The following is a 72,089-nucleotide window of genomic DNA, read 5'->3' as shown; positions in this document are numbered from 1 at the left end:
GTATGGGTGAGTAAGTGGTCATATGAGTGACTGTATACAGAAGTGACAGGGTGCATCAGTAACTGTATAGTAGAGTGAGTGCATGTGTGAGCAGCTCACACTAAGTGAGTTGGTGTGTTAGTGTCTGCATGGCTGACTGACTGTGTGTGAATTATTGTAGAAGTGAGTGACAGGGTGTGGTAGTTGTTGTACCACTGAGTTTCTTTGTATGTAAGTGTTTATTTCTGAGAGTGAGTATCTGTGTATGTGACCAGATCGGAGACTTTGTGGATGTCTTACTGCTTGCATGTGTGGGTATATTAGTGCTTGTGTGAGTATGTTATTTGTTTGTTTTAGTAGTTTTACAGATGTACGCGTTGGTGTCTGAGTGTCTGCATGAGAGTGTGTCTGGCTTTGTGAGTAGCTGTGTTGGTGTATGATTAGCTGAGTTAGTGATCTATGGTGAGTGAAATGTTGTGTTAGTGCCTGTGTCAATGAATGAGTGTATGTCTGTTAGTAGTGTTATTGGTGTATGAGTAATTCTGTGAGTAGTTTTGTATTTGTGGATATGCAATTGCTTGAATGGCAGTATGAGAGAATGTTTGGGTTATTTTTTGTGGATAATGTCATCAGTGATGTCATCAGTTATGTCATTTGAGATGTCATCAGTGATGTCATCAATGATGTCACTAACCATGGTGAGGTAACTATAACTGGGCATTTCAGTGGTTTTGTATGTCTGAAATGTATTCCTAACTATGTCACTTTAACCTTTGTTTTTTTAGTGAATTTGTACAGTTTTTTTATATTCCATTACCTAACTATAATGTGCCTATAACTTTTGGTTTTTTTTCAGTGAATTTTTAAGATGTTCATCTATCTATATTACAAAGGTAGTTTTTTTTAATTTCCACTATTATTTTCTATGTTTTTTCAAATTTAATATTTTTTTTCATAAAAAGATAAGTTGCTTACTGTACGAGAATCTTTGTGCAGAATATGCAACTCTGCCGTGAATTATATATTTATAAAATGCATACATATATAGTATATATTAATCACGTTTTACGTGAGTACATTAATAATGGTTTTGTTTAACTTTGATACTAATAATTGTGAATAGGTTCAAATAAACTTTTAACACTTTTTGGGAAGTTGCGACAGCGTCGCACAGCATCTCTGAATTATTTCCGGATTTGCGGTCGGTATGCAACTTCCCAAAAAATTGTAATCACCTTAAACACATATCTACTGTTTTTGAATGTTGATATTGCATGTAGAGCTTCACTACAATACCCTTAAAACTAACCAATTTGCACTAGAAACAAATTTTTAACAACATTTAAATACTTTTCGAGAATTTGTGTTGCGGCAGAAGTGTGATCATGTTGCGAAACCCATGTGACCAAAAAAAAAAAAAAAAAAAAAGATTTTGATTGGCTAAAATCATTTTTACCCTTCACAGTAAGACAGGTCCCACCTATTTCAACTGATCTAGGGTGTGGCTGTGTGAATTCACACTTGTCTAGCAGAGGCACAGTTATTGGTTCTGTATTTGTTGATTGCTTTCCTTCCTACAAAACCATGGCAGCTTCACAGAAGGACCAGGAGGTGGAGGATTCTGTGGTTTTTGGATGAAGAGGAGGAAGTGCCACCAAAAAGAAAAGAAAGCAGTGACTGACAATTTTTCAGCATTCCAGAAGGTGAAAAAAGGTGAATGCCAGGAAAGTTACATGCATTCTGTGCAAAAAGATCTTATCCGGGGGAGCAAACGAAAGTACTCATGTGGCACCAGCAGTATGTACAAACACTTGAGTACTAACACCAGCAGTATGTATAAACACTTGAGTACTATGCACTCAACATGACTGGCTGGAGCAGAAATGCAGCGTTGGAAGCTGGCGGCAGTGCTGGTACCTCCAGAGGACAGGTTGCACAAAGTTCTGTTGGAGGCGTGATGTCAAATATTCCATCATCAATATCTTAGTTTGGAGAAGTTGGTATTTTGGGCAAAAAGTGCAACAAAGTCCTAAGTATTGGCGAGCAAGTTGTTTCCAATCTAAAAAACACTATCAACAGGCACAAATGTTTTTTTTTTAATCTGGGTTTTTCTATTTTTATAAACATTCCAGATTGTTCCAGTTGCTGTTGCAACTGATGTTGCTTTTTTGAAAACTAAAAAAAAACCACAAAAAAAATCCAAATCAGTTAAAAAAAAACACATATAAACAAGCCATACAAAAACAAAAAAAGGTCGTGTTTAGGACCTCAGATGTTTTTTAATAAAACAAATATGTTGACATGTTTGAAGAGTGACAGAGTGCGTGAGTGGCTGTATGGGTGAGTGAAAGCATATATGAATGTCTATATATGTGAGAGACTGCATGTGTAAGTGGCTGTATAGTTTAGTGACTTGGTCAATGAGGTACTGTATGAGTGAGTTAGTCGGTGCATGAGTGGCTGAATTGGTGAGTCTATAGGTGTGTGAGTGGCTGTACAGGTGAGTGACTGAATGTGTGTGTGTGTGCATGTATTTTATATATAAAATATATATATATATATATATATATATATATATATATATATATATGTATATATATATATATATATATATATAGTGCCCTAAGGTAACTCTACAACTTGTGCCCTCGCCACGTTCAGTTTTATCATCAATAATCTCACTGCAAATGTTACAGTGATATTATCAATGATGTCAAAGAAGATGTCATGGGTGATATAATATCAGGGGTAATTAGCAATGCACAGCGGGGGTGAAAGTTATAGTTACCTTAAGGCACAATATATAGTTGCTTCAAGTAACTCTGAATATAACAGCTGATCTATGGTTTTGTGTGTGTAAAATCTGAGACTAACTGTAATGTCCCTGTATAGGTGACTAGTTACCACAAGAAAGTATGGGGTTCACCAATGAAATGGAGCTCGGTCCACGAGAGATTATCCGTGGGCTCCTGGACCTCACTGGGTTTAGAAGATGCGCGGTGTGGGTGCTCTATCGGGTGGAAGGGGGGATTTCCTTTTACGGACTAGGTGGTCTCACACACTATATAGAGGGTCATTCTGACCCTGGCGGCCGGTGGCCGCCAGGGCCACCGACCACGGGAGCACCGCCAACAGGCTGGCGGTGCTCCAACGAGCATTCTGACCGCGGCGGTTCAGCCGCGGTCAGAAGCGGAAAGTCAGCGGTCTCCCGCCGACTTTCCGCTGCTCGTGTGAATCCTCCATGGCTGCGGAGCGCGCTCCGCAGCCATGAGGATTCCGACCCCCCCTACCGCCATCCTGTTCATGGCGGGAAAGCCGCCATGAACAGGATGGCGGTAGGGGGGGTCGCGGGGCCCCGCAAAGTTTTTCAGTGTCTGCCTTGCAGACACTGAAATACGCGACGGGTGCCACTGCACCCGTCGCACCTTCCCACTCCGCCGGCTCGATTACGAGCCGGCATCCTCGTGGGAAGGTCGTTTTCCCCTGGGCTGGCGGGCGGTTTTTCAGCAACCGCCCGCCAGCCCAGGGGAAAACTTGTAATACCGCCGCGGTCTTTTGACCGCGGCGCGGTATTTCGGAGGGGGGAATTCTGGCGGGCGGCCTCCGCCGCCCGCCAACATTGGAATGACCCCCATAGTGTCATGCTTCATCATTTGACCACCTAGCCCCACCCAGGTAGGATAGTACCACCTGGGCGGACTCAACCTCGCCGTTAAAAGAACGGGAGGGAGTGCGTAAATATATTATATCTGGAGATAATGGGATCCAGCTAAGCTACAGGGATATAAAAGCACCTAGGTAGTTACCTGTGTGTAGTCTACACTTTTAGTAGTGGTAACTGCTGGTGCAACTAAAAACAGGATGGGAAACCACGGTGAGAACAAGGACTCACTGGGTCACCTCACTAAAAATTGGCCGACATGTTTCTGCCCTCTGCTAGGAGCCGTGGAAGGTCTAGGGGCATTCTTCAGGGCCTAGGATCCTTAACCATCATGCAAGGTGCAGATAGATGAGCCTCCCTCGTAAAAAAAGGGGGGGGAATTATGATACATTGATAGAGTGGGCCTACCTGTAGCAAGGAACTACCTCGCGGAGGACCTAATGATTGAGGCTAATTGCCTCAGATTCCAGGAGGGGGAGTGTCCCCTTATAGTCACACTTACAACAAAGGAGGCGCTCGCTGTGCGCCTAGCCCGACCCCTCGCTGAACCGCTTTTATACCGCTATTATATCCTGTATAGGTGACCCCGCCAGTTTGTTTTATCTATAGTCCAGTGTGAGCCCCGCTCCCCCCTAAAATTCACTTCCAGAGACACCGCTGGTTCTTTGACGTTTTCTTTCTAGACAATCAAGTATCCATTATGACTGTTCAGAGAACACCCTCTTGCGTGAAGATAACCAATTATTTAGGGTTTGATTGCAAAACCACCAGAAAGAGCTAATTCTGTTTTGTACATATGGCTGATGTTCGTGTGTATGCAAATCAACAGTAAACTTACCAGCATTTTTCTAGAAATTTCTGACCTGTTGGAATCTACGGAACAGTATTTACAGACATCCTCCTGCAGCCTTCGTCGACACAGTATGAACTGTAATCACGGGTTCAACATTCAACACAATTGCCTTGCAAAGGAAACAATCAGTTCACACAGCACAAATACTATGCTTTTCTGCTAGCCCTTCGAACTTCTTTTGTGTTCAAATAAATTGCTAGTAATGAGAACCGGGCACAGACAACCGCGTTGCTCTTTTTGCCAATGCACTGTCCAAAACGAAGGCCGTGCACTTAAAATCTCACTCATCCATTATTCATAGGCTGTGCACGTTTATGTAAATAACTGAGGCATATATGTACAGAAAAACTCAAACAGGCAAATGCCCATATTGTAAACGTCATACTATAAAAGCAAACTGAAAGCCCTGAGGTGCGTTTTCTAACAGAATGTTTCAAGCAAATGTGTCAGATAATCCACATTACCGGCTTTATGTCTGTTTTCAAGTTCCCTGTTCACACCTCACTCAATGAATTTACGATTTGGTTCCATATATTGTCACGGGATTTATTCAGTCAAGATGGATAAGGCCAGTCGAATCACGTAGATTGTTGGCCAATTCTTCGCAATTTGTAATTTTCACTGCGTTTGTTTTTTAATTAACTACCGCCTCTCACGTCTGACACAAAAACCCTAATTCTTGTCACCAAGAAAAACGCATAACGGAGACACAGCATGCCACTGTACACCTGGACAGTGAGGCCCAGATTCAACACACTTGGATAGTGACGCATAGACTCCACACACTTGGATAATGAGGCACAGTCAAGGCTTGCCTGACTATGGACCCTCCCGCCGTCCCTCCTTTCAACTAATAGATGAGGAATTAATGATGAAGATTAAGACAAGTTCATTATCTGACCCTTGCCCTTCGGCAATTATGGGGAATATGATAATGGTAATAGAGGCCCTGCTACTAAATTTATTGAATGAATCCCTGACGCAAGGCATTCAACTATCAAAAAACAGGGAGACGAACCTGCTGTTTTAAAAACTTACCACCCAATATTGTTTCTCCCTTGTCCCTTAAAGCTCCTTTAGGCATATGTGCCTCAGTTAATTTTTAACTCTACAAATCTCTATCTTGATCCGATACAGGCCGGGTTTTGATCCGGCCGTATAGTGACGACTTCAACAACAGTCATGAGAGACAAAGACTAAGCTTTAGTTGCAACCTGCCTTGCACGTCGGTCCGCCCCCACCAACTCCTCTTCCGCCAGCACCGAGCCAACTAACAGCGGCGGAATCCACACACCAGAAAGCACTCAGGTGAAATCAATTTAAGAAGGCATAGCACATTTCCCTCCTTAACAAAAACAGGAAATACAGGAGGGTGAGAAACCAATCTAAAACTGGAATAAATAAATAAAGAATAAAGGAAACTTAATGAACTAACTCTAGAAAAACAAACAATGGAAAACAAATAACGTTTGTTAAAGGAATACAAAATGTATTTCTTGACATAGGGGGTCATTACAACCACGGCGGTAGGTGCTATAGTGGAGGTACTACCGCCAACAAGCTGGCGGTACCTACCTCCACTATTATGACAATGGCGGTTTGGCCAAAGCCAAACTGCCAAGTCAACACACCGACCGCCACGGCAGTAACGACTGCCGGGCTGGAGAATTCAGTCTCCAGCCCGGCGGCCGTCACTAGGCCGCCCATGGAATTTTGACCCCGCCCACCGCCATGGTTTCCGTGGTTTCTGTACCGCCACGGAATTCCTTCCCTGGCACTGATAGGGGTCTCCCCCACCCGCTGTCCCTCCCCAGAGTCCTCTCTCGCCCTCCCCTTCCTGACCTCCCCTCCCCACATATAAACACATACACGCACATAAATACACACATATACACACACGCATACACACATTCACCCATGCAGACATACATACATACACACTCACTGCAAAACTCACAAACATACATCCAGGAACATATGCAAGGACACCACACAACATGCACATACACCCACACACACTCATGCACGCATTCAAACACAGTCACACACACCCCCACACACGCACACAACACCCCCTCTCCTCTCGGAGAGCCCAACTTACCTGCTTGCAGGGGGTCATCCAGCAGGAGACGCGACGCAGAGCTGCTGCCAGCAGCAGTGTCCGACAGCAAAACACCGCCAGCCCGTATCATGAGACATGATACGGTAGGCAGTGTTTTGCTGGCATGGCGCAGCTGCTGGCAGCAGCGCCACCTTACCACCGTCCGCCACCATGACGGTCACCAGAATTCTGCCAGTCTTCTGGCGGAATTCTGGCTACGGTCATAATGGGATGGACGGTCAATAGCCACGACGACGGTATGTTGGTGGCCGTCGCCATGGCGGTAGGCGGCATTTGCCGCCAATCTCATAATGAGGGCCATAATCTCTTAAGTACACAGGTGATCCACGACTCATTCGACTCCTATTCTAATACACCTCTCCTCCTTCTCTACCCTCACCAACACCACCCTTTCTTCCTGAAATTTAGCTTCCAACCATTTCACCATCCTCTCTCAACATAAACCCACTGATGTCATTCACTGACTCACCACCCTTCTAGTGTAACGCAACTCCCCTCTTATTCCATTTATCTCCATTCTCAAGCACAGCATGCCAATCATAAACCGTTCTAATTTTAAAAGGTCCCCAATATTCAGACAACACTGCTTCCACATATTCCATTTTGATCTTGACCCAATTTCCTGCTTCCACAAAGTCCTTTCTGCTACACAGAACACCCTCAGCAATCTTGCCCAATCCCCCCTCATAATTAACCTGGCTGTCAGCAACCTGGTACCCCGCTTCCTTCTTCTTATGCATTCAAAGGGAGACATTTTAGTAGCCTCATTCTCCTCAGAGTGATAAGCCTATCCCATTTCCTCAACCATTCTCTCAACATCCTCCCTACTTTGTAGTCCCATCAAGATGGTACCCTTCACCAATCAGTTTGCCCTCTCTACAAGTCCATTGACTTGTGGGTTGTATAATGCTGTGCAGCTGTGTTTGACACCACACTTTTCCAAAAATACCATCATCTCATAGGACTTAAGTTGTGTGCCATTTTCAGTAATGAGTATCGTAGCAAAACCTTCATCTCTAACCATTCTCTCTAAAACAGAAATAGTATTCATTGTTGTCACTTCCTTCATAAATTTGACTACAAGCCACTTAGAATACACATTCATTATAACAAGAGCATATTTTAAATCAGATCTCAAACCCTGCACTGGTCCTATAAAATCCATGCAAACATTACACCACGATTTCCCAGGATTTTCAATGTGACCTCCTTTTGATTGCTCACCTGTCTTCAGCCTCTTCTCACTCTCCTTGCAGATTTGGTACTTAACTGCTCAGTTCGTCACCCCCTCATCTATCGCAGGCTGCCAAAAATGTTCTCTTAGCCTTATTTTTGCTAATGTTTGTCCTAGATGCCCTTCATGAGCTAAAATTACTATCCATTTCCTCAATCCTAACGGAGGCAAGAACTTAACATTTCTCATCACAACTTTTTCACCCCATAAGGACAATTCCTGTAAAAAAAACTGACATCGGACCTAAGACAAGAAGCCACAGTACTTTCCATTCGTCCTCCCCTTACAATAATTTCCTCACTTCATCATCCTCCATCTTTCTCTCCCACTCCTCCATGGTGAACAACCCTTTAGTGTCCTTCTCAATATCTGCTAACCATGCTACAGCTCACACATCACAAATCATGTACACACTGGACGTTTTACTGACCTGGAGGTCGGGTCGCCACCAATAACACTCCTGTACATGGCAATGTTAAAGTATGCAACAGGCTCCATGATCTGCGCGAGCACTGCGTGGGAAGGGGACCTAGTGTCTCCACTAGAAGACAGTGTGTGGGCCGACACTTGCATACTCACACACAGTGTCTTGCAATGCTCACTTCAAGCTGGTACGTTGCAACTTCCTTTTCAGGATTTACATGACCCCCCAGAGCCTTCAACGCATAAAACCCACATGGCAGGACTTCATGCATCTAACTTGGCGATGCCAGGCTGTGCAGGACTACTGGAAATAGGTAGTGACTAACTTAAACAGGGATACAAATCTACAAATAGACTACAGACCGTTACATTGCCTACTAGCAAATGTTAAAAGACCAAAGGTCGCAAGATGGTCTATAAATTCTTACAGTTGGTGTTAGTATTGGCCTGGCGTCAAGTAGCCATCACATGGATGGGACAGAGAGCCCACAACAGTAGAGCTATGGCACAGGTATGTCTAGGAATGGGTGCTGGCAGAGGGGGTGCATATGAGGTTGAGTAGACGAAATCAAAAGCTGGAGGAGAACCTTCAGGTATGGAGCGACATATGTGATAACTTCCTAGGCCCAGATCAGATATGGAATTCGCAGATAGCGATGATTCAAATGCAAGTGAGGATGATGATACAAATCCAGACAGGGGAAATGGTTAATTGCAGCACGGATAGTCTTCCCGTTTGGTGTTTCGCTATGCAAGCTTGGGTGCTGGAGAGAGTCCATCATTGTGTGTGATGGCTGAAAACCAGTCCTTCTCACCACAAACTATTATAGCCTCTGCATAGTGTTTCTCTAACAGCTGTCATTATCTGAAAATCAAAAATAAAGTAAAAAAAAAAAACATGCTATAGCTCCTTCCTGTTTTTTTGTCAATACCTTCTTATCTACATCCCGCTAGTCCAAGGAAAGAAGATACAAGCAAACTACTCGAGCATTCTTCCATCCTGGAATATATTTCACTCTGAACCAGTATTCTTGCAATCTTGCTGCCAATTTTGGTAGTCTGGTAGACCTTTTTCCTGCCTCTCCAGCTGTCAAAACCTTTATCAAAGACTTATGATCAGTATGGAGCACAAACAGCGAACCCCGCACATATGTTCGAAAAATTCGACTCTCCAGGCACATCTTAGTTCTGGACAGCAGGTAAAATACAACAATAAACAGGGTTCAATGGGACCCTAAGGACTCTGGGCCCTGGTGCCACTGCACCTGTTCCACTGTTGGTAGACAACGTGATTATACCGCTCAGCTTGGAATAGGTGATGTAACCTTCAACCAGAGCACCAAGACGGTTACAAAAGTAGTGAGCATTATTATTCATATTACAGCATTGAGTTAAACTTGTCATTAGATTTGGGTACTGAACTTATTTCTTGCTATGCAAGTAACTACTAATGTAGTACAGAGAGGCCATGTATGTGAACTACTTGAAGCACTTCACACATTATAATGTTGACTGTGGAATGTCAGTTAGGTTTATTTATGTACATGGCATTATATGTGTCTTCCATCCATAATAAATGAATCAGCACAGCTCAAGAGACTCCAGCATTGCAGACATCAAACGAACTAGTGCAACAGATCATCGACAAGCTTGAACATGGATCCGACCCAGTGTCTTCTCATCCTTTCCCCATTTCCTTATGTCGCTCACTGTCTTTATCCTCAGTGGGATAGGCAAAACTGAGGGCGAGGGTAATCCACATTGCTCCTACAATGCCCGCAATGTCCAAAACAAATAGGTTAGTACATTTCTGGCTGTGACAACAACCCAGAGCAAAAACCTGTCAGGAAAACATCGGGCCAACCAGCCCAACAGGAATCCTGGAGAGCACCCGCAACAGGACAAAATCATTACTCCTCTGGAGAAGAGTATTAGATCCTTACCTCCCTCTGTGCACTTGATATTTTGTCCCTCAATCTTGTGGTAAAGAAATTCTGTCCCATCGATATTTGGGATTCCATGTTTCCTACCACAATTCCAAGTATGAATCTACAGGAAACAAGAAAGTCAATCAGGTTCAGAGGCGGGCAGTGAGATAATGTCAGAAGGCAGAAACAACACAGGGAAGCTCGGCAAACATCAGCGGGGGGGGGGGGGGGGAGGTGTTTTAAGGAGGTCCTGAACAAGAACCCCAATTCAGGGTAAAGTGCAGCATTCATACTGTAGATCCAAACCCAGCCAGCGTAGAATAATATGCATGGCTCACCCAATGCACAACTCCCACATTAAAAAAGAGAAAGACCATTGGTTAGGGCAGTGAACTAAATCCCTTCAACTGCACTGGCAACAGGCAACAGAAAAAGACGCACTGAGCAGGGGAGAACAAGCTCATCAGGACAGCTCCACACTAAACCCTGAACCTTATAAACAAAGGGGTAGGGGATTACGAAACAAAATCAGCCAGTCAGGTATGGTGCCAGTTCACTTCCTCCACAGGTCCAAGCATCACATGTAGCACAAGAAGAAGTCCATGTCCAGTATGCTCCCATGGCACACAAACAAAAGGGGGGGAAAATATGGTTTCCCATGACGGAGGCAATCAGCGCAGCACATTTGAACACACCCACCACCAAAACAAAGTCATTAAAGAGCAAAGGAACTAAATCCCAAACACCAAAATTAGCAACACATAGCCTCCAAGCCCAGAAAGGAGGCAGTATCACAAACTGTCAAGTCAAAAGGTCAGAAGACAGAAAGACCCAGTACACATTTCACAAGCCATAAACCAAGCAGAGGACACAGTGGAATGCCGGCACCCAGTCCCCAATACTAAACATCAAAACAGGAAACAAAACAATAGGGTACACTCACTTCATCTACACCTTAGGGGGCTCTTGCACCTCATACATAGAACATGTCATCAGCACTATACTCAGCAGGGAACACATAGGCAAGGGCCCACACCTATGCCCCACTGAAACAGGAAGAGTTTTATTTTCAACTGCAATAAATTAATCACAGATTTCATAATTGAAGACAGTGGTTTGACCCAACATTTCAAAAACAGCTGAAAAGTTAAAGCACATTAATATGGAAAGAGTTCTTACATGTACAATAGCAAGTGTTTCAGGATAACTGTACAGTTGAATTTCATGTGGTGATTTCTCCAAATCAGCTGCTATTCTCTTTTCCTGTGGACGATATATTATGCCGAACTATTTTCAGTCTCCTTGCTGCTGTGACATTTCTAGTGTACTATGTTTCATGTTGGCGATGGTTGAATATGTAAGGTAACTCAAAGTTCAGAAACCTGGATAATGTCATGACATTGTTACTAATTTGTTAGCTAAACAATGGTTTACTTCCTAGTATTCCTGCCACTGATTAGCTAGCTAAGCCTCTGTGACATATCAAGATATCAGAGGGCTCACAGGGGAAGAATCGGCGCAAAGCACAGAAACAGAGAGAAAAAACTTCCACGAGGAAAAGTATCTACTCCTTTTTTTAGCAATTCAAATAGTAATCCAAATTTGCACTGAAAAAGCACACCAGAAATATAAACAACAAACTCTAACTCCGACCTGGCCCACAATATGGTAATCCAAGCAGATGGCACTAGAAACCCCCTGGACAGAACCACTACAGAAGCTGAGGAAAAAGAAACCTGTAGAGCATGTTACCAACTGGTAACCTAAGCAGACAACCTGGAACCCAACATGCCTTCGGCAAGCGTCACTGCAAAAGTTGAAAAATCTCTGACTGGGCCACCAACAGCAAGCACAAACTGAAGACCACCTCTTTACGGGTCCACGTACGTAAAAGGTACCATGCGCCCAGAGATCAGGAGCATACCATTTGAGGCAAGAAGGCAAAACCCAGGTTTAGCAATAGAGCAGCAGTGGCCAACACAAATCATCAAGCCTAATAGCACAAACAGCTCAACAATAAGAGAAAAAGGGGTTTCAGTACAAATCCAAACCAGAACTAATAACCATCATCACTCAATCAGGCTCAATGGGCAATCAGCCATAAAAATTCTACCCCCTGGGACACAGCCTCAGCAGCCTTCAGTAGTTGAGAACAATACCAAGGCACCATCCCTTAGCACCATGGACAGCTAAGCAATTTTAATGTACCCAGTTTTTCAGTTGAGAGGCCACTTTGACCTACTCAACTGAGGTAATATCCTCCATCTATTAAGCCAAAATCCCGAAACTACGAATCTGACCTAAAATTACATAATCTCAGTTGAGTTTATAGCTCCATCACTAGACGCATCAATGAAACCACCAAGGTAATTTGGTAATCGTCTGAGGCTGCTAACCATGTTTTAAGGACCGCAGTGATATTAAAAAACTGGGGAATACTGGTGTCACCCGATGTAGAACTAGCTTATCCCCATATTTTTAGCAACTCGCAAGACAAATCAATTTTATATCAGCCACCCCAAACACTCTATGTCGATCCTGAGGAGTGCACTGAGCAGATCTCCAACACTCCTCAGCTCTCAGACACTCTAGCCAAACCAGGTTATCAACAGACAGCTATCACATGATTGTGACTGGAGCTGGATTCCAGGAGCCCTACACCAACCAAAAGAGCAAGCTTGAATAGGTTTCACAACTACCACACAGACTGACCAGGTGGCAAAGCTCAGGATCTGCTTAAGGAAAATGTAAGGAACATCAACATCCTGTCAGACAAATTGGTTGATAAGCAGACTCTTAAATTTCTCCTATCCTCCCTGATCATCATGCTACAAGAGACATGGGTAGAAAAGGCGCCCGCAATTCCTGATTGCAATACTTAATCAGTCTCACCCATAAAAGGTGCCACTTACAGCCGCCAACATGGGGACCTAGTGAATTATATACAGTCTACTCTAAAAGGCAAACATACCATGAAATCAGCAGCATGGAGCAGACTAGAAATTGTTCTAACCATTTTGAAGCAAGGCCCACTAATGTTTAACCTGGCACTTATGAACATATACATCCCCCCAAAAGCGGCTTTCAAACAGTTAGCCATGGACAACCTGGTAAAGGACATTTCAGGTCTTCAAGAAGGACTACAGCCGATAGAAATAATCCTCTCTGGGGCTTCAACATGAACTTGCAGAGGACAACACAAGGCGGATATCTGCTTACAGTTCAGAATATACTCTGGATGGTCCCAGAACAAGTTCAAAACCCTGCTTTTAAGCATGACAAATAAGGGGCAGAGCTGTTCAAAGAATTAGAGTTCTTGAACCTAGGAGCTATCAATGGCCGCTTTCCATGTGACTCCTTACCGTTGTTTATCTACCACAACTATAAGTCCTGTCCCTTGATAGACATTACACTGCTCTCCACTCCACTTACTCACCTTGTTTAAAGTTTTTCAATCAGGCCAAGGGATGAAAGTGACCACTTACAGCAAGAGTAATGCCTCGCTATCATCCTGGATTACCATAAACCAGAAGATGCAATACAAGGTAACAACTATACAGTCAATAACAAGAGACTGAAATGGTCCTCTGAAACAATCTACACTCTTTCTGAAGCAGCCAAAGTCTTATTGGCAACCCTCATGGGAAAAGTCAAAGCCCCCTCATACAATCTGGGAGCAATTTATAACAGAATTTGTTGATAATCAAATAACAAATAGAAGTGCTTGGAACCCACATAGTCAATAGCCAACAGAAAAACTAAAGAACTAAAATAAAGTGTAAACCAAGCTCTCCGTGCCTACCAAAAAATGTCTAAAGATGACATACTGAAAACTACGCTGATAAATTCAATGTTTGCCTACAGAAAGCATCTATGGGACCAAAAAAGAGAAGCCCACAACAACTTAAGCGTCAAACTCTTATGTGATTTGAACACTAACAGGCACATTGAATTCTGGAAAACCGTTAATAACCTACATGATTTGCTTAAAATGAAAGCCACAGTCAATATTCAAGAGGAGAGATGGTATGAGTTCCTCTCCTAGCATTTCGGCTACCATGTGGGTGTGCCGTATCGGGGAAATGATTTCGAACAGCGAGTTTCGGCCCAACCCGAATCTCAAAACATCATGAATGGAACTATGTCCTTTAGCCCTCTGAATATTCGGGCAGCAGTGATCAAGCATCTCGAAAAGCCAACAAGAAGGAGCACTAGGCCCAAATGGCATTCCATCATCTATCTTAAAAAAAAGACAAATCATTCTGGGCAAGACACCTGGAGTCACAAAAGCATAACCATCACCAACACCATCCCCTTCTCATGGAAAGGATCCATCATCTCTCCAATCTATAAAGTGGGTAATGACTCAGATCCTGCAAACTATTGGCTTATAGTGCGCCTGGATGTGGAATCCAAATACTTCGCCAGCTACCTTCTCAAGGAGTTAGAGTCATTGGCAACAGAAAGCAATCTTATTCCATTCAACCAAACAGGGTACACAAAAGGAGTGAGAACAACAAAAAAGCATTCTGGCCCTCTCCCTGCTGTTCGACCAAAAACAGTGAACCAAACAGTCCCTTTTTCTTTCTTTCATAGATTGCAAGGATGCTTTTGATCGTGTGGACAAGGGAAAGCTGTGGCGTAAACTAGCTAGTTGGAACATTCCAAACTCATTACTCCAAGCCTTGATCCTCCTACATACCAACACTTGGGTCAGGATTAAATTAGGCAGTGACTCTCATTTATCAAGGATGATTCCAACTCATCAAGGACTAAGACAAGGGTGCACATAAGCTCCCACTCTCTTCAACTTCTTTTTAGCTTATCTTACTACCACCCTAGCCCAGGTGAATTCACATGTCCCTAAACTGGGTAACATCTTGTTGCCATGCATGATGGACGCGGACAACTTGGTGTTCCTCAGCTGCAGAAAAATTTGCCTCCAAAGGCTTCTGAATGTCACAGCGTGGGATTCCAACATAGATGCAATGGAGAATAACTTGAAAAAGACCAAATTTTGATCCAGGGGAAACCATCACTGAGGGCCTCATTACGACCCTGGCGGTCATGAGACCTCCAGGGCTGTGATGGAAGTCTGACCCCTGCCAAAGCAGCGGTCCGGCTTCGACATTATGACCATGGCGGAGCCGCCACCATCGAATCGCCGACACTGCCAGGTTGCCACCAGCCGACAGCCTGGTGGTCTCAGCAGTCTCAATCCGCCAGGGCAACGCTGCTTGCAGCAGTGCCCTGGGGATTATGAGTCCCCTTTCCGCCAGCCTTTGCATGACGGTAGCACCGCCATGCAAAACCTGGTGGAAAGGGGGTGCCAGGGGCCCCCATGGACAGCCCCCTCGTGCTTTCCACTGCCCGACTTACGGGCAGTGGAAAGCGTGGCAGATGCTGCTGCACCAGCAGCACTGCCACATTGCCACAATGTTAAGGCCGTGTTCACCGCAGGACCGTCGGGTGGAAACATCTGGCCCTGCGGTGAACTCGTAATAGGGCAGGCGGTGTTCTGGCCGCACTGGCGGTCAGGTGGCGGTATGAGTTTGGCGGGCGGCCTCTGCCACCCTCCAAATTCGGAATGAGGGCCTGTGTCTCAAACAGTGGCACATTGAAAAGGAAAAACTAGAGGTGGTATCAGAATAGCAGTACTTGGGTATGTTACCCGACAGGCAAAGCTCCTTCACACAAAATTATGAACTCATGTGCCTAAAAGTCAAATCTCTCAATGCAGCCTTCAAGCGCATACAACTGTTATAGTGTGCTCTACATACTCACCTCTCCTGAAAATAATACAAACTAAACTAGTTCCAACCATTGCTTATAGAAATGAAGCCCTAAGGGTCAGAGATGCAGTATTCCTGGATAAAGCTAGCATTAGACTTTTCAAATTGCTTTTTTCCTTGCCGCCCCAGTCGTCCCCAGCCCAGCTGGAATTTGGCCTAGTAAAACATGCGAAAGCTAGGCAAGGAGCTTTTATCAAGTTCTGCTACAAGTTAAGGAAAGCTAAAAGCGGAACCTTAAACTGTCATCTCCAGGAAGAAATTTGCAGTAGAGACTACCCCCAGGCTACAGATTATCTCACTAGCTCTCTAATGGCTTTTGGTCTAACAGAGGACTGGGAGACATTTTCCAAGTACTCCCTAGTCAAGGCCATTGTAAATAAGAGAGTCAAGATTCATTTGCTGCTGGCAGACAAGGAGACCTTTGCACAAAGACGACATACCTGGCTTGTAATGGTGTTGTATGAAAAGAGAAGCCTCAACCATACCTGCGCACAGCCATTAAAAACCGGGTTAAAACATTGTTTCTGAAATATTGATGTGGTTGCTTACCACTGTTCTTATATTTAGCACCATGAAAACAAGCTGGTGCAACAGAGGATTGTTGACTCTGCGGAAAAGCTCTAGAGACCATGATCCATCGAATCTGTATATGTGAAGATAACTTAAACGTCCGCACAACCATTTTGAGACCACTATGGAACCAGAAGGGAATATGCCGCTGTAGGCCAACAATTTTAAGCTGGTTTCAACTCATCAGATATACAGCTCAATTGTGGGCTGACAAACTATCTGAACAGGCTAAATTACAAAAATCAACGGTTCACTGACACTGCAAGCAGCACATAAATCCGTCACGAGAGAGGGCACGAGCACAAGATTCCTTTATGTACAAAATGTGAATGCACTGTCACTTTCTAAAAAAATTGAAAAACCTTAGCCTATAGTTGCTCTCCAGTACCATGGGCAAACCCAGCAAATCAAGCACCAGCATGGTGGCGCACACAAGCACAATTCATCCGCTCGTACTGAATTTGGATTGCATTGCAGCTCTTTTTGGTAACTGAAACGGGAAAACCTAATGCATCAGACATTTTAAAATAGTTTCACAAAGTTTTATTAGTTATTACCCACACTTGTCTAAAATTAACTTTTGAGTGAAAGATTATGATTTATAAGTGGTGTATAAAATGTGAGTGTCATATTTGTGGGAGTATATGTACATAACATCTCAGTATGCACGATTTCTGGACAGTATTGCATTTTCCTTATAAATTAGGATTAGTTTCAGGCAGGCGCTATTTCATCTTTACATGGACAAACCTGGTACACTATACATTTTAAATCGACTCCATTTTGCACAAATCGCTCTTGTTTGCACTTGCACATTGCCACTTTGTACAACGATCTTTTCTCTTTCAAATGTATCTTTTTACAACGTTTTTATGAATGTATCTCACAGCAATAGTTTTAAGTAACTGCGCACTTGAACAAAATAAATCAAACTTGAAATTAACCTGAAAGCCTTTGTTCAACTAGTATGACACTTGCTCCAGGATTAAGTGATGCCAAACTTCTCCCAGGGCCTGCACTATGCCCATGAGGATCCATTTTGACCAAGCAACACTCGTGTTGTTTTGAAAACAAGTTTTCCCACCAACTGGGTATAGAGACAAGTCATCTCATAGGGAGCCTAGTTCCAACATTCTCTCACACGTAATTCCTATATAGCATAAACATGTTGCAAGCCATACCTCAACATGGTCCCTTTGTAATCCTTCAGTAGCCATCCACTTACAAATCCTACATTCGAGGATAGGAGGCCAGTAATGACTCCTTCCAACCGGCCTAATCCCAGAAGCAGCTCATTGCCTCTCAGCAGAGGGATATTTCATCATAGAAAATTGAATTTATTATTGCTAAGTCTTCCAGGCAGAACAATGTAGATATGTCCAACATTATCTTTCCGCCATATTTATCAAAAATCTACCTCCATCATGAAGTTTTGAATGAACTTTGTAATAGTTTTCTGACCAATTCTGTAAACGTATTTTTTAAAGACTGTAGCAAATCTGCCTTTTGCGCATCATCATTCTAGATTTTTCTCCTTTGTATTGAATGAATTTTTGCAGGCATTAAATTGTGTCATTTTACCCCTGCTAAATTGGAGAAAAGTATTTTTGTTCCCCCTTTAGACTTGACTAAATTGATTTATCCCTGACAGACATATTTAACGTGTCAATACGTCCCTAATATATGGTGTAGAAAGTATACACAGGCCTGAAAGTGAAATGCCATCTGTGGACTACAGCATCTATTGTGACATCAGAGGTTTGGCCTGTAAAACATGGCTTTAGACCTACCATGTGTAGCCAGATTGCAGCAGCCTAAACACCTGCTGCCAAATCAGTACGGATAACGCTTTTTGACAAAAGGAAAACCCTGCTTTTAAATATTAATGTCACACCTCAGTACACTTTGTTGCCAACGGGGCAGGGTGCCTGATATTTAAAAGTGGAACCTGTGTAAATATAAATTTGGCATGCTCCTCCAATGACTAGACCTCAACAGCTATTTTTACTGACAGGGATTAAGCTGAGCTGTTAAACCTGGCAGCCTTGGAGTGGTCTTCCCCTAAACATTTTTGCATTTTCTCTTCCACTTTTGCTGAATTCTTTTTTGTCAGACTTGGGACTCTGTATGCTTTACCACTGCTAACCAGTGCAAAGTGTTTGTGCTCACTCCTATAAACATGGTAAAATTGGTTTACACCTGATTAGCATATCTAATTTACTTATAAGTCCCTTATAGAGTGGTTTACCACATACCCAGAGCCCATAAATTAAATGCTACTAGTGGGCATTCAGCACTTACTGTATTACTCACTTAAGTAGCCATATAAAACATGTCCCAGGCCTGCCTGCAGCCTGAATGCATATTTAAACTGCCAATTTGACTTTTCATTAGAACCTCCTTGCCAAGCCTTAAACCTCACTTTTATTATATAGGCCCTAGGTAGCACATAGGACAGGGTGCATTGTAATTTTCTTTAAATTCATTTATTTCTTGCTTTTCAAATCAGGGTAAACATCACAAAAAGTGTTTCACCATAGAATAGCAAGACAAATGTATATGACCAGAACACATAATACATGCCATATGTTTGGTAAGTGGTAAGGAACAATATATTCAATTCGTAGGGGACCAATAGTGTACCTGGGGATATCTATGTCAAACGCCATCAAATTAAATGACAGGGCCAGCAGCAGTGTCTGGTTCTAGGGTCAAAAGGTAGGGTTCAAGTGGTTGCCAAATGCTTTGGGTCTGGACAACAGGGGTTGAAGGGAGGCACATGGGGCATATTTATACTTGTTTTGCACCAAATTTACGTAATTTTTCTAATGCAAATTTGGTGCAAAACTAACTCCATATTTACACTTTAGCGCTAGACCCATCTAGCGGCAAAGTTATGGAGTTAAAGTCATTTTTTGGACATGGAAACCTACCTTGCGTTCCCGTGCAAAAATTACTCTAAGGCCTTAGTGCCACATTCACCCCCGTGCTAAAATCACGCATAGGGGGAGGAGGGGTCAAATCATGGTGCCAAACTTGCTTTGCACCATTATTTAACTTTAACACCTGGATCAGGACAAGCGTTCGGGGACTGGTGGACATGTTTCCATGGTCAGAGACCATGGAAATAGCCCACAGGTGCCTTTCCCTGGCCCCAGGGACACCCCCACCCAACCCCCACTCCCACCGGAGGGACACCATAAGATGGGGGACCCATCACAGGTAGGTCCCAGTAAGTATATATTTTTTTATGTTTTGCCCCCTAACCTGGGGCCCCCTGTATGGCACTGGTCCGTAATGGCCATGCCCAGGGGACATTTGTCCCCTAACGCAGTTTTGTGTGTAAAAGTAAAAATCAGGGCCATAGTTCGCTAGTCGTGTTGCAAAAGATTAGATCACAAAGCCAGGTATCTGTTGTGGGGGCTCTAGTGTTACCCCAGTAAAGGGCTACATGTCGCTTGGCCAGTAGCTGTGCAATAGCTATGTAGCATCTAAGACCTGGAGATAAAGGTTTAACCTATTCCAAAAGGGCCATCATGGGGTCTGGGTTGATGGTGTGTTCAAGCGTGGATAAGAGCAAAGTGAACACTGCCTCCCAATAGGTGCATATCTCTGGGCATTTCCAGGTGAGGTGAGTAGTGGCATATTTTGGACATTGGTGCAATCTGGTGGGATCAATGCGAGCTAGGGCCTTGGGTGAGGTGTATTCCCAGTGGAGATATTTATAATGAAGCAATTTGTGTTCATAGTTTAGAAGCACCAATTTAGTTGGTGTGCAACAGTAGTGCCAAGCTTTATCTGCTATAGAGAGGCCCAAGTCGTATTCCCAAGCCTGTCATGTCCATTCATGCCCCTGGGCTTCATGGCAAGGCTCAATTGATATAAGCAGGAGATTAGTTGGTTGTTGTCTGAAGTGGTGATGAGTAATTTCAGTGGGGAAAAGTCAGTAGGTTCTTCAGGGTACGTGGGTATTATATCACATAGGGTGCTTTGTAAGCGATGGAAAACAAAGTGATCCATAGCAGTATGTCTTCTATTGGGAGGCGGCGCGGGGGCCCAGTGGCTTTACCATTCACAGAGACATCACCTAATGTGTGTAGTTGATGGGTTGCCAATGTCCGCTGAACTAGGCGTTCTTGGGTCAGGAGGATGCATGGGTTATTTGAGAGGGGCATGTTGGGGGAGCAAAAGGGTCCACCCCTCAAGTAGGTTGTGAGTCGTGACCATAACCAGCAGGTCATAGCAAGGGTTTGAATGTCCATCGGGTTTCGCGACAGGGCCCCGGGGAGCAGTGACCACAACGGGGTGTTGTGTGTTTGATGGTGCTCAGGTTTAGGATAGGGAAGTCTGGCATCAGGGTGGTACCAGTGGTATGCATAGTTGCATTGCGCCTCCAGATAGTACAGTTGAAAATCGGAGACACTGAAGCTGCCACACTCATATGGAAGGGTAAGTGTCTCCCATTGGATTCTAGGGCAGCATCCACCCACCCTAAGCATAGCAGGAGACTACAGAGAGTGGCAAAAGAATGTTTAGTCAGTACGATGGGGATCTTGATAAAGAGGTATGAAAAGCACAGGAGGACGAACATCTTGAGTATGGCTATCCTACCTGCCATGGAAAGTGGGAGCTTAATCCATGCCTCCACCTGCGTGGTGAAATTATCGATGTCACGGCTATAGTTTTGGCAGACTACTTCAGCTCCCTGTCTATGGATCATGGCTCCTAAATAACGGGTAGAGGCTGGCCATCATCTCAAGGGTGGACTGCATCTGTCAGAGGGAACAATTTAAATTTATTCCAGTTGATGGAGAGTCCAGACATAAGTACAAATTATGTGGTTTCGTCAAAGAGGGGACAAGGTTTGTGGGCAGGTATCAAATGAGCAGCAATATATCCTCGGCTTATAAGGGAGCCAAGAGTTGGCCACGGTGGAAGCGGAGGCCACTATGTAGATGCCATTCCTGCAGATGCCAGACCAGCAGGTCCAGGGCAATGAAGAAAAGGAAGAGGAGACAACGCAGTCTTGACCCTCTATATGGGGAAGGCCTCTGCGAGGGTGCCAGTGATTCTCAAACGGGCTAGAGGACATGTGTATAAGAGCATGATGAGGTCACAGAAGCCATCAGGCTAATTTACCAAGCGTCCCCTTCAAAAAGTGCCAGTCTAGCAAAGCAAATGCCTTCTCCGCCTCCAGCAGAGTGACTGCACAGGGAGAACCGGGGATATTTGATTTAGTACCGCAAAGAGGGTGTGTATTTTAAGCACTGCGGATTGGTGTGGGATGAAGTTGGATTGCATCGGGGAGATTATCTGCTCCATGAGGAGAGTGAGGCTAGTGGCAATAACTTACATCAATATTTTATTGTCATAAGTGCACTGCAGTTAAAAGGTTAGCCATGTACATTTAAATTTTACGTGTCCTGGTAGTGAAAATCTCCAAAATTTGTTTTTCACTACCATGAGGCTTATCTCTCCCATAGGATAACATAGGGTTGCCCTATTATTTTAATAAGTGTTAATTTTTGATTGGGAACAGGTATGCATTTCATGTTTGGTATCTGTGGAATTGTAATAAAAAACTATTTTTTATGGTAATGTGGGATTTTAAAATACAATGAGAAAAAGACGCTTTTAGAAAGTTGGCATTTTGCTACCCTAACTATATGATGCCTGCAGTTTGTCTGAGGCCACATGACTAGGTGCATTCTGCAGTTGAGCTTTGCTTATTCCTCCCAGACAGCCACACAATAAAGGGATTAGGTGTGCCTGTATGGGCCACCAATTGGCAGATTTGGGTGGGGAGCTGGGCACAGTCCCAGTTACAACTAATTAGACTGTGCTGAGCATGTCAACAGACTGTATAGTAATTAGAGGGGAAAGGATTAGTGGGTGCTATTATCTCAAAAGGGCATTATTTTTTCAGTGCATGTTTTAGCTATGAACGTTCTTCACGGACAGTTGACTGTGCCATTGTACCTCCATTTGGACTGGCCTTTTTTTCTTGCCAGTGCTTTTTAATATTAAGACCAAAAGGTGATGCTCCAGAATGATAAAGTGGCTTCTAGGGCAGAGTTCTAGATTTTGCTGGGTTTTAGCTGTATTTCACCCCATAGCCGAGGATAAACACCACTTGCAGAGTCGTACCTAGTTGCTGCCTGTTGGCTTTGCGCCTTTGGAGAAAAGGCAGGGAAGGTGTGCAGTACACTGGATTGATAGGAATTGGGATTTTTGAAAGGGGTTCGTGTTTTCTTTTGCTCTTGTTTCTCACTAACGCCCTCAAGAACTGATTAAAAGCTGACTTGTTCTGGGAAGAAGTGCTTCAGGTCATCTCAAAATAAGTATTTAAGCTCTGACAAATCAGGTCAGTCTTTTGATAGCCTTCAACCTTTAGCAAGTTGTCAAATTATGGACACCAATTTAAAATCACAATTTTCATTACAGTAGCGGCATAAGTGTGTTTGTATTTGATGCTGTTTTTTGCGGCACTTAAAGGTGTCTTTGGACATTCAAAACACAGAATACTTTACTGTTCTGAGATGGAAACATATGCTGTATTCCAGAATATAATGCCCAATAACCTAGTAAAAATTATTTCTAATCTCTTGTCTGGTACACCATTCTACATGTCTGCATGTACCTAACCAGCTAGTTGAAGGTGTTGAAAGGTTTCTAGAATTGACAGGAAGACCGTCTTTGACACAAATAGACAGCGGCATGCTATGACGGAGGTGAGGGGAATAAAGGAATTTATATGATAAACTCTAATGATCACATACAATGCCTTAAAAGCCTTGAGAAAGCCCCAGCCTTGCAGGCACTTAAGGGGTGAAACAAGTGTTGGCTGGAACTCATGCAAAAGGAATGTTATTTGGAATACACAATGTATGCACAAACAAATAATACCTTGTAAATTAGCTTTGTTACAATATGAAGAGAGGCTGTAACCCATGCAAAATTAATGTTATTTTCAATACACAATGTGTGAACAAACAAATAATACCTTGGAAATGAGATTTGTTACAATATGAAAAGTGAAGAAACTCTGATCTTGGATGAAAATCTTTAATAAATAATATAAATTGTACGCCAAATATTTGAATCCTTCGCAAAATCCACAGAAAAACCACAATCAACATGTACGATATACACAGGTGGTCTTGGATTTATCAATCTGAGTGAATTTGAAATAATTACCTTAGGAAAACACGTACTCTTTTTAGAACTGATTTATATAACTTGGGGGCCGTGGCCCAAACCCCCTGGAGTACTATACGCTTTCCACACAAATCAAACAAGAGTGACCAAGCCATCAGCTAATGATCACATATAATGCCTTAAAAGCCTTGAGAAAGCCCCAGCCTTGCAGGCACTTAAGGGGTGAAACAAGTGTTGGCTGGAACTCATGCAAAAGGAATGTTATTTGGAATACACAATGTATGCTCAAACAAATAATACCTTGCAAATTAGATTTGTTACAATATGAAGAGAGGCTGTAACCCATGCAAAATTAATGTTATTTTCAATACACAATGTGTGAACAAACAAATAATACCTTGGAAATGAGATTTGTTACAATATGAAAAGTGAAGAAACTCTGATCTTGGATGAAATTTTTTAATAAATAATATAAATTGTACGCCAAATATTTGAATCCTTCGCAAAATCCACAGAAAAACCACAATAAACACGTACGATATACACAGGTGGTCTTGGATTTATCAATCTGAGTGAATTTGAAATATTTACCTTAGGAAAACACTTAGAACTGATTTATATAACTTGGGGGCCGTGGCCCAACCCCCCGGAGTACTATACGCTTTCCACACAAATCAAACAAGAGTGACCAAGCCATCAGCAGGTATTATTGGAGGAGGTAGGTGAGGGGTAGGCCCATAATACATTGTAGTAATCCTAAATTCCCTATTGTGTGTGACTGTCGAAGAGCAATAAACAAAGCCCAAATGCCAAATACATCCAGTCATGTGACCCAGAGACAGGCTGCAGGCACTAAATGGCTAAGACAGGAAAATGCCAATTTTCTAAAAGGAAACAAACACAAATATGGACGGAATGTGAAACCAATAAAACATTCACCCCCAGTCACAGATCTGGGTTTACAAGCATTCTCGGACTAGTTTCAGGGTATAACCCTTCATCCGCCAGGCTAGCTTGAACTCAGTGGCATAGTGAGCCCAGGACCCATGTCTGGGCATACCCGGCTCACTTAGTGTCAGAGTCACCAGATCCTAGGGGTCTGCGCACGTTCCCAACATGTCCACCACAAGACAGCTCCAATACTCTGATGAGAATGTCACAGAGTCTAAGAGCATCCAAGTGGGGAAAAGGGGATTAGGTAGGGAACAGCTGGGAAGGAGACCTGTAGGAAGCATAAGGTTAAAACACACAATATCAAGATTATATCATATTATTCTTTACTAGACTATGATTCTAAGCATTTTCATACTGTAACCATGGATAACTTAAGCATCGACTAAATAACTAGGCCTCAAGACGTCTGGTTACCTGGGAAGGAATTAAGAACGATGAATACAACTTCTCAATGAATCTCTTAATAATGAAATTTTAGACATTGACTAAAAACATAAGAACCCTCTAGAATTATGTTTTCAAAATCAAACATGGGTGGTCATTACAACCCTGGCAGTCGGTGTTAAAGCGGCGGTAAGACCGCCATCAGGCCGGCGGTAAAAAATTTGCAATTACGACCGTGACGGAAACCGCCAACAAAGACAGCCACTTTAACACTCCGACCGCCACGGCGGTACAAACAAACAACGCGGCGGTCACCACCAACAGACAGACGGTAGACAATGTACCGCCCACACTATTAAGACAGGCCAATCCGCAACCTTTTCCGGGGCGGATTCACCGCGGATAAAAACATGGCGGAAACAGGAATCCCAGTGGAAAAACGCTCACCTCTACACACCCCACGAGGAACGAGGACGCCATGGACCCGGAACTCCAAATTCTACCTGCAATAGTCTTCCTGCTCCTCTACCAGGAGCCCGAACGCCGGTGGCGAAGACCACGGTCAGTGCTGCACCTACGACACAGGGGAGGGGGAGGCAAAAAACAGGGACACACACACGCAACACCCCCACCCTCACCCACTACAACACACACACTAATGCATATCAATACATCACAGTTACACCCCCATACCCCCTGGAAGAATGCAAAGACAATAGAAAATGAGTGTAACCATTGTAATATATTAAAAGCAAGTAGGCAGAAATATATATATATATACACCATGTACATAATATATACCAAGCATAGTAGTCCAGGTAGTGCTCTAAGAAAGTTTGTGGAACACTGGGACCACACGGTATGGGCGAGGCCCACACAAGATCCCAGACCATGACGGAGAGAACACTGCAGGGGCATCAGAGAGCAACTAAACAGGCACCTCAGGGGCAGGGGAAGGGGTGGCACCTCAGACGCTTGAGTGCACAACGCCAAATCCACGAGGGGGCCACATGCCCACTGTTCCATCCTGGGGAGTGCAAAGCCACAATCTCTCAAGTCTCTACAGTGGGTGGGTTGCCCACTGTGCAATCCTGGGGAGTGCAAAGCCACAGTCTCACAAGTGGATAACAGTCTCCACTGGTTCTGGAGGGGGCATGGTGCCCAGAGTCCTTCATCCTGCCAAGGATTGGGGTTGTGGATGCTTTTCTCCACTGGTTCTGGAGGGGGCATGGTGCCCAGAGTGCTTTATCCTGCCAAGGATTGGGGTAGTGGATGCTTTTCTCCACTGGTTCTGGAGGGGGCATGGTGCCCAGAGTGCTTTATCCTGCTAAGGACAGAGGTAGTGGATGACAGTCTCCACTGGTTCCGGAGGGGTCATGGTGCCCAGAGTGCATCATTCACCCCATGACGGACTCAGTTGCGTCAGTGTCCTTGCCGCTGATGGGCCAGCGGTACTTGAGATGGCGGTGCCCTGTTCAGCGGTGCTTGAGATGGTGGTGCCCTGTGCAGTGGTGCTTGAGACGGTGGTGCCCTGTTCAGCGGTGCTTGAGTTGGCGGTGCCCTGTGCAGCGGTGCTTGAGACAGCGGTGCCCTGTTCAGCTGTGCTTGAGACGGCGGTGCCCTGTGCAGCGGTGCTTGAGACGGCGGTGCCCTGTTCAGCGGTGCTTGAGTTGGCGGTGCCCTGTTCAGCGGTGCTTGAGACGACAGGGCACCGCCCTGTGCAGCGGTGCTTGAGTTGGCGGTGCCCTGTTCAGCGGTGCTTGAGACGGCGGTGCCCTGTGCAGCGGTGCTTGAGACGGGGGTGCCCTGTTCAGCGGTCCTTGAGATGGCGGTCTCCATTGCAGGGTCTCAGCTGCTGGCGGTCCTTCATGGCCCAGCGGGATTTTGCTGGTGGTCCTTCATGGCCCAGCGCGGCCTGTGCTGGCGGTCCTTCATGGCCCAGTAGGGCTTTTGCTGGCAGTCCTTCATGGCCCAGCCGGGCTTGTGCTGGCGGTCCTTCATGGCCCAGCTGGGCTTGTGCTGGCGGTCCTTCATGGCCCAGCTGGGCTTTTGCTGGCGGTCCTTCTTTGCCCAGCGGGGCTTGTGCTGGCGGTCCTTCATGGCCCAGCGGGGTTTGTGCTGGCAGTCCTTCATGGCCCAGCGGGGCTTGTGCTGGCGGTCCTTCATGGCCCAGCGGGCCTCTTGCTGGCGGTCCTTCATGGCCCAGCGGGGCTAGTGCTGGCAGTGGCCTCCTGGGCAGGTGGGCTGGTGCTGGCAGTGGCATCCTGGGCAGGTGGGCTGGTGCTGGCGGTGGCCTCCTGGGCCGGTGGGCTGGTGCTGGCGGTGGCCTCCTGGGCAGCTGGGCTGGTGCTGGCGTTGGCCTCCTGGGCAGGTGGGCTGGTGCTGGCAGTGGCATCCTGGGCAGCTGGGCTTGTGCTGGCGGTGCCCTCCTGGGCAGGTGGGCTGGTGCTGACGGGCCCCTCCTGGGCAGGTGGGCTAGTGCTGGCGGTCCTGTCCTGGGCAGCTGGGCTTGTGCTGGAGGTGGGCTCCGGGGCATCGGGGATGATGGTGGTCTTCTCCGTCGTGCTGCTCTTCCCAGACTCGCCGGGTTTCTTGTGGCCCTTTCCCACCTTGGAAGGTGTCACAGCTGAGTCCACACTCCCACCGGGACCCCTGGGAGCGGGTTTGGTGGCTGGAGTCTTCCCCCTCTCCCGCCGGGCACTGGCCAACGTCTGATGCTTCACAGGTGGGGGACTGTCTGTGCTGTGGCTCCGTGCCACACTGGCTGCCCTGGTGGCCGGTGCGCTCCAGATTCCGGTGACTACAGGGACCACTGGTCCCGGAGATGTTGTGGCTGAGGTGCTAGTTCGGGACCTAGGAGACGGATGGGGTGGGGGAGGTGTGGGAAAGAGGTCAAGGGTGGACGGGAAACGTTTTTGGGACACACTGGGACGGGTATCTGGAGGGGGTTTGGTAGTGGAGGAAGAGGTGGTGGTTGTAGGAGGTGTACGTTTGGTGACTTTGGGTGAAGGTGCATGCGCTGGAGGCTGTCATGAGGTGGATGGCTGTTGGGTGGGTGTGTGCCTGCGTTTGTGTATCTTGGGAGGGGGCGTCACACACACTGGGAGAGGGCACAGGGGACGTGTGAATGGAAGTGGGGGTGGTGACTGCACCTGAGCGGGTTGTGGTGGTGGGTATGCTGGAGAGGGACGTAGTGGCTGTAGAGGTAGTGCATGCAGGTGTGAGTGTAGATGAGACTGGGAGGGAGGAGGGAGACGAGGAGGAGGGGGACACAGTGGAGGCAGTGGATGTTGGTGTGCCTGCATGTGTGTGATGCTTGCGTGGGTGCCTGTGGGATGTGTGGTGCTTATGTTTGCCAGAGCTTCCCTTATGTGTTGACATGTGCATGCTGGTCTGTAGGGGTGCTTGGGATAGGCTGAGGTACAGGGGATTGGGTCTGGGTGGAGGAAGTTGGAGGGGGGGACGCTAGAGACGGGGACAATGGCTGCCATCAGTGCTAAGGCCAGAGTCTGAAAAGCTTGCTGAAAGGCCGCCTGACCAGAATGAATGCCCTCCAGGAATGCATTTGTTTGATGCAACTGCCTCTCTACACCCTGGATAGCATTCACAATGGTAAACTGCCCAACAGTGAGGGACCTGAGGAGGTCAATGGCCTCCTCACTGAGGGCAGCAGGGGTGACTGGGGCGGGGCCTGAGGTACCTAGGGCAAAGGTGATGCCCACCCTCCTGGGTGAGCGGGCACGGGCAAAGGCTGAGGGGCTGCTGGGTGGGCGGTGCTGGTAGAGGGGGTGTCGGCTGTACCTGTAGATGCGGGGGCACAGATGTTGCCGCCACCACAAGGGAGCTCCCATCAGAGGACAAGTCCGTTTCATTGGTGTCAGCTCCTGTCCCCGCCGTGGAGCTACCCTCGCCCTCCGTCCCACTGGTGAACTCTGAGTCCGTATTCTCGCCCTCCAGGGCCATGTGGGATGCAGCTCCCTCATGCTCCGGTGCCACTGCTCCTCCGCCTGATGATGCTAATGCACACAAGAACAGGGAGACCACAAAAAGGGGGGGACGACAGAAGAAAGACATGTTGAGTGCATGCATTACCACTACCATTGGCGGACACGACAGACACAGAAGCACCCTGCACTACGCCGTGCTCTTGGGGTCCACTGTTCAATCCCTTGGAAATGGCCTACAAGGCTGTGGACGACATCTGCACACATAGATGACACAGGGGCATGACTAGGTGTACTTGGCACTCTACAGAGGTAGGGTGGGGTGCCACATGGCCTGCCTTACGGAGGGGCCTTGCCTACGGAACTCGCCCTGGCCTAGGGAAACCCACAGCCCACCTCCCCCACCCAGACACCTCCACTGCACGCAAAGTCAGCAGAATGAGAGTGTACTCACCCCCTTGTGGCTGCTGTGATGCCCTCAAGCGCCCATCCAACTTGGGGTAGGCCACCTCCAGGATCCTGAACATCAGGGGGTTTATGGTGCGAGGGGCACCCCTCCCACATTGGGAGGCCATCCCCAGCTGAGCCTCTGCCGCCTTCTTGCTCCAGCGGCGAATGTCCTCCCATCTTTTACGGCAGTGGGTGCTCCGTCTGTGGTAGACCCCCAGGGTCCGGACGTCCTTGGCGATGGCACGCCAAATATCTTTTTTCTGGTGGGCACTGACCTACATGAAATGTACAGGGGAAAAAGAGAAGTTATTACCAACTGCACCGTCAAACTTATTGGCCCCCATCCCTATCCTTGCCATGTGGCACATGCATTCACCGTCTTTCATGCACGCAGCACTCTCCCCCCTTCCTTCTTACATCCAGCCCTCTCCACACAGGCATAGCCCATACAACATGCTCCCAGTGTACTTACCTGTTTGTCTGGAGGACCGTAGAGTAGCGTGTACTGGTGGAGGACCCCATCCACGAGCTTCTCCAACTCCTCCGATGTGAAGGCAGGGGCCCTTTCCCTAGACACTCGAACCATTGTCTCTTCAAGACCGAGGTCACAGCAGCACTTGCAGTGTAGGTCCTCTCCTGTCGAAGATCAGGTATTGAGTGATTGAACAGATAGAAAATGGCGGTCACGTCCGCGGCGGTGCGTACCGTCACTGCCGGCGTACATCGTCATTGGCTCCTGGGACCCATAGGGTCCAATGTTAACCAATGCAGCATTGCGCCGCGGTCTTCGACCGCCTACCGCGACAGTGTACAATGCCAGCGCAGTTACCTCACATCCCATTGTCCCACTTTACAGGTCAGGCAGCCGCCATTTCAGGGGCCCACATGGCTTCATTTTCAACTGCATCACACATACCTAGGCCTAGACTCTACACACATACAGGCCATCTTTTGTGTATGAATGGTGTTCTGTGTAAACTGTGGGTACGTACCTCTGAGTTGTTTGACTCTGTGCTCGCTGTTGTCCTTCATAGGCACAGTCCGCTGGGACATGTGAGGAGATGGCGGCATCCTCCGGTGTACCAACCGTTGATGGACCTGTCGACAATGGAGGAGCGACATGTGATAATCACATACAGGCTTGACCGTGCCACAATCCAGGAACTGTGTACCCAGTTGGAGCCAGACCTGATGTCAGCAATCTGCCATCCCACAGGAATCCCCCCTCAAGTGCAGGTGCTGTCAGTGCTCCATTTCCTTGCAAGTGGGTCATTTCAAACAACAGTGGCCATAGCATCAGGGATGTCCCAGCCTATGTTTTCCAACGTGTTGTCCAGAGTGTTGTCTGCCCTTCTGAAACACATGCGGAGCAACATCGTTTTCCCTCAGGTGGAGGATTTGCCTACAGCGAAAGGTGATTTCTATGCCCTGGGACATATCCCCAACATCATAGGTGCCATTGATGGGACCCATGTGGCTTTGGTCCCCCCCCACAGGAGTAAACAGGTGTACAGAAACCGGAAGAGCTATCATTCGATGAATGTACGGATGGTATGTTTGGCAGACCAGTACATCTCACAGGTGAATGCCTTGTTCCCTGGCCCACTGCATGACGCCTACATCCTGCAGAATAGCAGCATCTCTTATGTGATGGGTCAACTCCAGAGGCACCGTGTGTGACTATTAGGTGAGCACCTGGAAGCTAGTCAGTGGGAATGGTTGTCTGGGTCTGGGGATATCCCTCCAGGTTAGTGCGTGTCTAACAGTTGTCCCTCACCATTTGCAGGTGACTCTGGTTACCCCAACCTGTTATGGCTACTGATCCCAGTGAGGAATCCCAGGACAAGGGCAGTGGAACGCTACAATGAGGCCCATGGGTGAACTAGGAGGGTGATCGAGCGGACCTTCGGTCTCCTGAAGCCAGGTTCAGGTGCCTCCATATGACAGGTGGATCCCTATTCTACTCACCAAAGAAGGTGTGCCAGATCATCGTGGCCTGCTGTATACTTCACAACTTGGCTTTGCAACGACAGGTGCCTTTTCTGCAGGAGGATGGTCCAGATGGCGGTGTTGTGGCAGCTGAGGAGCCTGTGGACAGTGAAGACGAGGAAGCAGAGGAAGAAGACATGAACAACAGGGACTCAGTGATCCAACAATATTTCCAGTGAGACACAGGTAAGAGTACAGACCTGCCTACTACATGTACTTTAACACTGCTACCTCTCTACTGTCTGTCTTTTTCACCCAGTGTATGGTCACTGAGTTGTCACTTTCCCTTACTATTTCACAGATGTGGGTCCCACTGTGTGACATCTGCTTAGATTCCTCATGGACTAGAGCTGTGTGACATATGTATGTTGACATTACAATTGAAAGAGCATTTTGTCACTGTAATTGCTAATACACTATTTCGAAAACACAGACAGACTCCAGATTGTTTTGTGCTTTAAGTGTGTTTATTTAAGTGCTCAATATTGGAGGGGGTAGTGAAATGGTGAGGGGTGATGGCGGAGGAATGTCCATGGCAGAGTCCAGTCTATTAGTCTCACAGGTGCATTGCCCATATGGGCATAGGAAGTGGAGCTGGGGCAGTTTAAGTATGGACAGGGTGACAAAGTGGGACAGAAGGATGACAATCAGGGTGGTCTCATTTCTTGGCGGGGTCTTGGCATCGTGCTCTGTCTTTGTCCTGGATCTCAGGGGCCGTTTGCGGGGTGGTTCTCCCTCTGCAGGGGGTGGGGTGCTGGTGTGGTGGTCCTGTGGCGGGGCGTCCTGTCCACTAGCGCCGGCGGAGATGGTGGGCAGTTCATCATCCATGCTAGTGTCAGGGACCCCTTGTAGTGTCACAGTGTCCCTCCTGGTGTTGAGTACTTCCTTCAGCACCCCTACGATGGTGCCCAGGGTGGAGCTGATGGTTCTGAGTTCCTCCCTGAAGCCCATATACTGTTCCTCCTGCAGGCGCTGGGTCTCCTGAAACTTGCCCAGTACCGTTGCCATTGTCTCCTGGGAGTGGTGGTAGGCTCCCATGATGGAGGAGAGGGACTTGTGGAGAGTGGGTTCCCTTGGCCTGTCCGCCCCCTGTCGCACAGCAGCCCTCCCAGTTCCCCTGTGTTCCTGGGCCTCCGTCCCCTGGACTGTGTGCCCACTGCCACTGCCCCCAGGTCCCTGTTGTTGTTGGGGTGGTGGGTTATCCTGGGTTCCCTGTAGTGGTGGACACACAGCTGATTGACGTGTCCTGGGGACGGAGGTATGGGCCTGCTGCGTGGGTGCTGTGCTGGTGTTTCCAGAGGGGGGAAGGTCTGTGGTGACCTGTGAATGGGTGAGGGAAACCGACTGTCCCGAGGTCCCCGATGGGCCGGGCTGGTCATCTAGATCCAGTTGGACAGAGCTGCTGTCATTACTGTGGGCCTCTCCTGTTGGTGGTGTGGACATGTGTGGACCCTCCTGTCCGGTGACGTTGGGTAGGGGCCCTGCAGGGGTATAAAAGGATGGTTATTACATCTGTGTGTGTCAATGGGTGGGTGACCGTGTACCCCAGTGCTTGCATTCCTGTGTGTGACCTTGTGTGATGATAGTTTAGGAGGTTGTATGGGTTTGTGCAGTGGGCATGCTTTAGTGATGGGTGTCCATGCTTTGTTGTTGCATGCAGGGCTTGGTGTTGGGATGGGTGGTTTGTGATGTCGGGACATATGTGAGAAGTTGGGGTGCTGGGGGTGAGGTTGAGGGTGGGGGTATGTGCTGGCATGCAGGTATGGTGGGGGATGTAATCATTAAGATTTGTCTTACCAGAGTCCATTCCTCCAGCTACTCCTGCAAGGCCCTCAGGATGCAGAATCGCCAAGACTTGCTCCTTCCATGTTGTTAGTTGTGGGGGAGAGGGTAGAGGCCGCCGCCAGTCCACTGAACCGCCAGGTGGTGTCTTGAGACCACAGAATGTACCTTCCCCCGTAGGTCATTCCACCTCTTCCTGATGTCCTCACGATTTCTTGGGTGCTGTCCCACTGCGTTGACCCTGTCCACTATTCTTCGCCATAGCTCCATCTTCCTTGCTATTGAGGTGTGCTGCACCTGTGATCCGAATAGCTGTGGCTCTACCCGGACGATTTCCTCCACCATGACCCTGAGCTCCTCCTCCGAGAACCTGGGGTGTCTTTGCCGTGCCATGGGGTGGTGTAGGTGATGTGTGGGGTGGAGTGTGTGGTGATAAGTGTGCTGATATGTAGTGGGGTGTTGTGTGAGGTGCGTGGAAGTTCTGTGGGTGATGGTGGTGTTGTTCTTGCTGGTGCTGTCTCTCTCTGGCCTTCTTTCGGAATTTGTGGTCGTAGGGGTTTGTGGGTGATGTGGGTGTGTGTTTTATATTGTAATGGGTGTGTGGAGTGGGGTGTGTATGTGTATCAGGTGTGTGTATTTTGAATTGTCCAATGTGGCTGTGTTTTGTAATTCGTGTGTCTTGATAGTGTGGGCGTTTTTCTGTTGACGTGACAGTGGAGGTTTTGTTTTCGCCAGTTTATCACTGACCTTTGGTGTGGCGGACTTGTGTAAGTGTCTGAATTTTGGCGGATTCCGAACTGTGGGTCATAGTAGCTGTGGCGGAATTCTGCGGCCACGGCGGTGTGTTGGCAGTCTTCTGCACGGCAGTAAGCGGCTTTTACCACCAATGTTGTAATGAGGGCCATAGTCTTTTTGCATGAGGACAAATAAATAATCTGAACTTTTTCTGGAACACCATAGGGGTTGTATTAAGGGACTTATTATGCACATATAATGTAACATCTAGAATTCTAACACCTAGTTTTTAAATGCAGAAACATGAATTGCGCACATTGCTGATTTCAACAAGAATATGCAAATGCCATGATATGATCGCGCAAACTGCAAACGATCTGAAACATCAAGTTCAATAGCGGGAAATGAATTGCCCGTCTTGCCGATTCGAATGTCACCTTGTAAGTGCCAAGAAATGGTTGCACACAATGAGCAACAAGAGTTACACACAAGGAATGAATTGCGCGTCTTGCCAATTCGAATGCCACAATGTAAATGCAATGTAAATGGCATGAAATAGTCGCGCACAATGAATATCATGAGTTAAGCACAAGAAATGAATCGCGCGTCTTGCCGATTCGAAAGCCACCATGTAAATGCGATGAAATGGTAGCACACTGAATATCACGAGTTCAACACAAGAAATGAATTGCGCGTCTTGCCGATTCAAATGCTACCATGTAAATACCATGAAATGGTAGCGCACAATGAATATCATGAGTTAAGCACAAGAAATTAATTGCGCGTCTTGCCAATTCTAAAACCACCATGTAAATGCCATGAAATGGTAGCTCACACTGAATATCAAGAGTTCAACACAAGAAATGAATTGCGCGTCTTGCTGATTCGAATGCCACCATGTGAATGCCAAGAAATGGTGGCGCACAATGAATATCACGAGTTAAGCACAAGTAATGAATCGCGAGTCTTGCCGATTCGAATGCCACCATGTGAATGCCAAGAAATGGTAGCGCACAATTAAATGAATCGCGCGTCTTGCCGATGCGAATATCAGCATTCAAATGCCAGAAAAAGCCAAGCGCACATTCACACGCACAAGGTAAAATCTTTTATCACGAAAATTAGGCCCAAGAACTCGAAAGCCTTTGAGAACGGGATGAGGGGCCTAGCCCAACCTCCATCTTACCGCCCTGATCTAGGATCACCAACACAGTGAAGGGCAAGGCCTGGAAGATCAAAGTAGGCCTCTGGAACAGGAGCTCAGGAAGTTGCTGCTGCTCTGTACCGGGACCTCTGAATAGTGAGCACGTGGAGCTGGGCTGGCTCCCTTATATAGAGTCTTGGCCCAGCCCCCAAACCACACCCAGTCATGCTGCAGAGGAAGCTTCTAGAAGGCCCTAGAAAGGGACCACACCCTGACATACTCTGAAAGCCTGCAGCAATACATTCAAATGAACAGTATTTATAAGCACATTGAATATAAGTTTTCAGGATTAAACTTTGTAATGCAAAAGGTTAAATAACAGCACATCAGCATAATGCATGAATTACGCTATCTTGGAAGTGCTGGGTTTTTGCATTCCAGTCGCCCGTAGAGCACGCACTGCCCTGATGTTGACACTTAGGGTGATAAAACCAAACAAACACAAATGATGGACGGAATGTGGTACCAATCAAACATTCACCCCGATCACAGATCTGGGTTTAATCCATCAATTCTTTTGCTCACCATGCCACCCCAGTTTGGACCCAACCGTATGCAAATCAGTCTTGACCCTGTTCTTCATGGGAACAGTCCGGCCCAAAACTGCGAGGCCAGGTCCTCCCTGGACCGGAAACAAGCCTTCCTGGGACCAGTTTCAGGATATCACCCTTCATCAGCCAGGCTATCTTGAATCCAGTGGCACAGTGAGCCCAAGACCCACGTCTGGGCATACCTGGTGCACTTAGGTCTATGAAAGCAAACAAACACAAATGATGGAGGAAATGCTCCGTCAGACAGAGCCCTGGAGTCTGTGCAGTTTCTCCAGCCAAGCTGTGTACACAGCTAGGCTGGAGAAACCTAAGTGCGCATGTGTATTTGGCCGGCCTCAGACAGCTGGTCAAACACACATGCGCACTTAGATGCACTCCCCCCTACTCCCAACTCCTGTGGCCCATCCCCACCCCTCCCTGCACTGCTGGCTGTGCAAGAAGCAGAAAAATAAAAGAATCTATCATTTTCTTTGTCTGCTTCTGGCACAGCCAGTGGGACGACGCTCCTTCGCCATAGCGAAGGACCCACCCCTGCAAAGAGGCCTGACTGTAAAGTTGAAAGTAAGACATGTACTGAGACACCAAAGTCATATTTCTCTACACTCACATATCATATATGCATACTTTCTCACATCAAATCATACTGAAAAAACCTTAGTTTCTCTAAGGTAGCAAAGAACACCAATGACCTGGATCTTTACCCTTCACCTTTTTTCCAATAAGGGACACACATGCGAGCACACATGAGATTGTTGACTCTTACAGAGAGAGGCACAGGGCTATTAAATTTAGTTCCATGGTTTATTGTGCATTATAGTAGGATGCACTCCTACTCAGTGGCGTAACAAAGGCCCACTCATTCCCTGCGGTGAGGGGTTGCCCAAGCTCCAGGGGGCCCCCTCAGCACAGTACACTAGTGGCAGACCCCTGACTCTGTCTGGGGGGAGGGAGGCCCCTACAGGTTCTTTGCAGGGGAGCCTCCTTAAGTTTTGTTACACCACTGCTCCTACTACAGTTGTAAGGCCTGAGACCATGGATGCATCTTAATGGACCTGGTAAATCTGCCTGCGATTATTATTTCTCAGAGTAGCAGTGACCAGTGTTGGTTTAGGTCTAGATGGCTGGGTCAGTCAAGAAAATGTTAGGTTGCTTTTTGGTATAGTTCACATGCCATCTTAATCACCTGTAGCTATTCTAGCCTTTAAATGACACCATCAGTTCATTGCCTTGCTAGGCACAATTTGAGTGTCAAAACCATGACACTCTAAGGGGGAATTTACTCCACACTGTTCCCTATAAGGTCTTCAGTTTTTTTAATATATATCACACCTCATTAAACACTGGTGTGGGGCATTTTCAACAAATAAATGTGTTTTGTATTAAATGCATGTATTGGCATGTAAAAAAACAAAACCACAGGTTACAGTGGCATATTTCAGGAAAACTCCATATTCAGTGCAAAAAATCCTGTCCCACAAAATGATGTAAAAGTAATTCGCACATACAAGCAAAATCTACTCAAACATTTTCAGGAAGGTAGGTCACCATAAGCTTCACTGTGGCATTCAAGGCTGTACAAAAGAAGCGTAGAGAAGGGCAATGAGAAATAGAAAAACACAACTAAAGCTTTTTAGGTTCCCTCCCTCATCCCTCTACGAAGTGTCCCTGTTCTTTGGCCAGGCTCGAGTAACTCACCAAATTTAGGGCACCTTCAAGATATCGAAGTATCCTCAATGTACTTGGACAGGAATCACAATATTCAGCTGTAGGGGGACACATAAATGCATCCAGTTCCTGACTCTAAGCTCCCTTGAAATGCCTCTGCAGAGTCAACCTGTGAAAAGATAAAACTCTTTCCCCCATGGTCAATCCTTAGGCAGCCTGTGAAGCTGCCTGAAGCTGTAAACTCTCCGGACTCCATGTCTAATAAAGCCTCTAGTAGGTCACTCTTCCTGGTGAGTGTAGTGGGATTCAAATCCTTGGAATAAAAACAAAATGCTTTTCCACCAGCAGAACTATTTTCTTTAGGACTGCCTCACACAAAATCCTATTTCCCCAATTATTAGACTCTACTACTAACACAACTACTCTTCTACCCATCTCTGATTTTATTGGTTTAGGGGAAAGTGTATTTGCCTTCTAGATCACTTAATGAATCTCAGTAGATGACAAGCTAGAAGATAAAGGTGGGCATAATGGATGACTCTGCCACAGGGGTGCTACCTAGAACCCTCAACAGAGGAACAGCCGGTGTCCTTGAACAGATGCCCTCCACATGTCCTCCAGAGTAATAATAAGCTGTTCTGAGAACATGCATCATCAAGAAAACAGGGAGCCAATTTACAAGACAAACAGAATGTGACCAACCTGGTCCCTGGCCAGGCCCACCTCTGCAGTTACTTGATTTTGTTTCTTATAAGCAATTTTGTGGGTGATGCATGACAATAGCAGTCAAAGAACTATATTATTTCTGTCTCATTTCAATGGCTAGACATCATTCTCTGCTCAGAATATGTGGGTAGTAATGATTATGTTTTGTCCTGTTGGCTCAGTAAGCTAATAGATTGACTGCATGGATCTGTGCTTGACCCTCATGGTCATGTGTTAGAATGTTGATGTGCCAACTCAGCCTTACATTCTTCAGAGAGCTATAAAATGAATTGCCATTGCATTGACTAACAATTAACATCCATTGTTTCTCAATAGCACATAGTGATGTACTGGGGTAAACTTGCATTTTACAAATGTGTGTGTATACTTATTGTAGCACATAAAAGATAAAGGTGGTCATTACAACCCTGGCGGACGGTGTTAAAGCGCCGGTAAGACCGCCAACGGCCCGGCGGTAAATAATTTGCAATTACGACCGTGGCGGAAACCACCAACAAAGACAGCCACTTTAACACTCCGACCGCCACGGCGTTACAAACAAACAGCGCGGCGGTCACCACCAACAGACAGGTGGGAGACAATGTACCGCCCACACTATTATGACAGGCCAATCCGCCACCTTTTCCGGGGCGGATTCACCGTAGATAAAAAAACGGCGGAAACAAGAATTTCGAAGGGAAAACGCTCACCTCTACACACCCCACGAGGAACGAGGACAGCATGGACCCGGAACTCCAAATTCTACCTGCGATAGTCTTCCTGCTCCTCTATCAGGAGCACGAACGCCGGTGGCGAAGACCACGGTGAGTACTGCACCTACGACACAGGGGAGGGGAGAGGGAAAAAACAGGGACATACACACGCAACACCCCTAGCCCCACCCCCACAATCACCCACTACAACACACACACTAATGCATATTAATACATTACAGTTACACCCCCTACCTCCCCAGAAGAATGCAAAGACAATAGAAAATGAGTGTAACCATTGTAATATGTTAAAATCAAGTAGGCAAAAATATATATATACACCATTTACAAAATATATACCAAGCATAGTAGTCCAGGTAGTGCTCCAATTAAGTCCGTGGAACACTGGCCCCCACGGTATGGGCGAGGCCCACACAAGATCCCCGACCATGACAGAGAGAACACTGCAGGGGCATCAGACAGCAACTAAACAGGCACCTCAGGGGGAGGGAACGGGGGGGCACCTCAGCCGCTTGAGTGCACGACACCAAATCCACGAGGGGGCCACATGCCCACTGTTACATCCTGGGGAGTGCAAAGCCACAGTCTCTCAAGTCTTTCCAGTAGGTGGGTTGCTCACTGTTCCATCCTTGGGAGTGCAAAGCCACAGTCTCTCAAGTCTATACAGTGGGTGGGTTGCCCACTGCTTTATCCTGGGGAGTGCAAAGCCACAGTCTCTCAAGTCTTCACAGTGGGTGGCTTGCCCACTGCTATATCCTGGGGAGTGCAAAGCCACAGTCTCTCAAGTTTCTACAGTGGGTGGGTTGCCCACTGTTCAATCCTGGGGAGTGCAAAGCCACAGTCCCTCAAGTCTCTACAGTGGGTGGTGTGCCCACTGTTCCATCCTGGGGAGTGCAAAGCCACAGTCTCTCAAGTGGATAACAGTCTCCACTGGTTCTGGAGGGGGCATGGTGCCCAGAGTGCTTCATTCTGCCCATGACGGACTCAGTAGCGTCAGTGCCCTTGGTGCTCATGGGCCAGCGGTGCTTGAAGCGACGGTGCCCTGTTCAGCAGTGCTTGAGAGGGCGATGCCCTATTCAGTGGTGCTTGAGGCGGCGGTGCCCTGTTCAGCGGTGCTTGAGACAGCGGTGTCCTGTTCAGCGGTGCTTGAGACGGCGGTGCCCTGTTCAGCGATGCTTGAGACGGCAGTGCCATGTTCACCAGTGCTTAAGGTGGTGGTGCCCTGTTCAGCGGCGCTTGAGATGCGGTGCCCTGTTCAGCGGTGCTTGAGACGGCGGTCTCCATTGCAGGGACTCAGCTGCTGGCGGTCCTTCATGGCCCAGAGGGGCTTTTGCTGGCAGTCCTTCATGGCCCAGCGGGGCTTTTGCTGGCGATCCTTCATGGCCCAGCGGGGCTTTTGCTGGTGGTCCTTCATGGCCCAGCGGGGCTTGTGCTGGCGGTCCTTCATTTCCCAGCGGGGCTTGTGCTGGCGGTCCTTCATGGCCCAGCGGGGCTTGTGCTGGCCTCCTGGGCAGTTGGGCTTGTGCTGGCGGTGGCCTCCTGGGCAGCTGGGCTGGTGCTGGCGGTGGCATCCTGGGCAGCTGGGCTGCTGCTGGCGGTGGCCTCCGGTGCAGCGGGGATGATGGTGGTCTTCTCCGCCATGCTGCTCTTCCCAGACTTGCCGGGTTTCTTGTGGCCCTTCCCCACCTTGGAAGGTGTCACAGCTGATTCCACACTCACCCGGGACCCCTGGGAGTGGCTTTAGTGGCTGGAGTCTTCCCCCTCTCCCGCCGGGCACTGGCCAACTTCTGATGCTTCACAGGTGGGGGACTGTCTGTGTTGTGGCTCCGTGCCACACTGGCTGCCCTGGTGGTCGGTGCACTCCAGATTCCGGTGACTACAGGCACCACTGGTCCCGGAGATGTTGTGGCTGAGACGGACGGGGTGGGGGAGGTGTGGGAAAGAGGTCAAGGTTGGACAGGAAAAGTTTTTTTGACACGCTGGGACGGGTAGCAGGAGGGGCTTTGGGAGTGGAGGAAGAGGTTGTGGTTGTGGGAGCTGTTCGTTTGCTGACTTTGGGTGAAGGTGCATGCGCTGGAGGCTGTGGTGAGGTGGATGGCTGTTGGGTGGGTGTGTGCCTGCGTTTGTGTATCTTCGGAGGGGGCGTCACAGACACACTGGGAGAGGACACAGGATGTGTGAATGGTAGTGGGGGTGGTGACTGCACATGAGCGGGGTGTGGTGGTGGGTGTGCTGGAGAGGGACGTAGTGGCTGTAGAGGTAGTGCATGCAGGTGTGAGTGTAGATGAGACAGGGAGGGAGGAGGGAGACGAGGAGAAGGGGGACACAGTGGAGGCAGTGGATTTTGGTGTGTCTGCATGTGTGTGATGCTTGCATGAGTGCCTGTGGGATGTGTGGTGCTTATGTTTGCCTGAGCTTCCCTTGTGTGTTGACGTGTGTGCATGCTGGTCTAGAGGTGTGCTTAGGATAGGCTGAGGTACAGGGGATTGGGTCGGGGTGGAGGAAGTTGGAGGGGCGAGGCTAGACACAGGGACAATGGCTGCCATCAGTGCTGAGGCCAGAGTCTGAAAAGCTCGCTGAAAGGCCGCCTCACCAGAATGAATGCCCTCCAGGAATGCGTTTGTTTGTCGCAACTGCCATTCTACACCCTGGATGGCATTCAAAATGGTAGACTGCCCAACAGTGAGGGACCTGAGGAGGTCAATGGCCTCCTCACTGAGGGCAGCAGGGGTGACTGGAGCAGGGCCTGAGGTGCCTGGCGTGAAGGTGATGCCCACCCTCCTGGGTGAGCGGGCACGGGGCGAAGGCTGAGGGGCTGCTGGGAGGGCAGTGCTGGAAGGGGGGGTGGCAGCTGTACCTGTAGATGGGGGGGGCACAGATGTTGCCGCCACCAAAAGGGAGCTCCCATCAGAGGTCGAGTCTGTGTCACTGGTCTCAGCTCCTGTCCCCGCCGTGGAGCTCCCCTCGCCCTCCGTCACACTGGTGAACTCCGAGTCCGTAGTGTGGCCCTCCATGGCCATGTAGGATGCAGCTCCCTCCTGCTCTGGTGGCACTGCTCCTCCGCCTGGTGATGCTAATGCACACAAGAACAGGGAGACCACAAAAAGGGGGGACGACGACAGAAGAAAGACATGTGGAGTGCATGCTTAACCGCTACCGTTGGCGGACACGACAGACACAGAAGACTCCTGCACTACGCCGCGCTCTTGGGCTCCACTGTTCAATTCCTGGGAAATGGCCTACAAGGCTATGGACGACATCTGCACACATAGATGACACAGGGGCATGAATAGCTGTACTTGGCACTCTACAGAGGTGGGGTGGGGTGCCATATGGCCTGCCTTACGGAGGGACCTTGCCTACGGAACTCACCCTGGCCTAGGGAAACCCACAGCCCACCTCCCCCACCCAGACCTCTCCACTGCGCGCAAAGTCAGCAGAATGAGAGTGTACTCCCCCTTGTGGCTGCTGAGATGCCCTCAAGTGCCCATCCAACTCCGGGTACGCCCCCGCCAGGATCCTGAACATCAGGGGGGTCATGGTGCGATGGGCACCCCTCCCACGTTGGGAGGCCATCCCCAGCTGAGCCTCCGCCATCTTCTTGCTCCAGCCGCGAATGTCCTCCCATCTTTTCCGGCAGTGGGTGCTCCTTCTGTGGTAGACCCCCAGGGTCTGGACGTCCTTGGCGATGGCACGCCAAATATGTTTTTTCTGGTGGGCGCTGACCTACATGGTTTGTACAGGGGGAGAGAAAGTTATTACCAACTGCACCGTCAAAGTGATTGGCCCCCATCCCTACCCTTGCCATGTGGCACCTGAACTCACTGGCGTTTCATGCACGATCACTCTCCCCCCTTCCTTCTTACATCCACCCCTCTCCACACAGGCATAGCCCATACATCATGCTCCTAGTGTCCTTACCTGTTTGTCTGGAGGACCGTGGAGTAGCATGTACTGGGGGAGGAACACATCCACGAGTTTCTCCAACTCCTCCGATGTGAGGGCCGGGGCCCTTTCCCCAGACACTCGAGCCATTGTCTCTTCCAGACCGAGGTCACAGCAGCACTTGCAGTGTAGGTCCTCTCCTGTCGAAGATCAGGTATCGAGTGATTGAACAGATAGAAAATGGCAGTCACGTACACGGCGGTGCGTACCGACACCGCCAGCGTACATCGTCATTGGCTCCTGGGACCCATAGGGTCCAATATTAACCAATGTAGCATTGCGCCGCGGTCTTCGACCGCCTACCGCGACGGTGTACAACCCCAGTGCAGTTACCTCACATCCCATTGTCCCAATTTAGAGGTCAGGCAGTCGCCATTTCAGGGGCCCACATGGCTTCATTTTTAACTGCGTCACACATACCTAGGCCTAAACTCAACACACATACAGGCCACTTTTTAGATTATGATTTGTGTTCTGTGAAAGCTGTGGGTACGTACCTCTGAGTTGTTTGACTCTGTGCTCGCTGTTGTCCTTCAAAGGCACTGTCCGCTGGGGCATGTGAGGAGATGGTGGCATCCTCCGGTGTACCGACCGTTGGTGGACCTGTCGACAATGGAGGAAAGACACGTGATAATAACATACTCTCCCCCCTTCCTTCTTACATCCACCCCTCTCCACACAGGCATAGCCCATACATCATGCTCCTAGTGCACCTGTTTGTCTGGAGGACCGTGGAGTAGCGTGTACTGGGGGAGGAACACATCCACGAGTTTCTCCAACTCCTCCGATGTGAAGGCCGGGGCCCTTTCCCCAGACACTCGAGCCATTGGGGGTCATTCTGACCTCGGCGGTAAAAGGCCCTTACCGCCGGTCAGAAGACCGCTATCATACCGCCGCGGTCGCGGTAAACCGCCACGGTCATTCTGACCTCCAACTGCCAAACCGCCGAAAACCCGACATCCACAGAAGGTCGCCTCATCAGCGGGCAGCGATAAACTGGAGATGACCAAACCTCCACTGCCACGCCAACACAAACACGCCCATGGCATTACGACCCACGAATCCACGCGGCGGTCTGACAACCGCGGTATTCCATTGGCGGTACACACCGCTGCGGTCAAAATACACACCCAGCTCCAAAACACAGCCACATTGGACAATTTGAAATACACACACCTGATACACATACAAACAACACTCCCACACATCCAAGCAACTATAAAACACACACCCACATCACCCACAAACCCCCACTACTAGAAAATCGGAGAGAAGGCGAGAGAGAGAGAGAGAGCACAGCTATCGAAAACCCCAACACACACAGGAACACAACATCATCAACCACACCCCATCTACGCACACATCACCACACACCACCACTCACATCACCACAAACACCACCCCACACCTCCTCCACACCACCCCATGGCACCCCAAAGACACCCCAGGTTTTCGGACCAAGAGCTCAGGGTCATGGTGGAGGAAATAATAAGGGTAGAGCCCCAGCTCTTCGGCACACAGGTGCAACACACCACAATAGCCAGGAAGGCGGAGCTATGGCAAAGGATCGTCGACAGGGTCAACGCTGTGGAACAGCATCCCAGAAACCGGGAAGACATCCGAAAGCGCTGGAACGACCTACGGGGGAAGGTACGGTCGATGGTCACAAGACACAACATCGCTGTGCAGAAGACTGGCGGCGGACCCCCACCCACTCCACCCGAATTCACTGCATGGGAGCAAGAGCTCTTGAACATCCTGCATTCTGCGGGCCTCGCTGGAGTAGGCGGAGGAATGGACTCTGGTAAGTCGAATGTCAACTACTCCCCCCCCAACCACCAGCATGCCAACTCACACCCCCACCCTCACACCCAACCCCCCAGCACACATCCTCCCTGCCAATGTCTCACCAGCACAACCCACCCAACCCAAAACCAAACCCTGAATGCCAACACAAACCATGGACACCCATCACCTATGCATGACCACTGCACATACACATCCCCCCCCCACAAACCACCCTCACAACTCCTCCCACAAGGGAATGCCAGCACTGGGGGACAAGGGCACCCACAAATCGAACGCCATGGAACACACAGAAGCAATAACCATACTCTTTTACCCCTGCAGGGCCCGAACGCCAACCCACCGGCCAGGAGGGTCCAGATATGTCCATCCCACCCCCAGAACAGGCCCTCAGTGAGGACAGCAGCTCTGTCGACCTAGAACCTGATGACCAGCCTGGACCATCGGGGCCCTCTGGACAGTCGGTTCCCCACACACAGACACAGGCCACAGCAGACCTAACACCCTCTGGGAATATCAGCACAGCTCCCACCCAGCGGGCCCATGCCTCTGTCTCCAGGACAGGTCAATCAGCGGTGTGTCCGCCACTACAGGGCACCCAGGCTGACCCAACACCCCAACAACAACAGGGACCTGGGGGCAGTGGTAGTGGGCACACCGTCCAGGGGACAGAGGCCCGGGGAAACAGGGCAACTGGGAGGGCTGCAGTGCGACAGGGGGGGGAGGACAGGCCCAGGGAACCGACTCTCCAAGAGGCCCTCACCACCATCATGGGAGCATACCACCGCTCCCAGGAGACGATGGCGACGGTACTGGTCAGGTTCCAGGAGATCCAGGCACAGCAGGAGGAACGGTACATGGGGTACAGAGAGGAGCTCAGGAACATCGTCCTGGCCCTCAACCTAATAGTCACCACATTGCGGGACCATGTGGCACCCCAAAGGGCCCCTGTCACCAGCCTGGACCAGGAACAGCCTACCACCTCCGCCGGCGCTAGTGGACAGGAGGCCCCCACACAACGCCAGGCCACCAGAACCCCACCTCCTGCTGAAGATCAACCACCCCGCAAGAGGAACCTGAGATCCCAAAGGAAGACAGAGTAGGATGCCAAGACCCCCGCCAGCATAAGATACCCCCTGATGTCATTCCACTGTCCCACATTGTCACCCTGTCCAACCTTGAACTGCCCCTGCTCCATCCTTCCACAGGCATATGGACAATGCACCTGTGCGACTGAGAACTGGACTCTGCCATGGACATTACTCCACCCCCAACCATCACCGTTTCACTATCATGGACCTATATGTAGCACGAAAAATAAATCACTAATTGCACTTAAAACACTCAGGAGTCTGCTTGTATTCTTAACAAATGAACATAACGGTTCAAAAATGTTCAGTTACATTGTGATGACAACATACCAATGTCAATGTGCTTTACTCCATGGACAACCAAAGCAGAAGTCACGCAATGGGTCATACAGCTCTGAAAAGGGAAGGGAAAGTCACAATTCAGTTGAAAGGAACTGGGGGGAAACACAGAAAGTAGAGATGCAGGAGGCCTGAAGCAAATGTAAAATGGCGTGGGTGATTCTTACCTGTGTGCTACTGAAAATACTGTTGTATCACTGTGTCCCTGTTGTCTGTGTCGTCCCCGTCGTCTTCCTCCTCTTCACTCTCCACAGGCTCCACAGCTGCTACAACACCACCATCTGGACCATCCTCCTGCAGGAAAGGCACCTGGCTTCGCAATGCCAGATTGTGAAGCATACAGCAGGCCACGATGATCTGGCACACCTTCTCTGGTGAGTACATTAGGGATCCCCCTGTCATATGCAGACACCTAAACCTGGCCTTCAGGAGGCCGAAGGTTCTTTCTATAATCCTCCTAGTTCGCCCATGGGCCTCATTGTACCGTTCCTCTGCCCTGGTCCGGGGATTCCTCACTGGGGTCAGTAGCCACGGCAGGTTGGGGTAACCAGAGTCACCTATTAGCCACACACGTTGTCTCTGTAGCTGTTCCATCACATAGGGGATGCTGCTATTTCGCATAACATACGCGTCATGCACTAACCCAGGGAACTTGGCATTTACATGGGAGATGTACTGGTCAGCCAAACAGACCACCTGGACATTCATAGAATGGTAATTTTTCCTGTTTCTGTACACCTGCTCATCGTCTTTTGGGGGTACTAAAGCCACATGGGTCCCATCAATGGCACCAATGATGTTGGGGATATGTCCAAGGGCATAGAAGTCACCCTTCACAGTGGCCAAATCAACCTCCACAGGGAAAACAATGTAGCTCCGCATGTATTTCGTCAGGGCAGACAACACTCTGGACAAAATCTTACAAAACATAGGCTGAGACATCCCTGATGACATGGCCACTGTTGTCTGAAAAGACCCACTTGACAAAAAATGGAGGACTGACAGAACCTGCACCAGAGGGGGAATTCCTGTGGGTTGGCGGATGGGGGACATCAGTGCTGGCTCCAGCTGGGCACACAGTTCATGTATAGTGGCTCGGTCAAGTCGGTATCGAAGTATTATATGACGTTCCTCCATTGTCGACAGGTCCACCAGCGGTCGGTACACGGGAGGATTCCTCCTTCTCCTCGCAAGTCCTAGCGGACGGTGCCTAGGAAGGACAACATGGAGCACAGAGTCAAGCAACCCACAGGTACGTTCACCCAGCTTGCACAGTACACGAATCGCTATGCATTGAATGGCTTGTATGAGTGGCAATGCAAGGCCTAGGCCTGTGTGACGCAGTAGAAATTAAGCCATGTGGGCCCTTGAAATGGCGGCTGCCTGACCTGAGAAATGTGACAGTGGGATGTGAGGTCAATGCGCTGGCGTGGCACACCGTGGCGGTAGGCGGTCGAAGACCGCGGCGCCAAGCCGCATTGGTTAACATTGAACCCTATGGGTTTCAGGAGCCAATGACGAGGTGCGCCGGCGGTCGCGGTACGCACCGCCGCGGTACGCACCGCCGCGGGCGTGACCGCCATTTCCTATCTGATTAATCACTCGAGACCTGATCATCCACAGGAGAGGACCTATACTGCAAGTGCTGCTGTGAACTCGGTCTGGAAGAGACAATGGCTGCTGCGACTGGGGAAAGGGCCCCTGCCTTCACTACAGAAGAGTTGGAGAAACTTGTGGATGGGGTCCTGACCCAGTATGCGCTACTCTACGGTCCTCCAGACCAACAGGTAAGTACACTGTGTGCACGTTGAATGGGCTATGCCTGTGTTGAGTGGGGTGGAGATTAGATGGTGGGGTGGGGAGACAATGACGAGTGCAAGGCACGACACATGAGAGCATGTGCCACATGGCAAGGTTGGGGAGGGGGGGGCAATCACATCTATCATGTGGAAAATTGATGATATTTCCAATTCCACCTTGTACATGTCAAATAGGTCAGCGCCCATCAGAAGATCGACATTTGGCATGCCATCACCAAGGAAGTCCGGTCCCTGGGGGTCCACAACAGACGGGGCACCCACTGCCGCAAGAGGTGGGAGGACATCCGCCGCGGGACCAGGAAGACCGCCGAGTCACTGCTGGGGATGGCCTCCCAACCTAGGAGGGGTGCCAGTCGTACCCTGACCCCCCTGATGTCCCGGATCCTGGCGGTGGCCTACCCCGATTTGGATGGGCGCGTGAGGACATCACAGCAGACACAAGGGGGTGAGTACCAGCACATTCTGCTATGTTTACGCGCAGTGGAGGTGTCTGGGTGGGGGAGGAGGGCTGTGGGTGACATTAGGCCAGGGCGCTTTCTGTAGTGTAGTCCTCTCCTTTAGCCATGTCCCTGTGCCCCGCCCCCCACCTCTGTAGGGTGACAAGTACAGCTATCCATGGTCCTGCATCACCCATGTGCGCGTTTGTTGTCCCTAGACCTGTTGGCCTAGTCACAAGTACTGAGTAGTTTACCCCGATTGCGTGGCTTAGTGCATGAGGCTCCTGTGTCTGTCCTCTCCGCCAACAGTGTTGACAATGCATGCACTAAACCTGTCTTTATTTCTCCCCCCACCCTTTTTCTTTATCTTCTTGTGCATGTGTGCATTAGCATCATCAGGCGGAGGAGAATTGGCACCGGAGCACGAGGGAGCTGCAACTCACAAGGCCCCGGTGGGCCATGGCACAGACACCGAGGCCACCAGTGATACGGAGGGCGAGGGGAGCTTCACAACGGGGACCCGTGGTGACACCAGCGACACCGACACGTCCTTGGATGGGAGCTCCCTAGAGGTGGCGGCAACATCCGTGCCCCCCGCCTCTACAGGTACAGCCGCCACCCAGCGCACCAGCTCCGCCCTCCCAGCAGCCCCTCAGCCTTCGCTCCGTGCCCGCTCGCCCAAGAAGGCGGGCATCTCCTTCGCCCCAGGCACCTCAGGCCCTGCCCCTGTTACCCCTGCTGCCCTCAGTGAGGAGGTCATTGACCTCCTGAGGACGCTCATTGTTGGGCAGTCTACCCTTTTGAATGCCATCCAGGGGGTAGAGAGGGAGGTGCATCGTAGCAATGCATACCTGGAGGGCATTCATTCGGGTCAGGCTGCCCATCAACGATCGTTCAATTCTCTGGCCTCAGCACTGACGGCAGCCATTGTCCCTGTTTCCAGCCTCCCTCTTCTAACTGCCTCCACCCTGTCTCTGTCTCCTGTTCCTCAGCCTATCCCATCCACACCATCAGACCAGCCTGCACACACCTCAACACCCAAGGGCAGCTCATCCAGACATAAGCACCACAGATCACACAAACATTCACCCAAGCAACACCCAGATGCAGACATGCCAACAGCCACTACCACCTCTGTGTCCCCCACCTCCTCGTCTCCCTCCTCCCTCCCTGTGACGTCTCTACTCACACCTGCATGCACACCACCAACAGCCAGTACTTCCATCACCAGCACACCCTCCAGTACAGTCCGCACACATGCAGTCACCACCCCCACTGCCATTTACACGTCCCCTGTGTCCTCTCCCACTGTGTCTGTCACCCCGTCTTCCAAGACACACAAACGCAGGCAGCCACCCACCCAACAGCCAACCACCTCACGACAGCCTCCAGCCCATGCACCTTCACCCAAGGACAGCACACCTGACTCTCCTACAACCACCTCCTCTTCCTCCACTCCCATAACCACTACACCTACCCTTTACCTTGGTCCTAAAAAAGTTTACATCTCCACTCTTGACCTCTTTCCCTCACCTGACCCACCCCCTCCATCTGCTAAGAGTCCCAAGAGCGCCTCAGCCACCACCAGCCCGGCTTCAAGGGTCACCGTAGTGCAGGGATTTTGGAGTCCCCCCTTTGCCAGCAGTGATACATCGGTCAGCAGCAAGGGGACAGCCAGCCCCCCTCCTGGAAAGAGGACCCGTAAAGTAAGGGGCCGCCGCAAGAAGACTGACACGGCTGCCCCCAAGGACCAAAGTTCTGCCACTTCACCTGCCACAACATCCAGGGGAGGCAAGGCCCAGAGAGCCACATCGAAGGAGGGCAAGGGCAGCAGGGCGGAGAAGTCAGCCAGCAGGAGTGCGGACCAGGAGGGCCCCACAAGCCCCATCCAGGGTGTGAGGGAGGACACCCAAGGGCCCAGGACACCGTCACCGAAGGGTCCAGCAACTGCACGGTCGGAGGGCGACTGAGCAGGGAGTCCTGGCCAGGTCTGACTCCCTTGACTTACAGAACAAGCACCGCTGAACAGGGCCCCGCCGTCCAGAAAGGCACCCCTGAACAGGGCCCGCCGTGCAGAAAGGCACCGCTGAACAGGGCCCCGCCGTGCAGAAAGGCACCGCTGAACAGGGCCCCGCCGTCCAGAATGGCACCGCTGAACAGGGCCCCGCCGTCCAGAAAGGCACCGCTGAACAGGGCCCCGCCGTGCAGAAAGGCACCGCTGAACAGGGCCCCGCCGTCCAGAAAGGCACCGCTGAACAGGGCCCCGCCGTGCAGAAAGGCACCGCTGAACAAGGCCCCGCTGCACAGGGCCCCGCCGTCCAGAAAGGCACCGCTGAACAGGGCCCCGCCGTCCAGAAAGGCACCGCTGAACAGGGCCCCGCCAAGACAGGCACCGCTCCGCTGGGCCCTTCCTGTCAAGCACCGCTCCGCTGGGCCCCGCCGTCTCAAGCACCGCTCCGCTGGGCCCTTCCTGTCAAGCACCGCTCCGCTGGGCCCCGCCGTCTCAAGCACCGCTCCGCTGGGCCCCGCCGTCTCAAGCACCGCTCCGCTGGGCCCTTCCTGTCAAGCTCCGCTCCGGTGGGCCCTTCCTGTCAAGCACCGCTCCGCTGGGCCCTTCCTGTCAAGCACCGCTCCGCTGGGCCCCGCCGTCTCAAGCACCGCTCCGCTGGGCCCTTCCTGTCAAGCACCGCTCTGCTGGGCCCTTCCTGTCAAGCACCGCTCCGCTGGGCCCTTCCTGTCAAGCACTGCTCCGCTGGGCCCTTCCTGTCAAGCACCGCTCCGCTGGGCCCCGCCGTCTCAAGCACCGCTCCGCTGGGCCCTTCCTGTCAAGCACCGCTCCGCTGGGCCCCGCCGTCTCAAGCACCGCTCCGCTGGGACCCGCTGTCTCAAGCACCGCTGGCCCAATGACAGTGCCGGTTCTGTGTTGAGCTACTGTTCACGCTGCACTCGGCCCACCCTGCCTCCTCCCTTGCCTGTGGAGACTGTTATCCACTTGAGAGACTGTGGCTTTGCACTCCCCAGGATTGAACAGTGGGCAAGCCACCCACTGTAGAGACTTGAGAGACTGTGGCTTTGCACTCCCCAGGATTGAACAGTGGGCAAGCCACCCACTGTAGAGACTTGAGAGACTGTGGCTTTGCACTCCCCAGGATTGAACAGTGGGCAAGCCACTCACTGTAGAGACTTGAGAGACTGTGGCTTTGCACTCCCCAGGATTGAACAGTGAGCAAGCCACCCACTGTAGAGACTTGTGAGACTGTGGCTTTGCACTCCCCAGGATGGCACAGCGGGCATGGTGGCCCCTTCGTGGATCTGGCGTCGTGGACTCATGTGGCTGTGGTGCCCCCCCTTCCCTTCCCCCTGAGGTGCCTGTAGTTTTATCATTTGATGCCCCTGCAGTGTTCTCTCCAACGGACTCAGGTCTCCTGTGTGGGCTTTGCCCATGTGTTGATACACTTTGGCCCACGGACTGTTGAAATTTCAGTGACTGTGCTGGACTTATTGCCTCTATTTATCGGTTACGCAATGTTTAAACTTGAATTTTTTTTTTTCATTTTCCTATTTTACCATGTCTTCAATGAACCTATTTTATACATAAATTTAGTTTCTCACTTTAATTATATCTTTGCATTATTCCGGGGGGTTTGGGTGGTGTCACTTTGACTTGGTGCTCTGCATTGGTGTGTAGTTAGTTGGGGGGTGGGTGTATTGCGTATGTGTGTGCCCGTAGCCCTTCCTCCTCCCCCCTCCCCTGTGTCGTAGGTGCGGTACTCACCGTTGTCGTCTGCGCCGGAGTTCGTACTCGTGGTAGGTGAGCAGGTAGACGAGAGCAGGTAGGATGTTCAATTCGGGCTCCATGCTGTCCTCCGTCCTCGTGGAGTGTATAGAGGTGAGCGTTTTCACGTTCGTAGTCTGTTTCCGCCGTGTTTTTATCGGCGGTGCTCCCGCCCCGGAAAAGGTGGCGGATTGGTGAGTTGTGATAGGGTGGGCGGTACGTTGTCTGCCGCCTGCCTGTTGGCGGTGACCGCCGCGCTGTTTGTCTGTCCCGCCGTGGCGGTCGGAGTGTTAAAGTGGCGGGCTGTGTTGGCGGTTCCCGCCAGGGTCAGAATTCATTTTTTTTTACAGCCTGCCTGTTGGCGGGTTGGCTTCCGCTTTATCACCGACCGCCAGGGTTGGAATGACCCCCATTGTCTCTTCCAGACCGAGGTCACAGCAGCACTTGCAGTGTAGGTCCTCTCCTGTCGAAGATCAGGTATCGAGTGATTGAACAGATAGAAAATGGCGGTCACATACACGGCGGTGCGTACCGACACTGCCGGCGTACATCGTCCTTGGCTCCTGGGACCCATAGGGTCCAATGTTAACCAATGTAGCATTGCGCTGCGGTCTTCGACCGCCTACCATGACGGTGTACAACCCCAGCGCAGTAACCTCACATCCCATTGTCCCAATTTAGAGGTCAGGCAGCTGCCATTTCAGGGGCCCACATGGCTTCATTTTTAACTGCGTCACACATACCTAGGCCTAGACTCAACACACATTCAGGCCACTTTTTAGATTATGATTTGTGTTCTGTGTAAGCTGTGGGTACGTACCTCTGAGTTGTTTGACTCTGTGCTCGCTGTTGTCCTTCAAAGGCACCGTCCGCTGGGGCATGTGAGGAGATGGCGGCATCCTCCGGTGTACCGACCATTGGTGGACCTGTCGACAATGGAGGAAAGACACGTGATAATCACATACAGGCTTGACCGTGCCACAATCCAGGAACTGTGTGCCCAGCTGGAGCCAGACCTGATGTCAGCTATCCGCCATCCCACAGGAATCCCCCCTCAAGTGCAGGTGCTGTCAGTGCTCCATTTCCTTGCAAGTGGGTCATTTCAAACAACAGTGGCCATAACATCAGGGATGTCCCAGCCTATGTTTTCCAACGTGTTGTCCAGAGTGTTGTCTGCCGTGCTGAAACACATGCGGAGCTACATCGTTTTCCCTCAGGTGGAGGATTTGCCTACAGTGAAAGGTGATTTCTATGCCCTGGGACATATCCCCAACATCATCGGTGCCATTGATGGGACACATGTGGCTTTGGTCCCCCCCCACAGGAGTGAACAGTTGTACAGAAACCGGAAGAGTTATCATTCGATGAATGTACAGATGGTATGTTTGGCAGACCAGTACATCTCCCATGTGAATGCCATGTTCTCTGGCTCAGTTCATGACGCTTACATCCTGCGGAATAGCAGCATCCCTTATGTGATGGGTCAACTCCAGAGGCACTGTGTGTGACTATTAGGTGAGCACCTGGAAGCTAGTCAGTAGGAATGGTTGTCTGGGTCTGGGGATATCCCTCCAGGTTAGTGTGTGTCTAACAGTTGTCCCTCGCCATTTGCAGGTGACTCTGGTTACCCCAACATGTCATGGCTACTGACCCCAGTGAGGAATCCCAGGACAAGGGCAGAGGAACACTACAATGAGGCACATGGGCGAACTAGGAGGATGACTAAGCGGACCTTCGGCCTCCTGAAGGCCAGGTTCAGGTGCCTCCATATGGCAGGTGGATCGCTATTCTTCTCACCAAAGAAGGTGTGCCAGATCATCGTGGCCTGCTGTATGCTTCACAACTTGGCTTTGCGACGACAGGTGCCCTTTCTGCAGGAGGATGGTCCAGATGGCGGTGTTGTTGCAGCCGTGGAGCCTGTGGACAGTGAAGACGAGGAAGCAGAGGAAGAAGACATGGACAACAGGGACTCAGTGATCCAGCAATATTTCCAGTGAAACACAGGTAAGAATACAAACCTGCCTACTACATGTACCTATACACTACTACCTCTCTACTGTCTGTCTTTTTCACCCAGTGTATGGTCACTGAGCTGTCACTTTCCCTTACGATTTCCCAGATCTGGGTCCCACAGTGTGACATCTGCTTTGATTCCTCATGGACTAGAGCTGTGTGACATAGGTATGTTGACATTACAAATGAAAGAACTTTTTGCCACAGTTATTGCTAATACAGTATTCCGAAATCACAGACAGTCTCCAGATTGTTTTGTGCTTTAAGGGTGTTTATTTTAGTGCTCAAAACTGGAGGGGGTAGCAAAATGGTGAGGGGTGAAGGCGGAGGAATGTCCATGGCAGGGTCCAGTCTATTAGTCTCACAGGTGCATTGCCCAAATGGGCATAGGAAGTGGAGCTGGGGCAGTTTAAGGATGGACAGGGTGACAAAGTGGGACAGTAGAATGACAATCACTGTGGTCTCATTTCTTGGCGGGGGTCTTGGCATCGTTCTCTGTCTTTGTCCTGGATCTCAGGGACCGTTTGCGAGGTGGTTCTCCCTCTGCAGGGGGTGGGGTGCTGGTGTGGTGGTCCTGTGGTGGTGCCTCCTGTCCACTAGCGCCGGCGGAGGTGGTGGGCAGTTCATCATCCAGGCTAGTGTCAGGGGCCCCTTGTAGTGCCACAGTGTCCCTCCTGGTGTTGAGTACTTCCTTCAGCACCCCTATGATGGTGCCCAGGATGGAATTGATGGTTCTGAGTTCCTCCCTGAAGTCCATATACTGTTCCTCCTGCAGGCGCTGAAACTTGGCCAGTACCGTTGCCATCGTCTCCTGGGAGTGGTGGTAGGCTCCCATGATGGAGGAGAGGGCCTTGTGGAGAGTGGGTTCCCTTGGCCTGTCCTCCCCCTGTCGCACAGCAGCCCTCCCAGTTCCCCTGTGTTCCTGGGCCTCTGTCCCCTGGACTGTGTTCCCACCACCACTGCCCCTAGGTCCATGTTGTTGTTGGGGTGGTGGGTTAGCCTGGGTTCCCTGTAGTGGTGGGCACACTGCTGATTGATGTGTCCTGGGGACGGAGGTATGGGCCCGCTGGGTGGGTGCTGTGCTGGTGTTTCCAGCGGGGGAAGCTCTGTAGTGGCCTGTGACTGGGTGAGGGGAACTGACTGTCCTGAGGTCCCCGATGGGCCGGGCTGGTCATTTAGATCCAGTTGGACAGAGGTGCTGTCATCACTGTGGGCCTCTTCTGATGGTGGTGTGGACATGTGTGGACCCTCCTGTCCGGTGCCGTTGGGTAGGGGTCCTGCAGGGGTATAAAGGCATGATTATTACATCTGTGTGTGTCAAGGTGTGCAATGGGTGGGTGACTGTGTACCCTAGTGCTAGCATTCCTGTGTGGGACCTTGTGTGATGATGGTTTAGGGGGGTGTATGGGTATGTGCAGTGGGCATGCTTTAGTGATGGGTGTCCATGCTTTGGTGTTGCATGCAGGGCTTGGGTTTGGGATGTGTGGTTTGTGATAGTGGGACATTTGTGAGGAGTAGGAGTGATGGGGGTGAGGGCGACGGTGGGGGTAGGTGATAGCATGCAAGTGGGTGGGGGATGAAGTAGTTAAAGGTTTGACTTACCAGAGTCCATTCCTCCACCTACTCCTGCGAGGCCCTCAGGATGCAGAATCGCCAAGACCTGCTCCTCCCATGTTGTTAGTTGTGGGGGAGAAAGAGGGGGTCTGCCGTCAGTCCGCTGAACCGCCAGGTGGTGTCTGGAGACCACGGAACGCACCTTCCCCCGTAGGTCGTTCCACCTCTTCCTGATGTTCTCCCGATTTCTTGGGTGCTGTCCCAGTGCGTTGACCCTGTCCACTATTCTTCGCCATAGCTCCATCTTCCTTGCAATGGAGGTGTGCTGCACCTGTGATCCGAATAGCTGTAGTTCTACCCGGACGATTTCCTCCACCATGACCCTGAGCTCCTCCTCCGAGAACCTGGGGTGTCTTTGCCGTGCCATGGGGTGGTGTAGGTGATGTGTGGGGTGGTGTGTGGGGTGATAAGTGTGCTGATATGTAGTGGGGTGTTGTGTGAGGTGCGTGGAAGTTGTGTGGGTGATGTTGTTGTGTGCCTGTGGATGCTAGTGTTGTTGATGGTGGTGTCTCTCTCTGGCTTTCGGTCGTGATTTGTTGTTGTAAGGGTTTGTGGGTGATGTGGGTGTGTGTTTTATAGTGTATTGGGAGTGTGGGAGTGGTGTGTGTATGTGTATCAGGTGTGTGTATTTGGAATTGTCCAATGTGGTAGTGTTTTGTATATATGTGTGTATTTTGAGCGCAGCGGTGTGTACCGCCAATAGAATGGAATACCACGGTTGAAAGACCGCTGCGTGGATTCGTGTGTCATGATAGTGTGGGCGTATTTCTGTTGGCGTGACGGTGGAGGTTTTGTTTTCGCCAGTTTATCACTGACCTTCGGTGCGGCGGCCTTGTGTGGGTGTCTGAATTTTGGCGGATTCCGAACTGTGGGTCACAGTAGCTGATGCGGAATTCCGCGGCCGCAGCGGTGTGTTGGCGGTCTTCTGCATGGCGGTAAGTGGCTTTTACCGCCAATGTCATAATGAGGGCCAAAGTCTCAGGAGTGCTGATGCAAAAGCTTTCTCCACAAACAGCAGCTTTAGCATTTGTGCTGTGTTCCTGAATACATACAAAAACAACAGATGATGGACGGAATGCAGAACAAATCAAACATTCACCCCCAGTCACAGATCTGAGTTTAATCCATCCGTTTTTTTGATTGCCATGCCATTCCAGTTTGGATCCAGCCATATACAAATCAGTCTTGACACTCTTCCCCATGGGAACAGTCCAGCCCGAACTGCCAGGCCAGGTGCTCTCTGGACCAGAAACAAGCATCCTGGGACAAGTTTCAGGGTATCACCCTTCATCAACCAGGCTAGTTTGAACCTGGTGGCATAGCAAGCACGTGACCCACATCTGGGAATACCCTGGGAATGAGAAAGGAGCCTTGCTTATGGAATAGTCTTCCCAAACCATAAGAAATAGTTCTTCATGAATAGCCAGCTGTAGGAGTCTGAACATGAAACAAAGAAGAAAGGAAAAGAATCATTAATATGGATTAGGTGAGTGCAGCAAGAACAGGAAAGGGAAAGTTGTGGAATCGTGAAATACAAACAGGAAACTACATAGATTCAGAAACTGGTGCACTTTTCAAAGCTTATTGGACAGGCAGAGAACCATTTAGAGCCAGGAAACAGCCCATTGCTTCTCAATGTTAACAGTGAGAGCTCTCATGATTATCCCTACGACCTACATTGTGATTGATGTCCAGAGCTGAAGAAGGCTAAGTGGAGACAGAGCAAGGGAATAATAGTATGCTGGGCTTCTGGATGCACAAAGGTCATCAGGGCAGAAAATGTCACCCATTTAATTGTGTTAGAGTAAGGTAAGCAGAAGAGCAATACTTCAAATGGGAGATACGCTAAATGCAGGTTTTAACTGTCTTGTAGAACTTGCTCCATGCTCAGATAAGCAATTCCTTTACCTCTTAAAAATCAGATGGTAATGAGATTAGGATTGTTGAGCCTATTCCTAGTGGACAGTTCCCTGAAAACCACAACCCTACTATGGCCCATATTTACAAGCAGCCCTTTCCCCGTGGGGCAGGGGGCTTTGTAAATATGGCCCTATGTCTGTAGCTCTCTTTTCCTCGCATGAACTACTCTTGTTGATTCAAAACTCTTTTCAATTGTTTTGTCTTATTAAACCCTGCCACTCTTTTTAGAGGCAAATTTGATGCATTTGCGATTTTGTCCTGCAAGAAATTTGTTACACCATTATTGGACCTTTATATAAGAAGTGTTATTTTATGATAGCAACCCCCAATACAAAGGCATACTGGAATACCTTAGTGTGCCATCAGTAAAAACATTTGTAAATAAACCACAGAGCAGGTCAGGCATTCCTTATGCTCTACTGGCAGATATTTTCACACATTATATTATATTCTGCTGCTACCAATATTCATTGGCATGGTGAAACGTTAGGCTGTTAGTCTTTGCTGCGTCGGCACCATGAATACTCACTCTTGATCAGTTTTGGTGCTTTGAGTTGTTGTGCAGGCAACTTTATGTCAAATGTGATTTGCATTTCAGGCATATGAGTTCCAAGAATATTTAATGGGAACTGGATCTGTGGACTGTTTTTATGTTATGGAATGCAAATTCAACAACCTATCTGTTATAAAACATAGACATGAGGTGTTCTGCCAGTAACAGCACGAGACGTCTCGTGTACTAACATCCTGCAAAAATATTAAAGGAAATGTATGCTGATAAATGCAATATGAGCAGAACATTAACTAAACAAATGTAATTAAACTTCACCAACAGCCATTAATTTTCTAATGCAGCCTGAAGGGAGGGGGATTAGTTAAATCGCTTCAAAATATATTTTTGTAATTCTTGTTATGCCGCAACCAATTCAACTGGGTCCAGGTCATCCGCATGGCATTTCACTTCCTTCGAGGTGTACTACCACGATGTGCACTACAATGCAATATTTAACAGTGTTGAATTACTAATGGGAGTGTTCATCAATTACCTTCACTCATGCGCTGAAGTAGGTTCCGCCGCCCACTGTTCAATAGCTTAGTCCCCACCTCCAAAGTTCAGGTCTAGTTGTGACCCTGTGAGTGACAGGGACAGGCTCGCCGCGTCCGTGCAGCATATTTGTTCAAGCGTGTAGCAGCACAAGGTAGTGTACAACGGCTTCTAAAATCAGCGCCTCGTTGACCTGACGAAAAAATAAAAGGTATGCCCTGTCTGCCCAAGGTAAAAGACCAGGCGTACACGACCAGACAGCGCTGGAAAGGTACCTCTGCACTTTGAGCATGTCAGTCTTGTCAGGATATTGCTAGAGTCACCGATAGTGTGGAATTGTGCTTCATTTACTGTCTCGTACATCTGTGAACATCTTTCCCAGGCTAACTTCACCACTACCTTCACGTGTTCCAACCCTATTCTCCCAAAGGTGTCTGCTTTTCAGATGGAGAATTGATGAAATCATGCATCCAGCTGCTCGTAATGCAGATACCAGAGTCAATAACTTCCTCATTGGGTACAGACAACCTTCGGTGCTGGAGAGTGAAGGAATTTGGCAGCTTATGACGTATTACTTTGAAACTTAGAAATAAAAACGGAAGTATACTCTACACCAACAGCAACAGATATATTTCTCCTAAATAAATGACTTAACATAAACCTAAAAAGTTCCTGTTCAATTAAAGTCGGCGTTTTTTTTTAATGGGTGCCATTACTAAAGAAAATAAACCTGGAAAATGTTTCATGTGTAGGTACACGGTAAAATAATTCAGATAAGAAACGTTTTAGCTAATTAGATTCTTCCATGAAATGATCATACATACAAAACGGCACAGTTTCAAAGATATAGCATAAATATGAAAGACTATAGAATAACGAAAATTAAACCAGCACCCAAAGTCAAGTAGTGTAACAACTTAATTACCAATCGTAAAATGCTTGTCGAGCAAATTTTCATAAGAGAAGAATTAGAAATGCAGTGCTAATTTCGCTTGCATTATAATCTAATTTTCATAAGTAAACGTGCATGCTGTTAATCAATTAGAATAGCCAATCTGGTGTAAAGGGCTGGAGATGAAGAAATGTTTTATTTGGCCATTAAGAATCACAAGAGCCAGAGGATTTAACAAATGGAACCGGAGAAATAGTTTTTCTAACTGGGATAATGAGAATTGTCTGTTTCACTCGATTTCTTGTTATCAATGTGGAGTCGTTTATTCACATTGCTGTTATAAAAATGTGAAGTGACAATGGTAATTGTTTGCATATTTATGTGTGTCTCTTTACTGCCCTATTCTAGAAGATATTACTACAAGATATAACTCAGGCTCTTGGACATCGACTGGTAAAAGAAAGGACTCGCCTAAGAAAGAAATTTCATGACTGAAATCCAGGGAAAAGTCTTTTGTTTACTTTGGCTGCACTGACTTCACAAATCCATTAATTCTGTCATCTGTGTGAGACTAAAATTTGATAATGTGTTATTCTTAAACTTCTCAGAAAAATAAAATTCCAGAAGTTTATTTGGCAAGCAGTTCATTATGGGGTTCCTCCAAACCAGAAACAAAATTAATTATTTTAATGATTCATCTGCGTTCCGTCTTCTTTTAGATTCTGTTTATTCAATTACGAATATTTGTGACAACAGCCACTGACAGATCAATCTCTCCCACTGCTCTTCCTGTCTCCTCGTCTGCCCATTCCCCTACATTCCACCCTGACATCCCAATGTTCCACTATCCTAGCATTCTAAACCTTCCACAATATAACATGTCCCCTTCCTTCAAAAGAAAACTATTTTAATTACTAAAACTCATAATAATATACACATATCATTACAATAATGACCATCATAATTGTAGATGAGTAATAATACAATATATTGTAAATAAAATCTCTGAATTGAATAAACTATTATATAATAATTAGGGAACAAAGGGCCTGATTTAGATTTCAGCTAACGGGTTACTCCGTCACAATGGTGACGGATATCCCGTCCACCGAAATATCAATCGCATAGGAAATAACGGGATTTATATTTCGGCGGACAGGATATCCATCACAGGTGTGATGGAGTAACCAGTCAGCCACTATTTAAATCAGACCCAAAGTTTCTAAAAACATTCTATACAACCATATATATGGTAAATAGAATGATACAAATTCTTCAATACATTGTAAACAGATTTTCCATATTTTATATATTAGATGTGCACCATCGTTGCTAGCTGTTGATACTGAGAGAGCGTAGCATTTATATTCAATATTAACATGAAATGTTTATGAACTAATGCATGATAATGCCCCATAGAAGATGTATTAATGTACTTTTGCTAAACGTGCGCTTGAAATGTGCCCACGGGAGTGGCCCCAATGTATACAATGACTAATGAAACTGACTAATAATATTGAAAATGAAATATTTAATGTATGATTTTACACTAATATTAAGAATTATATGTTAAGGTTTTGCTAATAAATCATTAGGCTTTAGTTAGCATGAGTCGAGGCCTAGCTGCCCGGTTTTTCATATTAAATGTGTTTTTCTAACGTGCAGTGTGCTGACTTGCTGAAGGACATGTACTCGTATTTTTCCAAAGCCAAAGGATGAATGTAATCGTAGTAGATCCGTTCTCATGAAATTCGACTTGCTAGGAGAAACAATTTTGTAATTGTAATTCGAGATTTATAAAGCGCGTTCCTACTCTAAAGAGCATCGAAGCGCTAGGAGAAGAGCACGTAGTGAAAAAAATAAAAGAAGGACGAGAATAAAATAATAAAGAAACATCCAATGAGAGACAGAAACAAGAGATTTTGCTAAATGCAACACTGTAGACTAGAATCAGGTACAAGGTCGCCTGAACCGGTACAGACAATGGACCTACTGACTGAAGATGTGAGAGGACCACAAGAGTATGAAACCATACCGGACATTCTGCCCCCTGGAGACGTCAATCATTAGAACCAATAAACTTCGTGAGAACTGTTATGGGGTGACAATTTTGATGAAATCATTGCAAACTTATTGGATGCAGATAATGGGGTGCCAACCCTGACCAATGAATAATTGGGGGACTGTACAACAGAAAAGGGATAAAAACCTTTGACACAAGGAACCATTAGGAGAGATGCCATTGCGAACTTGTTATGACCCAGACACTTTGTCACTCTGCATAGAGACTTCGCTGTTTGGATCTTCAAACCATCCTTGCCTTGCCTTGCCCGATATATACTCTTCCTCCTTATGAGGGAAGTGTCCCTTTTTTTACCCGTTTTGCTGTGTTTCCCTGACTGATGGCAAATCAACTGATGTCCTGAGGACGAAGACAGAATCTGTATGCCGACCCATTACGGAGGGTAACTATATGATGATGAAATTGTGATTGTCTGATTGCCTTTCCTTTCTAGGTACCAACTGCTTCTTTTGACAGGGACCATAGTTAGATGTTTTTCCAAATTCGTGTTACCATGAATTCGTGTTTTGAATGAAGCCCAACATGCCAATGCTAATTTGAGGTTATTTAAGGGGTTCACGAAACAAATGTAAACAGACAAATGACTGGTTCAATGTTTTGTTGAATAACGCACTGATGATACTCTGCTGAGGTTAACCTATGTTGATGTCGTGCTATGTGCTAATGTTTGTGGTTCTCACCTTATTGAAATCTTATTTGAGTTGGCATATTATGACTATGCTAATGTGTTTCTTGGTTTTGAGGTTAATAAACTTGCTAGTAGAATTGTAATCAATAGGGAATAAAACTTCATATAATTGTACTAAACTGGTGTGGTTATTCATGACTGCAAGGTCATGGTGGTTCTTGAGTCTTATTGATGATGTTATTGTCATATTGATTGACATGTTGATCAGTTATCTCGTCCTAAGGTGTCTTCAATCAGGGTCAAAAGATTCATTGGCCTAAAACGAGTCCCAGAGTGAATAAAATAATCAGAAAGGGATGCGTTAGCAATACAATAACACACACACAAAAAAACAACAAAAATATTGTAACCAAAAAACAAAATCTTCAGATCTTTTTGGCATATCTCTTGTATGTATACTTCTGTATGATTATTATTCTCACATCAATGCAAAATGTCCTAATATGAAACATCAATATTTACATAGTTTTTCATTCCCTTTAAGACATTTATCATTGTCTCCCATCCATCTCTCACATTCCAGTTCTCCACACTTTAGGACTCTCCTCGTATTCCACTTTCCACCATTTTCACAGTCACACATCCACCTTTGACTTCCACTACTCTCATCAGATTTGATCATTCCTTTCTTATTTCCCATACCCCTACTCACTCTCAGATATTCCCCAACTTGGACTGTTCTGGGTTGTAACTGCAATTTCTCATTATGTTGTTGTATACGCTCTTTGTGTATCTGTTACTCCTTTCCTTTGACTTGTTCTGTATCAATAATTTACCACTCCTTCTTCCCTTCCAGGCTAGTGTTACCACAGAGCAAGGTAGCCTACCTTTCAACAATTTTAAAGGGGTTTCTCCCGTTATCGAATGTGGAGTCATTCTACAATGCCACAACATTCTTTTCACCTCTTGCTTTCCATCCAAACCACTTTGTACCACTAACTGCACACACTCCCCTAAGACTTTATTAAATCTCTCCACTACACCATTTTCCCATGGCTGATATAGTGCAGTTCTATGATGCTTGATTCCTTCACATTTCAAAACGTTTTCAAATTCTTCAGAAACAAACTGTGGCCTATTATCAGCCACAATTTCTCTTGGAAAACCTTCTCTTTGAAAAATCTATTCACAAAAGTTAATCAAATTGGAAGATTTTACTTCCTTCATAAAAGGAACTTCTGGCCATCTTGAATAATAATCAATTAAAACCACCACAAATTTTCTGTTCAAACCTTGACACCCAAATGGACCACATATAGCCATTGCTAACTTGTCCCACAATTTATTGGGGGGAATACCAATGGTACCAATGGTGATTCTCTCACTACATGTGTCTGATCACTACATGCACAGGCAAAACAACCACAATCAATCAATCATCAATCAAGGCATTTGTAAAGAACACTAGTCACCCGTGAGGGTCTCAAGGTGCTGGGGGGGCACTACTGCTCGAACAGCCAAGTCCTGAGAAGTCTCCTGAAGGTAAGGAGGTCCTTGGTCTGATGCAGGTGGGTGGAAAGAGTGTTCCACGTCTTGGCGGAGAGGTGCAAGAATGATCTGCCGCAGGTTGTAGTTCTGCGGATGTGTGGGACGGTTGGGAGGGCGAGGTCGGCGGAGCAGAGCTGTTGGGTTGGGGTGTAGAAGGAGAGCCGTCTGTTGAGGTATTCTGGTCCGGTGTTGTGCAGTGCTTTGTGAGCGTGGGTGAGGAGTTTGAAGGTGATTCTCTTGTTGGCGAGAGCCAGTGCAGGTCTCTCAGGTGGCCTGTGATGTGGCAGTGGTGGGGGATGTCCAGGATGAGGTGTGCGGAGACGTTCTGGATGCGTTGCAACCTTTTCTGGAGTTTGGCCGTGGTTCCTGCATAGAGGGCATTGCCGTAGTCCAGTTTGCTGCTTACGAGGACTTGGGTAACTGTTCTTCTGGTTTCCGTGGGGATCCATTTGTAGATCTTTCTGAGCATGTGGAGGGTGTTGAAGCAGGAGGAGGAGATGGCTTTGACTTGCCGGGTCATGGATAGTGAGGAGTCCAGGATGAATCCTAGGTTACGTGCATGGTCGGTGGGAGTCGGAGCGGATCCGAGTGTGGCAGACCACCAGGAGTCATCCCATGCGGAGGGGGTGGAGCCAAAGATGAGGACCTCAGTCTTGTTGGAATTGAGTTTGAGGCAGCTGTTCTTCATCCATTTGGCAATGGCCTTCATTCCTTCGTGGGGGTTGGTCTTGGCGGAGTGCTTGGTGATGGAGAGGATCAGCTGGGTGTCGTCGGCATATGAGATGATGTTGAGGTTGTGAGATCGGGCGATGTTAGCGAGCAGAGCCATGTAGATGTTGAAGAGGGTCGGGCTGAGGGACGAACCCTAGGGTACGCCGCAGATGACTTTGGTGGCTTTAGAGTGTAATGAAGGGAGGCGGGCTCTCTGTGTTCTGCTGGTGAGAAAGGAGGTGATCCAGTCCTGGGCTCTGTTGCAGATTCCTGCATTGCTGAGGAGGGTGTGTAGGGTGTGGTGGCCGACGGTGTTGAATGCGGCCCTGAGGTCCAGGATGATGAGGGCCGCGGTTTTGCCATTGTCCAGTATGGTTCTGATGTCATCGGTGGCGGCGATGAGGGCAGTTTGGGTGCTGTGGTTGCTGCAGAATACGGATTGGGAAGGGTCCAGAGTGCTGTTCTCCCTGAGGAAGTGGGCCAGGTGTCTGTTAACAGCCTTCTCAATGACTTTTGCCGGGAAGGGGAGCAGGGAGATAGGCCGGAAGTTCTTGAGGTCCTGTGGGTCCGCCTTGGGTTTTTTGAGGAGGGCGTTGATCTGGGCCTACCTGTCGATTTCTCTATCCATGCCTGGCCACCAAAAGTCTCCCCGAGTTCTCCTCTTCATGGCACACATTCCACCATGGTCTTAATGCAACAACATTGTCAGTCTATTCCATAACTTCACAGGCAGCACCAACCTATCACATCTAACTACACCGTTCAGGACAGATAATTCATTCCACACATTTTTGTTATCCTCTAACCTACCTTTAACATTCATTCCACCATCTCCTATTCCCTTAATCAACATTTGCATGTCCTCATCTCCTGCTATTGTTTGTTTCCATTCTTCATCAGAAATCACGGTTTGAAACAAAAACTCAGTATTAGCCACCATCCATTCATCATCTACCTGAAACGCCTGGGCTTCTAAAAGTAGACGGGACAAACAATCAGCATTCACATTTTGATTTCCCCTAACATACCTAATATCAAAAGAATATTCTTGTAAACTCAACAACCAGTTCACTATGTGTGGTGTAGCTATAGCTGCTTCCCTAGTAGTGAATACATTCACCAATGTTTTATGGTCAATAGGCAGTTCAAATCTTAGACCCCGAGACTTACATTCTAATGTCTTGTACACCCCACCAACATGTGTGTGCTTCTTTTTCTACAGTGGAATACACATGTTCTTTACCCTTTAAGGTTATAGAAGCAAATGCCACCACTCTCTCATGTCCATTCATCTGCTCCCAAACCATATGCATTGGCATCAGTGACTGTTACTGATTTGTCCTTTGATTCAAATGCTTTCAAAACTACAGCTTTTGTTATGCTTTCTCTCATCATATCTGTTAGACTTGACATCCTTTGCATGGTCCCCCCTAACTTTTTGCCTCTATTTCCCAGGTTGTTAATGTGTGCTGGAATCTGTTTTTGCAGTTGGTGATACTCTGGGCACTTTACCACTGCTATCCAGTGCTACAGTGCAAGTACTCCCATATAAAATGTATGTGTAATTGGCTTTCTATGATTGCCATATTTGATTTACTAGTAAGTACCTAGTACAGTGCACTTGAGGTGCCTGGGCCTATAAATCAAATGCTACTAGTGGGCCTGCAGCACTGGTTGTGCCACCCACATTAGTAGTCCTGTAAACATGGCTCAGACCTGGCACTGCATTGTCTGTGTGTGCAGTTTTTAGCTGTTAATTTGACTTGGCAAGTGTACCCACTTGCTAGGCCTAAACCTTCCCTTTTTATACATGTAAGGCACCGCTAAGGTAGGCCCTAGGTAGCCCCATGGGCAGGGTGCAGTGTTTGTTAAAGGTGGGACACTTACTGGTGTGTTTTACATGTCCTAAAAGTGAAATACTGCCAAATTCGGTATTCATTGTGCAAGGCCTGTCTTTCTCATAGGTTAACATGGGGGCTGCCTCAAAATATTATTAAAGTGCAGATTCCCTTTGAGAGCAGATAGAAATGTGGAGTGTAGGGTCTCTGAGCTCACAATTTGAAAATAATACTTTTAGTGAAGTTTGTTTTAAGATTGTTAGTTTGAAAATGCCACTTTTAGAAAGTAGACATTTTCTTGCTTAAACCATTCTGTGACTCTGCCTGTTTGTTGATTGCCTGTCTCGGTCAGTTTGACAGTTGGGCTGTTATCACCTCTCTCTAGACAGTGACACAAAGGGGGCTGGGGTGTAGCCCACACATCCTGATGGGCCATCTGTGCTGGGAGGGAGGGGATGAGTGGTGACTCGCACCTAAAAGGGCTGTGCCTGCCCTCACACAATGCAGTCTCCAAACCTCTGGTGTGTGGCTGGGGCCTGGCCAGGACAAGGAAGGATCTTACAAACACTTGAGACTTTGCTTTGTAATTTACCAACTTCAAAGGCAGAAAGGGGTATAAGGATTGGACCCAAAACCCTGGACTTTAGATTACTTCAAGGATTCAAGAGGAACCTGTGCCTGGAGAAGAGCTGAAGAGCTGAGGAGAAGTGCTGCCCTGCCCTGTGACTGTGCTGTGTTGGGCTATCCTGCACTTGCTGTTTCTACCTGTGCAAGGGGACAGAGACAGGACTTTAATGCATCCTGCTTGAGAGTTATCTCCAAGGGCTTGGAGTAGAGCTTGCCTCCTGTTTTGAAGTATCAGGGACAGCAAAGCCTTCACCAACCAGACCCGAGTTTGCCTGTCATGGGCTCCAGCTTGCCAAAGGGTGCCATTCCAGTTCCGGGTCCCCTGGAAGGGAATTCCTGGAGAAAAAACAGACTACCAATGCGGGATGACGCCTTTGGACTTCTCAAAGGATCCCGCTGCCTGGAACCACGATGCTGCTTGCCCCGAGGCACTGGACCTTGCTGAGTGCAATGAATCTGACAAACCTGTAAGCTGACGCCGCTACCTCGGAGACGTGATGCCGCCTGCCCCGAGGCCATGGACCTCATTCCAATGACCCTGTAGGCCTTGTGTCATGCAGCTGCTGAACCCACCTGACTTCGCTGGCACCAGAGTGTCATAACTCCGATGTCCGTGATGATGCAACGCCATCGCAGCACCTGCGGCCCTTTGACATCATCACAGCGTCTTGAGGTTGCCCTGCAGCATCGTGACTCCGCTGGACTTCGTATTTTTTTAAACCAAGGAACGTACTTCGCATCTGACACCGCTTCACCGCCACCGCCCTGTAGTAAGGACCCAATGCCGCTGCGCGACGCCTCAACCCTTCTTGCCCGTGGCACCGGAACTGATGCTGCATCGGATCCAGCGACGCCTCGCTCCACAACTCTGTGCACAGCTTGTTTCCTACTGTTTCACTAAGGTACTGTACCTGGGGGTCAAACGATTCAGTAAACGGTGCCATTGGCATCACCTTGTGGGAAACGACTCCGTCACGATGCCGCATTTTACCAACTTTCAGTATTTGTGCCTCAAGGCACTGTTTTCATGCTTTTTAATGCTAAATTCATATTTTTAACTGTATTTTGTGGATTTTTCTCGTATTTGGTCTTGTTTATTTAGATAAAATAATACTGATTATTCTAAACCTGTGTTGTGTCATTTTGTAGTGGTTCACTCTATTACTGTGTGTGTTTGTACAAATACTTAACACATTGTCTGTGAAGTTAATTCTACTTGCTCGTGCCAAGGTACCAAGGGCATAAGCGGGGGTTAACTGAGTTTGATTCTCCTTTACCCTGACTAGAGAAAGGTTCCTTGCTTGGACTGGGGGTAACCAGCAATATCGAATGCCATTTGACATTCCTCTGACCATTTAGATTTGCCCCCTATTAAAACTGAACGGTTGACCTTGATCAACAAAATGATCCACAAACTTTGCATAATACTCAGTTAATCCCAATAAGGAGTGAAGTTAATCCTTATCCATTGGGGAAAGTACTTTCTCTATTGCTTCCACCAGGTTAAATTTGGGTTTAACACCATTACTTGATAAGGTATGTCAGAGATACCCTGCCTCAGTTACATTAAACTTACAATTTCAGTATCTACAGTATCTACAGTGAGTCCTGCCTCCCCCGGTTTGGCCAGTACCAAATGTGCTCCTACATCAAGCTCCTCTTCATTTGCTCCCCACATTAACATCTCATCTTGAAAAAACAAAACATTTTTATGATCGTCTAACAGTCTCTGCATTGCACGTAGAAATACTGCTGAAAAAGAGGCTAAACCAAAAGACATACATATGAAATGGCATGCCCCTTCTGGTGATATAAAGGATATGTGATGTCTTGATTGTGCAGGTAATCATACCTGGTGATGGACCTTGGACAAGACTAATGTCGAAAACCCTTCTGAACCCTTCACACTCATTTCATTTCCATTTGGTTTCCTGGCTAAAACCACTGGGCTGACGCATTCAATAATCCAATTAGTGCAAAGATCGTCATTGTTTTTTTAATGCATCCTTCATGGCTAGGGGGGACATTCCTTACTTTGTGAACCTTAGCACATGCCCCTTCCCTGAGGATTATCTGATGTTCAAACTTTTTCAAACATCCCAATTGCTTCAAAAATAATTTTGGACACTCATATATCCATTTGTTTGCACTCACAACTTCAGTCAACAAAACCTGTTCAGAATGATTAGGAGTCACTGTTATTCCCAGGGCCTTTTGCTCTCTCCACCCCAAAAATGCTTTTCCTTGTTGAACAACATAAACCTTTACTTTGGTCTTCCTATTTTTATATTTAATGTCAGCCCAACAATATCCTTTCATCAGTTATTTGACCCCACAATACACTACTGGTTCAACATCTGTCTCAACTACTACTGCCTATTTGTTTTCACGCAGACTGTAGGAAATTGGAGTATTATGAAGAGATGCTGGTTAAGCTTCACTACGTAATTATCACAACCCACTCTTGGGCCTTCTGTAAAGTTAGTCTGGCACACAGGGCTCATGTTGTATTTTCCCTGTGGCACTTCATGGCCTCCTGCAACACCAGGATATACACCTGTTAGAAATGGCCCTCTCTACAGGATCACCTCCAAACTCCAAAATATTAGGTGGCTTTTTGTGTGTTGGCCTTAGGTCTCTTTGCACTTTACCACTGCCAACCATTGCTAAAGTGCTTGTGCTCTCTCCCTAAAACATGATTGGATTGGCATATACCTGACTGGCATATTTGATTTACATGTAAGTCCCTTGTAGAGTAGTATACCATATACCCAAGGCCTGTAAATGAAATGCTACCAGTAGGCCTGCAGCACTTATTGTGACACCCACTTAAGTAGCACCTTGAAACTTGTCCCAGTCCTGCCATTGCAGCATGAAGGCAGTGTCCCCGTGCCATGTCGACATGGCATTCAAAACTGCTTGCCAATGCCTTAAACTCCCCTTTAAATACATATATTCATCCCTAAGGTATTGCCATAGGTCCCCTATAGGCCGGAGTGCTGTGAAATGAAAAGGTAGGACGTATACTTGTTTGACATGTCCTAGTAATGAAAAACTCCCAAATTCATTTTTCACTACTGTGAAGCCCACCCCTCTCATAGGATAACATTGGGGATTCCTTATTATATTTAATAAGCAGTAATTCCTAAACTAGAGGAGGTAGCTGTCTTATATTTGGTACCTATGAACTTGTAATTAAAAACACTCTTTAAGGGTAAAGTCAAAGATATTATTACAAGTTTGAAACTTGGCATTTTCCTACCCTTAGTCCTCCATGCCTGCAGCCTGCTTTAGGACACATGACTGGGTGTAGCTGACAATTAGGACTTTGTGAATTCCTTCCAGACAGTCACATAATAGTGGGATTAGCAGGGCCTGAATGGGTCATTAACCATCTTGATGGGAGCGGAGCTAAGCACAGCCCCACTTGTACCTGAATAGGCTGTGCCCTGCCACCACACAGTAGGTTTAACAACCCTGTATTGGCAATGCAGACAGCTAGGAGCCAGGGCAGGGGAGGCTGGAAACTCTTGGAACTTCCAAGAACCTTTCTGGAAACTTCTCCCCAATTCTAGGAGCAGGTCACTGTGGTATGAAAATAGGACTCTCAGGCATTCTCTTCAGTTCACTTCTGGACCTGCGGGAGGACTGTCAGAGAACTGCCTGCTGCTGTAACCTGCTGTGCACTACTAGACTGCTGTTGTACCTAGAAGGACTGCTTTGCTGCCTTGAGCCTGCCTTGAACCTTCAAAGGCCAGCCCTGCATCTTCACCTATACCTAGGACTTCCAGAAGGGACTCCAATGGCTAGTTTTGCTGGCCTCCTGTTCAGAGTGCCACAGGGATGTAACAGGCTCCCACCATCTTGAACTCCCACCTGGACCCAGCCTGAGTGAGGCCTAAACCCCCAAGAGGTCTCAATACACTCCTGGACCCTTGGATGTGCTGCTAAAGTGACTGAATAACTGTGGATGGCCCTTTTATCTTTAGGCACAATTTTGAACCTCATTTGAACCAAGTTCATGACTCTGGCTCAACTGATTGGAATGTTGTTGTTTTGATGTCAAATAGTTTATTACAATTTTCTCTATTGTTCTAAATTGGTTTGGGGTTTTTATTGTGTTGTGTTTTACTGTATTGCTGTTTGTGTGCTACATAAATACTAAACCCATTGCCTCTAAGTTTAGCCTGACTGCTTTTTGTGCCAAGCTACCAAGGACTAAGTACAGGTTAACCACAAAAAGTCACTCCTTTTCTTGGTTCACCCTGCAAGGGATTGTGGCTGGTGCTTGACCAGGCCTCACACCACAGTCAACCAACAACCACATTTCTCAAAACACCCCTCAGGCTCCATGGTCCAACTGCACGTAACCCCTTGTTAGGCCCCTTCCCAGACCATTAGAACATTCTGGTGTCTTTGTTCAATTCGTTTTTCAGTTTGTACACTTGTGAGTAATTGACATATTTTCTACTTATTGGTTCCAACTGCCATGACCTATTGACTCCACCTGCTAATGTTAATTGATTCCACCTTCTTCTATTTATTGGTTCCAACCGCCATGACCTACTGACTTCACCTGCTAAAGTTAGTTGACTCCACCTGCTTCTGATTATTGGTTCCAACTGCTATGACCTATTGACTCCACCTGCTAATGTTAATTGATTCCAACTGCTTCTGTTTATTGGCTCCAACTGCCTTGACCTGTTGACTTCACCTACTAATGTTAATTGATTGCACCTGTTTGCATTAAAGGTCAAAACCATTAGGCTGACAGGTGTTCTCTCCCAGGGTCTGAGGGAAACTTCCTGTCTCCCATGTGAGCCACATGTCTTTCAGGAGTCAGATACATCCAAGGAGTATTCAAACCACACCAGAAACTCAAGTCAACTCAAAATCAAGCTTGGCCTCATTCCTGTCCTGAGCGAGCATCATCCCTACATTCACCTTCAGAGTCAACCGGATACCTCCAGCGCTCTAGTGTTGCTGAGTCCAAGCCTCTAAGCAGCTCATGTGATCCTGACGCAGTCGACAATTCTGTCATCTTCACTTCCAGTCTGGCGATTCCTTTTCCTCCGCAGATCCCTGCACTAAAGCTACAAAGACTTTCTCCAGATTCCAAATTCGTTAGATTAAGCCTAAG

This window comes from Pleurodeles waltl, chromosome 1_1 (assembly GCF_031143425.1).
Source record: "Pleurodeles waltl isolate 20211129_DDA chromosome 1_1, aPleWal1.hap1.20221129, whole genome shotgun sequence".
In the NCBI taxonomy this organism is placed as follows: domain Eukaryota; kingdom Metazoa; phylum Chordata; class Amphibia; order Caudata; family Salamandridae; genus Pleurodeles; species Pleurodeles waltl.
The sequence above is the reverse complement of the archived record's forward strand: the minus strand, read 5'-3'. Positions refer to the sequence as shown.